Here is a 72,089-nt window from a genome sequence, read left to right on the forward strand (position 1 = left end):
TAAGAATCCCTGATATTACTGGTAGCTATTCACATTCAGGGAGTGTGCAATGTGATAACAGATGACCTGAGCAGGGGATTCCATCCTCTCTGGACATCTCCCTACAACCTGCGGTGTTCAATCTCCTGGTCATTCAATGGAGTCAGCCACTGGTGGATCTATTTGCCTGGAGGGAAATGCAAAACTTCTGATATTTTGTTTGAGGGAGCAGAAAAAACATGCCGTGGTAGATAGCCTACCCTGCCACTGGCTAGAAGGCCTACTATGTGCCTTTCCTCCTTTTCCATTAATAAAGTCTTTCCTGTTGAAGGTCGGAGGGAGTGGGCCAAGTATTCATAGTAGCTCAATGTTGGCCCAGAGCAAACTGTTTTTCTCTTCTGGTCTCCATGAAAATCTCCAATGAGTGGCCTCTCCTGCTGGTTCCTTCTCCTCTCAAGTTTCCATTTTGAGACAGGAATCACTAACAAAGCTAGTAATGACGACTTAGAGGTTGAAAAGAGAGCGTTGAGAGATTAGGGAATTCAGGAAGATCAAGCTGTAACTCTACAGACTTCCTCTACTCTGAAGTCATGTTGTAGACACAATCTTTTTCTTTTTGGTGTTTGGATAGAGATTTAGATTCTCACTACTGTCGGTTTGATTATAATTTTGGAATTATTTGTACCCTGGCTCTAATCTTGAGTTGATAGTAGCAAACATGAGGTTCTAATGTGCAATGAGCCTTTCGCAGTTCATGGAGGCATTTGAAAGACTTAGGGCCCGATTCCGATCACGTAAAGGAGTCCGAATTGTGTTCGGAATTGTCTAAACCATTACGGAGACTTTGCTCCCGACTGAATCGTCCCCCAACTCATACAACCAAGTACGATGCGAATATGGCGTCCCGTTGACCGAATCGTTTACGCACCCAATCCAGTCTGTACGACTCATGCGGACACAATTCGTACAGCTCTATGAGCTCTATTTACGAGCGAGCAAGTACGATGAACGATTCGGACAGCCTTCATGATACAGTATGTCGGATCGAAAAGGCTGCCGGAATCGTTCTTTGGGGGCCCATAGCAGGCCCCCATCACCTGGAACCCTCCAAATTCGGACCTGTGGATGTGCCCATGAGCCCCCCGATCCAAACATACCCAGTGTAGCGGGCACCATGGGGTTACCCGCCACAGGGTGTACGCTTTTCCCCAACCACCCATTTTTGCTATGGGAGCCTGTGTACACGTCCAGTATACAGGCTCCATTAGAGTGCAATGGGAGTCTGAGTGAACCGAGTCCGTAAGCATGCGGATGCATCGTACTCGCTCGGTCAGACTCCAGTTGCCTGAATCGTACGGAAAGCATTCCGGATCTGGATCGGTCGGGATGCTTTTCTTTTTTTTTTTTTTAAGTTTCGAAAACCTTTATTGATGCCAAGAGTTTCTATACACAGCATGATGCCTACATCCCAGGTGGGCCAGTAATGCAAATTGATATTTTGTTAGGCATTATAGGCGCAACCACATCAGGCCGGCCGTGGCAGGTGGGTAAGTATGGTTATCGGCATTAAAAGGCCTCGAACATTTATAATCTAGAACCAGGTAAAGAAGTAATGGTACCACCGTTCGCAAATTTAACAGGAGAGAGTACCCACATGTGTCCTGCCACACAGCTGCACTAATAAATGGTTTTGTCCTATACTCTGTTGCCACATTTAGTTATTACATCCTGACCTGCGTAATCTCCCACATGCATCAGTTCCCATCCCCGCCGTGTGCGACATCCCTGTCAGCGTGGGGTTCTGTGATTGTGTCTGTTGCGGTGGTATGCTGCAGGAGGTAAACCTGGAGAGGAGCCCAAATATCGCATGGGCAAAAGGTAGGTGGTAAGAGTCCAGCATAGTTATGCAATTGTTCTTGACAGTAGATAAGATCATGTAGCCAATCTTTAAATTTGGGAGCTCGTCCTCTGCCCCACCTACAGGCGATTCGTCTTTTGGCGAGGAAGAGTGCAGATGTAGGCGACGCAGGCGTGTAATACAAGCAGTGAATGTATTTGTAGTGAATGATGCACAGTCTACTGCTAGCGGACACATCACCGATTTGGCAACAGCAGAAGGACCATTGACCTTCAGTGAGGGGAGACCCCAGTTCCTCCTCCCACCGACTCTTAGCTGGGGGAAGATCACACTTGCCATCTGTTTGGGTGGTATTGTATAGGAGTGACACTACTTGTGTAGGAGTAGTTTGCTGCAGAAGGGTGTCAAGGGGGGCATAATGGGAGGTTCCTGTGGGAAGCATGGGGTGAGGGTTTGACTGTCCTGTCTAAGTCTGATATAGTAAAACCATTCAAGAGGTATGGCGGGGGAGGTTCTGAAGAATTCCTCGCTGGTGCAGAATTTGCCTTTTACGTAGAGTTTTCCCGAGATCGGGATGGACAGCTCACGGAGAAGGCGGCGACAACACCCTCCTTGTGTGACCCGGAGGTCATGTCTCCCCTGGAGGGGTAATAAGGGTGAGTAAAGTAGGGGCAGTGGAGCCGTCGAGCTAGGTCATGCCAGGCGCTGGTAGTGCATTGAACAGTGGTGGAGGCCAGGCGTCTCAGGACAGCAGGGGTGCTCAGATAGGCAGAGCATGGTGTGGGAGTCATGTATCCATCCTCTATTGCCAGGCGGGGCATGTAAGGGGGAGGGTTTATCCAGTAGGATGCAAAATGAGCCTGGATGCAGCTGAAATATAATTCCAGATCTGGTATATCAAATCCTCCGGCAGCAAAGGGTCGCATGAGGATGTCCCAGCTCAACCGAGCTCTTTTCCCACCCCAAACAAGGCAAATAATTGGGTTTTAATATCTTTAAAAAAAATGACGGCTAGGATCATAGGGGATATTCATGAAAAGGTAGAGCAATTTGGGTAACACCACCATTTTTATCAAGGAAGCTCTCCCAGCCATGGAGAGGGGTAACGCTATCCACCTAGTGAAATCGGATGTATGACGTTACAACGCATACTTTTACAACGCCTACCTTTACATCGCAAGTTTTACAACGCATAACATTACAACCCATAGTGCTTTTAGGCGCTGGATAGTGAATAGTTTAATTTACTATTCCAACTCCAGTCCCCGTGGATAGTAGGGAAGGTGTTGGATAGTACATTAAACCTATTCCCTATCCTAGAGCGCCCCCCAGCGCAATGCGTTGTAATGGTTTGCGATGTAAAAGTTGCGTCGTAAAGGCACTGCGTGGTAAAAGTTGCGTTGTAATGGATGTATACCGATTTTTTCAGTTAGGAGATCGAGCGCACATCCGTAGTTGGCCAACATCAAGTCATTCCGGTTCCAAGAAATAACTATTCCGAGATAGGTGAGCATATCTTCACACCATGTGAGTGGGAAATCAGCCTCGAAGCGCGTGATTGTGTCCGTAAGGGGGTATATCTGGGATTTCCCCCAGTTAATATTGACCCTAGAGAGGTGACCAAATTGGATGAGTAGCCTGAGAATGGGTTTGAGACTTTCTTCTGGATTGCGCAGGTATAAAGTAAGGTCGTCGGCGTGCAAGGAGATTAGTATTTGCCTCTCTGGATAGATGAGAGCGTGATCCTGGAAATGCTGTTGGACTTTGGCCGCCAGGAGCTCAATTGCTATGGCAAAAAGCAGGGGCAAAAGAGGGCACCCTTGCCGAGTGCCTCTGGCTATGGTGAAGGGGGAGGATTGAACGCCGTTGACCATGACTCTAGCCTGTAGGCCAGTGTATAGCAGATTTATCCAGGCTAGAAAGGGAGCAGGAAACCACCATGCGTTGCAGGACGAAGGCAAGGTAGTTCCATTCAAGTGAATCAAACGCCTTGGTGGCGTTGAGAAATACAGTTGCGGCGCTCATATTGGGATCAATATCATGGAGGACCGCGAACAGGGTGCGCAGGTTGTGAGACGTGCCTCTGTTTGGTACAAATCCCGATTGGTCAGGAAGAACTAGGGCGGTCATGAGGGGGCTGATGCAGTTGGCGAGCAATTTTGCTAATATCTTGGCGTCGACATTGATCAAGGAGAGGGGCCTGTATGAGTCACATTGCGATGTTGACTTGCTCGGTTTGGGCAGGGAGATTAAGTGCGCCTCTCACATTGTTGGGGGCAATATGCCTGTTTCACGTGCCTCTGAAAAGACATGTCGCAAAATGGGGATGAGTAAATGGCGGAATGTTTATAAAATTCGGCCGGGAGGCTGTCTGGTCCCGGGGCCTTGCCGGATTGTAATTGCATTATGGCGGATATGATCTCTTCATCTTCATGGTGTGTGTAGGAGAAATTCTCTCTGACCGTCTCCCAGGCAGGCTATGGCGGTATCCTCAAAGAAGGGGGTTGTTAGATCTGGGGTCTCTAGTTGGCAATGGTATTCACCTTTGTCCAAATAGGTACCCTTACGTCTAAGTCAGGATAAGGGGATTACAGTCCTTAATAACCCCTGCTCACCCCCTTGGTAGCTTGGCACGAGCAGACAGGCTTATCTCAGAGGCAGTGTGTTAAGCATTTGTGAATATACAAAGTAATACAGTGAAAACACTACAGATGGACACAACACAGGTTTTATAAAAATAAGTATTCTTTATATAGACTTAACACAAGACCACAAATGACAAACAACCAGAATACTATACTAAAAGTTGACTTAAAGATGATTAAAGTTGCTTAGTTCAAGTTGATGGTAAATGCGACAAAGTTCTCAACAAAGTACCTGGAGGCGTAGCGCAAAGTAAACAAAAGGCTTGCAAAAGGGGAGATGCGTCGGTTCCATGATCCGGGGGAACGGTTGCGTCCTGCCTCAGTGCTTGCGCAGAGTAGGGGACTTGTTGTGAGCCTTATCGGTGCAGAGGTGATGTGTAGATTCTCGGCCTGCGGGCCCGTTGCGGTGCGCAAGATGGCGCCTCGATGTCATGCGATGATGCGGTTGCGATGCGAGAAGATGGTGCCCTTGATGCTGTGATGCGATGACGATGCGATCATGCCCTGACAGCCTTGCAACGACTCTGTACTTTGGAGCCGCGACAGGCCCTGCGACACGCTTCTCCAGTGATGCGATGGCCACTCTCACGATGGCGTCACGCTTCTCCGGTGATGCGACAACAGGCAGCTTCGAAGAACACACGCTTCCCGGGAGAAGCGGCGAAGGCTCGCTTCTCCGGCATTGCGACGATTTCAGCTGCGGCAGCGACACGCTTTCTCGCAATGCGTCGCGCTTCCAGCTCCCAGCGGCACGCAAGTGTATGGAGTGAGAATTCCTAGCAAGGAAATTCAGTTGGGAGCTGGAGGTGAAGTCTTTTGTCCCTGAGACTTCAGCAGGAGGCAAGCACAGTTCAAGCCCTTGGAGAAGATTCTGTAGATGATGAAAGTCCTTAAAAAGTTCCTTCTCCTTTCCCTTGGCAATGAAGCAACCACTGCAGGCCAACCCAGCAAACAGCAAACTGGCAGAGGGGCAGTCCAAACTCCTGCAGCTTCCTTGGTTCTTCTCCTTGGCAGGGAGGTTTCTTGTTCCAGAAGTGATCTAATTTCTTGGGATCAGAGTCCCAATATTTATACCCCCAAATCCTTTGTTCTCTGAAGGCAGAGAGACCTCTGCCTAGTCCAAACCAGTTCCTGAGCACTTTGTTTACATGACTCTCTTCTTCCTTTCACTGTGCAGGGCAGAGACATCAGCCGCCCCACAGGAAGTGGAGCCAGCACAGGGGACGGAAAAGATACAGCTCTGGAGCACTCTGTTGACAAGATTCCTTCTCTCCTTTCACATTGCAGGGCAGAGACATCAGACAAGCCACAGGGGGTCGAGCCAGCATTGTAGATGGAAGGCCTAGCCCTATTCATGTCCCAGGTGCAACTCCTCCCTCCCACCTAGATGCAGATCTCTCTATTCACCACCGGGCTGCACCAGCCTGTCTCCTGGAATCCCCCAGCCCTGTCACTCACAAACCTAGACAAGGAATACACAACCCAGCAGAGGCAGGCCTGGACAGTTAGGCAAGCAAATACCCACTTTCTAAAAGTGGTATTTTAAAACACAGGATATTAAAACCAATTATAATAAAAGATGTATTTTATTATTCTGAGTTCAGGCATAGTAAATTCGAATTTCTACCATGTTCCCTGAGTCAGTAAGGATTATAAGAATGTAATAATCTAACTGCCCATTCTGGCCTATGGAGAACAGGTAGCCTTCAATAGTGAAAAACGAACATGGCTGTAATTCACTATTAGAACATGCTACACACATCAGAGCATGTCCTACCTTATACTTACAATAAACCCTGCCCTTGGGCCTACCATAGGGGTGTCTAATATGAAGCAAAGGGAAGATTTAGGGACTTGGCCAAGTCGACATGGCAGTGCTAGACTGCACATAGGCATTGCAATGGCAGGCCTGCAACACATTTTACAAGCTGCTTCTGTGGGTAGCACAACCAGTGGTGCAAGCCCACCAGCAGCATTTGATTTACAAGCCCTGGGCACACATCATGGTGCACTGTACTAGGGGCTGGCTGACAGATAAATTAAATAACCCATTCATGGAATCCAATTAGTATATCAATTTAACATAGGGAGCACTTGCACTGTGGCACTGATTAGCAGTGGTCTAGTGCCCAAAACATATAACCAGCAGAAACATATCAAAACAGAGGAGGCAATCTGTAAAAAATGGAAGGGAGACTCACACCAATGATGTCAGGTCTAACACGTGTCCCCTCCAGCTGAAATGTGGGGAGAACTATCATTCCCCTTGGGAGTTCTCTTCACTAAGGTGGAAAAATCTGGACAGACCATCAGCGTTGGCGTGTTCTGTACCAGGGCGGTATTCCACCGTAAAGTCCATACCCTGTAAGGAAATGGACCACCTCAACAACTTTGGGTTCTCACCCCTCATCTGCATCAGCCATCTGAGGGGCCTGTGGTCAGTCTGAACCAGGAAGTGAGTCCCAAACAAGTATGGTCTCAACTTCTTCAGTGCACAGACAACAGCAAATGCCTCACGCTCAATTGCACTCCACCTCTGTTCCCGTGGAAGTAACCTCCTACTGATGAAGGCTACAGGTTGGTCTAGGCCCTCTTCATTTATCTGTGATAGAATAGCCTCCTCACACCATGCTCTGAAGCGTCTGTTTGTACAATGAATTATTTTGAGAACTTGGGTGCCTGAAGCACGGGTGCTGTGCACATGGCAGTCTTGAGGGTGTCAAAAGCCTTCTGACAGGTGTCAGTCCAGTTCACTTTCTTGGGCTGCTTCCTAGAAGTCAGCTCAGTCAAGGGTGCAACAATGTTGCCATACCCCTTGACAAACCTCCTGTAGTACCCTGTGAGTCCTAAAAAGGCTCTCACCTGTGTATGAGCCTTTGGGGGTTCACATGCCAGGAAGGTATCAATCTTTGGTTATAGGGGCGCCACCTGGCTGCTTCCTACCTGGTGACCCAAGTACACCACGGAACCCTGCCCGATCTGGCACTTACTCGCCTTGATCATGAGGCCTGCCTTGTGCAGTGCCATCAACACTTCCCAGAGGTGCTGCAGATGTTCTTCTCAACTGGCGCTGAACACTGCAATGTCATCCAGGTAGGTGGCACTGAAATCCTCCAGCCCAGCCAACACCTAGTTGACCAACCTCTGAAAGGTTGCAGAGGCATTTTCATCCAAAGGGCATAACTCTGAGTTGGTAGTGCCCATCTGGTGTGGAGAATACTGACCTTTCCTTAGCCCCATCAGTCAAGGCAATCTGCTAGTACCCAGACATCAAATCAAACGTGCTGAGGTACCGTGCAGCCCCTAACCGATCAATGAGCTCATCAGCTCTGAGGATGGGGTGTGCATCAGACCTGTGACTGAATTGAGCCCTCTGTAGTCCACACAGAACCGGTGTTCAGATGTGGCACCCGGTGAGGCAGCCTTTGGGACCAAGACCACTGGGCTGGCCCAAGGACTGTTGGAGGACTCAATGACCCCTAAAGCAAACATCTTGGAGATTTCCTCCTTAATGTAAGCCACAACCTTGTCAGTCACTCTGTAAGCCTAGTGCTTTACAGGAGGACTATCTCCAGTGTCCACATCATGGACGCACCACTCTGTGACACCAGGAACCAAGGAAAATAGATCCAAGAATTGTCCCAACAGTTGGCGACAATCTTGCTGCTGATCAGGGGTCAGTTTGGCAGACAGGCTGACACCATCCACTGACCCATCTTGCTCTGTTGCAGACAGGAGGTCAGGAAGAGGCTCGGTCTCCTCCTCCATTCCATCATCTGTCACTTGGAGCATGCCCACTTCGGACCTTTCTAAGTGGGGCTTCAGGCGGTTAACATGTAGGACCCGCAAGGGGTTCCTGGGAGACCGCAAGTTCACCAGATAGGTGACATCACTCTTGCGCTCCACCACCTCGTATGGACCGGTCCACCTGTCTTGAAGTGCACAAGGCTCCACAGGGGCCATGACCCAAACTTTCTGTCCTGGTGGAAGCTCAATCACAGTGGCATTCTGATCGTACCAGCACTTCATCTCTTCCTGGCTGGCTTCCAGATTCACCTGAGCGAGATCTCTGAAACACCGAAACTGGTTCCTGAAGGCCAGCATGTAACTATATACATCCTGGGGAGGTTTCCTAGGAGATTGCTCCCAGCCTTCCTTGACTAAACTCAAAGGACCTCTTACCGGGTGACCATACAAAAGCTCAAAGGAAGAGGTGATGCAGAGTGTTCTGAATGGAGTGAAGAATAGTTCTCATCTCGAAGCGTAAACGTTTTGTTGGGGTTGCACAAGAGTCTATGTATAGAGAGTATTAGTTCTTGTCATGGTAATATATAGTTCGTTCTTCCTGTAGAGTTCAATGTCTGGGTTGTGTTACGGTCTGCGGTTCGCAGAGCATGGATGGCATTGCGTGGATTCATTCTATATCAGAAGCGCCACAATTGTCTTCCAGTCGGTTGGTTGGAGAGGACCGGCCTTCAAGTTGTTTGGGTTTGGTCTTGAGGGAGTCTTGGACATGTTGCGGGTTATTAAAAAAATGCATTTACCTTGATGTGTGACCATTAGACGGGCCGGGAACAGCATAGCATAGGGCATGTTGAGTTGTTGCAGTTTTTTCTTCACTTGGAGAAATGTCCTTCTTTGCTCCTGAACGGCCATGGTGAAGTAAGGGTAAATTGATATTTCCATCCCCTCGTATCGTAACTGACCAAGCTCTCTGGAGAGCCGAGGGCTGAATCACGGTCCCAGTCCCGATAATTAAGTATTCTGGCTATTATCGGGTGAGGATGTGTCCCAGGAGCGGTTCAGGTTGCCAGTGAGCGGTGCGCTTGTTCGACAACTAGGACTGGTGAGAAGGCTTCTCTGCCGAACAATGTTATAAGGAGGCGCTCGACATAGTCTTCCATCTTGCCAGTGGCTGCCGATTCCGGCACGCCAAGGATGCGCAAGTTGTTGCGTCTTGAGCAGGATTCTAAATCCTCATTTTTGGCTGCTATAACCTTTAGGGCCCTTTCCATCTTGAGTGTGCGATTTGCAGTGGTGGTGGAGGTGTCCTCCAGATCAAAGATGCGTCACTCCATCTCCGTTAGTCGGTCATCGTGTTTTTTGACCCTCTGGGTAAGGCCATCTAGTTTAGCGTTCATAGAGTCCATTTTTGATTCAATGGATGTTAGGCTGGACTGCATTGCTAGTAAGAGTTCATTCAGGTCTGCGGTAGAGGTGGTCGGGCATCGGCCTGGTCCTCATCTGGTTCCGACTGGGAGTGGGCGGACTTGCGAGTGTCAAAGTTGAGTTTCGGTTGGCGTCCATCCGAAGGAGCAGTTGTGGTCAGAAAGAGATGGTCTTGTGGTCGTGATAGTTGCGCCCGCTTTCTCGGTGGCCGTGGGATGCAGGGCGGCATGAGAGATGTCCTCCAGTCAGTGGGGGTGTTCGCCTACCCCTCTATGTCTCTCGTTCCAGCGGGGACTCACCCCGGAGCACGTGAAAAAGTTCACTTTGGAAGGTAAATAAGTGAGTTGTTGTGGAGTGGTTCAGAGCCGCGCTGTGGCTCAAGTCAACGAGGCGGCACGGAGAGTGCACCGCAGTCAGAGCAGGCACGGCTTTCTGGTGTATCAACAGGTCCCACGCTACGAAGGTTCTATGTGGTAGGGTGGAACGACATCAGTAATGCCAACCAGTAATACGTGATAGCGGGGTATGGATCTCTAAGGCAACGGATGTTGTGTAGAGCTGTTCTAATGGTGGGGATCTCAGGGTCCAGCGTGCAGTAGGCAGATGGTGGGGTGCAAGTTATCGCCGGCTGACCCTGTGTGCCGTGCGGTGCGGTTCTTGAAAATTACCAGGGTATGATTGTGGAGCTTTTAAGCAGTCGTGTGGGTCTGAGTCACAGGCAGCACTCCCCATGTGTTGGGGGGGACGGGGGAACTGCGTGAATCCATGGGGGGCGCGTGCAATAGCGCTTGGTCAGAGTGTCCAGCGATCGGCGCAGTGCGACCACTCGCCGGTGTGCGTCCCAAGCTTCAAACTGGTGGGCACATGCATCAGCAGGCAGCATCGTGGGCCGGTTGGGCATGAGCAGAAGCCAGAGACGCGGCAACCTCAGCCCACGGGTCTTCAGCGTGCGCCGCTGGGTCCGCGGATGATTCTCCCCCCACGCCACAGTCCCGGTGTATGAAAGTTACTGAATCACTCCCCACAGCAGTTTATGGCGGAAGGCAGGCGTGCGGCAAAGCGCTGTAGCGCTGCAGGAGCGGCAGAGCCCCGGAGTGCAGCCCGTCCCTGTTCGGTCCCCGGGGGCAGCAGCAAGTGCCAGGCCCAGCAAGGGGAGTGGTTGTGGGGTCACAGGCCACAACGGCGGCAGGCCAGAAGGCTCTGGTAGGCCCATGGGGCTGAGGTGCAGCACAAGCCACTCACCTCCTCAATCCAGCCTCCGCACCACAGGGGCACTGGCGGGTCAGCGTCCCCTCCCGCTCAGGGCGCTCGGGTGGGTCGCCTGGGCAGCAGCGTCTTGTTCGAAGAGCCCGGGCACAGCGCCAGGGCGAGGAATGGATTCTCCGCAGGCAGATGCAGGCCCAGCACCAGCATTGTTTCTTACAAAGCGAGGCACAGCAGCAGCGTAGTTGTGGGCGGTGGGTCTGGTAGCCCGAGTTTAAAGCATGCAGGTCAGCGCCGTAGTCAATAAATGCAGCAGCGGGAAGCTCTGCGAACGCGGTGATCGTTCAGCACCTTTTAAAGCAAGAATAGGCTGAAGATAAGGAGTATAATTGCCGGATGTGATCCCGAGCAGCAAGAGCCTCACGCAAGTGCGGCCCTCTTGCTTGGCGCCCTCTAACCCCCTTCACTTTTGATTAATTTTGGTCCAGCTAGAAGAGGAGAAAAAACGACCACCTCATCTTTGAGTATGTGTGAGATCTTTAATTTCAATGGCCTATAAGTTAGTGGGTAAAGTTCCACCTTTGGGAATTCAAGAACAATTTCCTGGTAGCATGGTCTCTACAATGGCAGAATTACAGGGAGCCACAAGCGCTGGAATATGTAGAGCAACTACTTGGTCATCCCTTCCTACCTTCATTAAGCGTTACAGGATTGCAGAGCTGAATCAACTTTATGTTGTTTTGGGTTACAAAGCTCTCTCATCTATGTTATAATAGAGAGGGAAGACGCCAATGCCAATAAAACCTGATTGTTTGAGCATGGAGCTTCAGTTGTTTGGTGTTCTTTTGCTTGCTAAACTAACTCTCACTTGTGATGAAGTCAAGCGAGGAAGCAATGCAGGGGTAATGCCATTATTGCTTACAAATAATTGCATTACTCCTTACTGCTAATTGAATTTCTCCAAGTCCTACACCCTCGCTTTAATTCGTAGTTCCTCCCACATGCCTGGCCTGAAGCAACTGAGTTGTGGAGTACTGAGCTTTTGCAGTAACAGAGTGAGTGGTAGGGATATTTATGCATTACATTATGTGTTAAGATGTCTAACAGGCAGGGAGCATCACTTGTGATGAATTAAAGCGAGGGTGGTGGGCTAGGAGTAATGCAATTAACAGTAAGTAATTATGGCATCCCAACAAAAATGGGAACAGATCAAAAAATATTAGCAGCACCCATGCCACCATGTAAGTAATCGTTTTTAGCTAAAGTGTTTTGTGTAAGCAATCAAGTGTTTTTCTTCGTGTTTGAAAGAAGGTCATGAATTTAGGTGAGACATTCTTTAAACGCCTCCTACACTTTCTGTGTGTGGTTAACATGTGTTGGTTGTATGACAATGAAAATTGCAGTCGAACAAGCTCAAGCCACATTTTGACAGATATTATCTTTGATTCTAAAGATAGAAGTGAGAGTGGTGTCTGTGGTTCTAGGCGAGTAACAAACGCTGTCACTTGGATCCTTTTTGAGTCAACTGCCACTTCCGTATTTGAAAGTAAGTTTGTGTCTGAAAGTAGAGAGAAGATGGTTAAGATGCAACATGGACGGAGTTTGTCCTGCACCAAGGAGCTAATAGGTGCTCTCCATATTTACTTGCAAGCTATTTTAATTTAGGTAACAGGGTATTTCTCTCATAAAGCTCTTGTAACTAAAATATTTGCACTTTCTCAATATGGTAGTGCATATAGTGCAAATGCCCCTTTAATGTAATGATTATGAGATAATAAAATAATTTAGTGTGGCAAACCTGGTAGAAGAGTCTGTGTATGTGCGTGCGTGTGTGTAAAAACTGACTTTAAGGATATGTCCGTGAGGGTGTGTGTGTCTGTGTAAAAATGACTTTAAGGATATGTGCGTGCGTGTGTGTTTGAAAATTACTTCCACGCGATTTTCAGTAATACACAGGATAAGGGATCCCCCTACTCAAAGCATTTTTCAAGTCGCAAAGGAGATTTTTATCAGTTAGAAGAACAAAGTGGGAATGCAGTTCCTTAATTAGGTCACTGAACCTTGAGACATTGTTTGCAGTGAGTGCTATTTCTTACAAAATGTTGGCAAAACATCACCATTCCCTGCAACCGTCTCATAACTTGGGGGGAGATTTTCAAACCTTTTGCGCTAAACAGGGAGATTTTCAAACCTTTTGCGCAGGTTTAGCATCACAAAAGTGACACTAACGAAGACAAACTTTTTTTGTTGATATTTTCTTTCCAAGTTTTGCGCCATGGGGTGTGTTACATGGGTGGCACGTGGGCGCTCCCATGAAACCACCCATGCCTTTTGAGGCAAAACCATATTTACAAAGATATGTCAACATGGTTTTGCGCCAAAAGTTAACGCCCCTACAAAGGAGGCGCTAACAGGAGAAATGCTTTCATTTCTCCGTGCTTTTACGACTTTGCATGTGTGCTGCACTGTGCAGCTGGTATGCAAAGTGGGAAAAGCTTTGCATTGTGCCTATAATGGTATTTTGTACTGGAAGAGTACCCTTCCTATACAAAATCTTTGCTACACTCATGCACACACACGTGTGCTACTGCCCTAAATTGTGTGCACGGCGTACAGCAGCTGAAATCTGCTCCGATGCAAGGGAAAGGGGAGGAGAGAGCCACATCTCTGAAGAAGCTCTCCTGCTCCCTCCCTGTCAGGCAACATGGCGCAGCCTTGCTGGAGTCTGCTCTGCGTTGCGTGACTTTTTGGAAAATCTCCCCCTGATGTCTTGCTCCTTTTTACGAAGAGAGCCTCTGGTTGCAAAAGGTAGACTGCAGTTTATAATTCGTTGCAAACATATGATAATCACTTTCATGTGTGACAATTTCAAAGCCTAATGCGAACTTGAACGTCTGGCAAATTGTAGATAGAATCCTAGATTTTTGTAATGAACTTCTGCAGTGCTATACATAATTATGCTTCTATAAATGTCTCCCTGTGTGCTAATGACTATGAATTCTCACGAAACATATTCAGAATAAGAACATCTGAAGCGCTGGTTACCGATTCAATTGTTTAAGTGGTTGCTGTAATTCTGCCCAATGATCTGCCTTCGCAGAGACTAGAGGCTCTGGCAGACGTAGTGGCGTATCATAATGGTAATAACTGGATACTGTAGACTAGTGATGCCGTTTTCTTATTACATATGATGCATGGGGTCAAAGTTGCACTATTAAAGACGGATTACCATACAATAACTGAAGGTCTCGTGCTTAGTTGACTGAATAAGGAATAATATGTGGTTCTCTGAGGTGACCTGGGACGCAAAAGAGATAGCAATTAATTTCCTCATGTTTGTGGAGTGATTTCAGCAGGAGAGGTCTCTTCTCCTCTTTTAATACTAACCTCAATCTTCTAATATCTGTTGTTTATGTTGGAACAGGTGAGTGTAGATGAGAAATCATTATATGACTTAAGGCTACAGAAACCCATGACCTACGATTTTGATAAATTAACTGACTTTAAAGTTAGTGGAATTAATTTGGGATAAACACAGACATCCAAAGATGCATTGATTTGACGGAGATTTAGGAGGGGAAAGAACCTTGAAATCTTTGCACTCTCTGGCAGGCTATCTTTCGGTCTGTATATCGGTGACACGCTTGTTTATGGCCTTTCAGGCAAACTAGACACCACAAGGATGGCTGATTTTCTATGCAACCTCAGAAATGTTTATATCACTCCGTACATTTCACTAGAGATACCTGACATAAGGCCATTTTAAGAGTTTGCAGACATGATACTCAGTCACAAACATGGTGGCTATCCCATGTGCCATATTACAATCTTTTCTAATATCCTGTAAATAAGAATATGTGTTTAATGCAATGTTGGTTGCTCTTGTAGTACAAAGAAAGATGAAAGCGTTTATAGCCCAAAAGCATGGTTATGATTGGAACCAGTTTGATGGTTTATAGAGATCGGTAACATGCGCTGATGGTGTCTTTGGTACGCTCTGACGGTCCGCTGTGTATATCTTATCTGATTTTGGTATGCACATAGATTAAGGAATCATAATGGGAATAAATAGTTGGAGTGTCTCGCTAAAAAATTCTGTTAACATTGGCAACATTACTACTGAATGGTGGCACACTCTGGCGGCACTCACAAAGGCATTAACAAGTACATATAAAGCAGTTTTCCTGTAGTACTAGTTCACTAAATGAGCTGTTACTTACCAGTAATCGTCATTACCCCGATTAAGGTCCTCCTTGTCCCAGACATTACTGTATGAAGCGGTCCCCCCTCCCAACAGCCACTCTAACACGCTATTTCTTTTACGATAAAAGCCCCTCCCACCCACCTGCATGCCTGCTAGTAACAAGACCAAACACAACAACAGATGGGGGGTGGGAGGGGATTTTTTATTTTATTTTTTTATTTCAAAAGTTTTATATAGCGCTGGCTAGACCCGGAGGTATCAGAGCGCTTTACTTTAGGATCCACATGTTACAAGTTACGAAAGTTACATCAGTTACAGTCGCAGTTACAAGTATAGGCTGAGGAGAAAAAAACAGGGGATTACACGATAAAGGAAGTTATTAGCGCGTAGTCTAAACCAAGACTTGGAAAGGAAGGAAGGGGGGAGGAAAAACAGGGAAGAGAAATGCAGATAGTGTCAGGAAGGCTGGAGAGGGGGAAGTACTTTAGGGGGAGTAAAACATTGAAATCAAACCAAGAGGCAGACAGATAAAAAAACGTGAAGAACAGTAAAAAACAATTTCTGAAGTCCGGCTGGGTAGGTGACGGCCGAGGGGATGATCCATAGAAAGACATCTCTATAGCTGCTTGGGACAGCTCCACCGGGCAATGGCCACGTGTACAATAAGGACAAACAGTTCAAGAAGAAGAAGAATACTTTATTGTTTGATTAATAATTACAATGGTGAACATGCAGAATGGGACGAGGAGGTCTGTAATTGGTATAATGAATGTTACCTCTCAAAAAAGACGCTTGAGACAGTATGACAACTCAACTTTAATAACTCAAGCTTATGACAGAGCTGCCTTTATAACACTGACAGCAAAGTTCTCCATTGTAACATGCAATACATCCAGACGCTAATGCTTAATAAAAGAGTGGTGCGATTGCCAGGTTGCAGCTCTACAGATTTCCTAGATAAAAACTCCTGCCACATCAACCCATGAAGTGGAAACAGATCTAGTAGAACGTTGCTGAACCTGGATCAGAAATCCAACCCCAACCCCACGGACTTATAAGATTGACAAACTGCCTGGTGCATCCACCTACTTAGTGTAGAAGTAGCCACCTTTCTCCCCTTAGAAACCCTGCCAAAAAGACACAATCAGAGCAGGGAAAAGATGAAATCCCTGAGTGCACAGCAAATAGATCTAAAGAGTTGAAAGAAATTTTAGGAACAAAGACTGGGTCAAACCTCAGAATCCCTCTATCCGGCAGAATCTGGAGATAGGGATATGACACCAGCAACGCCCCCAACTCCCCCAGTCATTGAGCCGAAGTAATGGGCAACAAAAAATCCATTTAACAGAAACCACATCAAATCAGCCTCAGGCAAAGGCGCAAAAGGGAACAATTGACGACCCATTTAGAACAGTAGGCACCTTCTTGGAAGAGACAATTCCTGGAGACACTGAGCGAATTAGCCAAAAACTCTGTGATAACCTTACCACCAGAGGAACAACATCGTCCAGATGCGAGGCCGACCCGCTGCATGGTCCAGGAGCTGCCCACTGTGCAACCAGAGTAAAGGGGTCCACATTTTTCGAACAACCATCCCTCAGAAACCCCAGAATGTTCACCAGATCCCCTGTAACTGGATCTACCCCATGCACCGCACAAAACGTCACAAAGATGCTCCAGTATTTATTATAAGACTTAAGCACATAATTACTGTACTTCTGAATTTCCGTTGCCAACAGAAAAGAGCACCCCATTGTCTCCAACGCTGAGCGCTCAAGAGCCAAGCTGTCAATTTCAGTTCGCATAGATGGGGTAAGGACAGAACTGGAAACTGAAGTGGGGATGGAATCACTGGTAACCTGACAAAATTTGCCTGGGACAACCTAAGCAACAAGGGTAACCAAATGCAACAAGGCCAAAAAGGGACTATTAAGATCACCGACACCCTCTTCACCCAAATCTCCTGAAGCACACTCCGGAGGAGGAGATTCAGAGGGAATGCATACAGAAGACCCGAGGGCCAAGGAATCGAAAGAGCATCCACTGCCCGAGTAAATATGATGAATTTTCCACACTAATTGAAATAAAAAGAAAAGACTGTAGTCATTAGAATAGTACAGAAATAACGGTAATCTGGTGTAGGGGGAGAGGAGTTATGCGAAATGCTAATTTGAATGTTTTCTACATTAAATGCGCTTCCTGTGTTATGAAATTCATTACGAAAGTGACTTAGTTGTGATTTTTTAAAAGCAAACATATATGGACAGCGGTGAATTAATGTTTAACACAAAGGTCAGCAGTGTCCCAGAGGGAAATATTATAATGTAGGAAAATATTATGTTCCTTTTATACACAGTCTTACTTGCAACCAGCACATGTTTCAAATCGAAACTTTGAAAGTAAATGTAACTCTTGTGCTGATGCTCCAAAAGTCTCCACCTCTCAAGCAGGGTCTGTTCTAATGTGAGAAAGGCTCTTTAGACAGTCTTTAGAGGCCCACAGTCAAATGTGGCTATACAGTGGACTTCCTTCCTGAGATTCCCTTAACATTACAACCTTTGGGAGAGTAGATCAATAACATTCACTTCTTCTGAATAAGTCCTGCATATATCCCTACGCCTCATTGGGGGGCATTCAAGGGAGAACTGAAGTCATTCTTCCACAGACCTCCAGGAGAAAGATGAATTCCTTCACACGGCATTGTCTTTCTTTCTCTATTGCAGATAGCATTATTATTTGGAGGTCATGGGCAGTTTTCTTTGTCGTAGACAACCAGCAATAATTCCTGGTGGCCCATCACTAAAGAGTTCTCACACTGCCCGCATCTCGCATTTGCAGGACATGCTGTATTTTCTAACAGGATGTGTCTAAGAAAGCAATATGTCAAGATGATGGAAAGGAAGCTGGGCCCTGCTCAGCTCTGTGTGCTGTATATGTCTCCTGTTTCCCGTTCAAATTGGTAAAAACTCCCCAACAGAGAGGAACACACTCAAACTGATCACATACCTATTGTTTCTTGGGGGCTTGAGATATCAGTGCGTCTAGTGCAAGGCCTGTTTCAATTATTTTTTTTATTTAGCAAGACATAAACATGTCATCAAGAAATGCTGTACAATAGGACCAATAGAAAGAGAACCATGATGCAAAAGATCATGTACAATTTCTGTGGTAACAGATACGTTTTTGTATATTAGATATATGTTTGTGATGATTGATAGACCAAACTCATGCTAGATAAACAGTCAGTGATGGGCATGGAGAGACAAAATACAGGTTAGATTGTTAATGATTGGCAAGCTTGGTGATGTAGCACAGCATACATACATATAAACTTTAGAGAGTAAAGGGAAGGTATGGGAAGTGTAAAAGTGATTTCATCTTTAAGGCACTGTTTAAAGCGGATAAGGTGAAGGTGGGGAGCAATTTTACTGGGAGTCAGTCCATGGCAAGGTTTGAGTAGTTTGAATGGGCAGAGTTATGAAGCAGCACAAGAAGGTTTGAGGGAGACAAGAAGGTACTCTCTTGCCTCGGTCCCTAGAAAGGGAAATATAGGAGGGGGAATAGCAATAATTTACAGAACAGAGTACAAAATGAAATTTGATTCAATACCACTCGGAGCTGAAGCTATTACGTTTAATACTAAAATAAACAGTAGGGTCAATTTTCCAGGTTTGCTTCTCTAAAGGCAACCAGGACCGAAACTCCCTTTCCTACAAAGCCTTCTTGATCTCATGGAGTCCTGAATGGATACCTGCTTTTTTACGGTACTAGGTGATTTTGACTTTCACCTTGAACTCCTCACCGACTCCATGACCATGACAATTTGGAAGCTCTTGGACTTTCTCAGTTAGTAGTAGGCCCCACCCACAATGCGCTTCATACACTGGATGGATTTAAAAAAAATTACTCTGCAATTCAGATTGACTGGATCCTGCCACTGACTTGGACAGACCACAGGGCAATCATTTTTAATCTCCCTGTTGAGTTCGTCCCAGGCCCCCCAGTACAGCGTCCACCCACAACCTTTGCATGGTCTTGGCGTAATTTCAAATCCGATGCCTTCACTGAGCGGCTGAACAATACTGTTCCAATGCTGTCATCCAATTCCAACACGGATGCAGATGAATATGACAATTGGATCAGAGCAGCACTAGACCAAGTAGCTCCTTTAAGATCAGTTTCCCTAAGGAGGTAAAAAAACAACTGCCCCTTGGCCTTCCGTAGAGTTGAAAATTTTGAAATCCAAGTGCAGGCGCGCTGAACCTGAATGGAGAGTGGATTACAGTATTGAAGGCAAGAATAGCTACAATAAGACTCTTTCAGAGTATAAGGAAACCACTCTCAGAGCCAAAAAGGAATTCTATACTGACAAGATAGAGGCGGCAAAGAACTCTACTTCAGAGCTCTTTAAGACTGTTTCCTCCCTGTCCAAGCTCCAGCAAGGAGACTCGTTTTATCCTGATCAATATCTATGTGATCAAATGGCTTTGTCTTCTAGTCAAAAGTGCAAACTATCTACAGGGAACTGGCTGCGTTCAATACTGTGAATCATCTAATTCTTACGCAACGGCTGAAGGCAAGTGGGATCCAGGACAATGCGCTGGCTCTTCTTTCATCATTCTCGACAAACAGAGAACATAAGGTTTGCTGGGACAACCTCAAGTCGGACATATTTCATCTCCCTTGTTGAGTCCCATAAGGGTCGGCGCTTTCACCTACACTCTTCAATATATATGTGACCCCATTGGCCAAACTAGTTAGAGACTTTGGTTTCTCACTTGTGTCATACACCGACGACACTCAAATTATAGTTTCCATATCTTCCCATAATCCATCTTTTCAGGATAGTGAGGAGGGGTTAGAAACTGCTAATCACCTATCTAGCTTCTCCCCAATGACATGGGACTCAGTGAATGATCTCTTATTGACCATCAAGTCTGGCTCACCAGATGATCCATGTCCACCGAACATAATCCATGGGACCTCGAGTTTAACTAGTTCGCTACTGACCCTCCTTCTAAATATTATCATAAGGTCTGGCGATTTCCCTATAGCATGGAAGAAAGCGTGCATTAGACCTATTTTGAAGAAGCCCTCTTTGGACCCAAGTGACACTATGAGTTATGAATCATTTCCTTCCTTCCTCTGAGCGACCGCTGAGCCTGTTGCAGGCGAGGTCGCCCCCACATCGCTGCTCCTGCCCGCTGTCTGCCAGCACTCTGCCCGCTGCGCACTTCCTGCTGCTGCCTTTTTTCCCTGCATTCCGCCGTCTGTCTGTTCCCGTGTCTCCCCTGTTGCCTTCGCCCTGTTCACTTTACTCTTGTCTCCCCCTCTGCACTCCGCCGTTCGTATTGTGGTAAGCCTCTGTCTCCCCTGTTGCCTTTTTTGCCCTGTGTATTTTACTTTGTGTTCCCCCTCCCCTCTCCCCTTTTGCCTTCTGTATCCCCTCCCGTGTGCTCCCTGCCCAGCCGACGGACGACCCAGCCACCGCTGAGCCGCCCTCGGACCTCCTTTGCCGCCACTGCCCTCCGGCGTCTCCGCCCCCCTCCCGACCATTGGCCACCCCGCTCCCGCCACCCAGCTGACCCGCCCTCCCGGCTCCTCACTTATGACGCCCCCAGAGCGACCGCGCAGCGGACGCGCGCACCGGGAGCGCCGACTGAGCGCCGAAGGTGCGCCAAAGGTAAGCCCGTCTGCGCCCGTCCACGCCTGGACCGCACCCAGTGCCAGGACCCCTGGCCCCCGCAGTCACCAGCCCACCCGCTGGACCTACGACGCCACCCAGCTCAACGCACTCAACGCCAGCCGGATCCCGGGGTGCTACCAAGCCACACCGAGACGCACCCACGGACCCTTCTGCTGCCACTCATGCAAGTTCACCTGCACCCGGACCTGCACTACACCAGCACCGACCAAGACGAGCACCAGCAGCAGCCACCTGAAGTGCATCCTGCTCAACACCCGCTCCGTCCACAGACACACCGCCGAGCTCTGGAACCTGCTCGATTCCACAGCCCCTGACGTCGCCTTCCTCACGGAAACCTGGATGAACGCCTCCTCAGCGCCCGACATCGCCATTGCCATCCCGGACGGCTACAAGATCATCCGGAGGGACCGCGTCAACCAGACAGGAGGAGGCATTGCCATCGTCCACAGGAACACCATCCGCATCACGACCAACACCGACGACACCCTCACACCCGCCAAACACCTGCACTTCCAGATCCACATCAACTCCAAGACCACCCTCAGAGGCACCCTCATCTACAGACCCCAGGGACCACGCACACAATTCAGCGAAGACATCGCCAACTTCATCAGCCCGCACGCCATCCCCTCCGCTGACTACATCCTCCTCGGGGACCTCAACTTCTGTAGTGTAGTTCCTATCATCCCAATAGGCTCTGCGCATTGGAATAATACCTACAGCAGTAAAGGCCTAGGCCAGACGTTAACTAGGTCTACTACTGTCGATACTAGACTTAAAGTTTTGGGTTTGCCAGCTTAGCTCAGAGTTCACTAGAAACTTTCTCGAATGTTCAAGGAGGACTTAACTTCCCTGATTAGACAAGAAGGGATTTAGTTTCTGACAACCATAGAACATGACAACTTTGCTCTCCCCTAATCAAGAGTAAATCTCGAGAGTCGTGTGAACAAAAGGCAATTTATTTTACTCAGTCAGTACGTGCATTCTTAGTCTCATCAGAATGTAGAGAAAAGGAAGAGACGGGCGTGTTCAATAAAAAGGTGTTATTTATTGATCAGTCTCTTTTCTCATACAAGAGAAATGGATCGATATTATTGCAATACTTATAGCTAAGTAAAGTGCATACATTAAAAGCAATAGTATAAAATAATACTGTAAAAACATTGATATGGTTTCTAAGCCATAAGATGTTTTAAAATGAATAAAATATATTACATACACATATACATTTGACTAAACGTACTCAACTGGTGTTTCTAGATACGCCTACCCCGTGTACCTGACCTAAGCCTAATACGTGGGCGGGAATAGAAAGTTACAGTTTAAGTTAAGTTTGTTTTTGCCAAGTGAATAACTAAATAATTCTCTGTGAGGGGTTATTCAGTTCTGTACCTGGAAGTTAGGATGAATGAGGAATGGTATCTCTCTCTCTGGTCTCGATATTCCAGGCTGCCTGCGAGGGCTACCCAGAAACGCCGGTGCTGGATTCTCGGCAGGAGAAAGCAGCGTGTCTCTCAGCGCGTCAGGAAGGCGGGGCTGCTGCCAGCGGGGTCTGCTCTGCTCTTGGCTTCGGCAAGTATGGCTGCTCCGTCTCGTCACGACGCGTGTGTTTGCATAGGGCAAGATCGGTAATATTTATACCTTTAAGGTGCCGAGATTGACGTAAGGATGGACATAGATACGTCAATAAGGATGTCATACGACTTGCTCGTTAGCACATTCTTTTACTGAAGTTCTCTGTGAAATCAAAACAATGGCCGCAGGGTTTTGCCCAGGTTGTCATAGGTTTGATTTGTTATGAGAACTCCGTATGCCTTATCAGGGGCTGGAGGAATATCGCTTGTCTAATTAGATCGCAAGCGTTATGACCCAATCAGATAACACGTTCCTGTGCCGTAGTGTGACTGCGTCAGATAACGGTATCTGCATCATGGGGGTTTTCTGCCTCATGGGCTGACTGCTAGTTAACTTGTTGGTTTGTTTAACTAGAATAGGGTCAGGAATAGGGGGATCGATTCAGAACCTATAGGAATACATGACACCCACTCCACGCTAACTATGGACATATTTACTAATCTAGGCATAGTATAACATAGTACAACATACTATAGAGTGGTGTGTATACCTTACCACACCAAAATACATAAATGCATTTTGAAATTCTTCAAATATACGGAAAATTTGCAGACATATATATATTGTATGCACTCAAGCTATGGAATAATGCTAAAGTAATCACGCATTTGTATACATTATTGCTTATTTGGTATATGAGAATTACACATGAAATGGTTTCTTAAAGACAGAAAAAAGTTTCGAGACCATTCCATCACAGAATAAAATATTTGTGAACATACCAGCGGGCAGCTAAAGTCTATAAAGTATCTAAAAATAGAAATCTTAGTTCTTTAGGAATAGTTTCTTACTTTAAGCAGAAGATAAGTGTCCAGAAAAACCGAAAAAATGAATTGGGGCTTCTGAAAGAGTTGCTGTCCGTGAACTGGAGTGAAAAATAGTTCATGTGACTTTATTATTTAAAGTTGAAGGCCGAATTCAGGGAACGCCGTGTGCGAGCTTGCTCAAAAGTCTCTATTTCTGTTCGGGTGAGAACATCATATCATTTAGGCTTTCGAAAAAACTGTCAACAGCTTCCTGGGAAAGTTCCACTAACTCGGAAATAGGTGTAATCATGCATTCTTGTGCATGATTGTCTCCTTTGACATTCTGATTCGCATTGCTGACAGAAGGTCGTACCTGTTCGATGCTGCTTTCATCTTGAACTTCACTACCCATCAATCGCAGTGGTGAAGCTTCCACGAATGCCGTCATCAGGATTGGTAGCCTTTGAGGGCAGCACAAAGCATGAACCTTGATCGGGCTCAACAATGTTTCTGCATCCATCGGCGCATCCGATTGTAGCGTCAGACATGTGTCTAACACGCATTCTTCTCCGCATAGCAGACACCTTAATACAGGTAAAACACATCTTTGCCACATTGGTCGAAATGATAGAAACCAAGTCATGTTCAGGTCTCTAAGCCGGGAGAGTCCCAGGATTTTTGATATCCGGTCCCGGTATCCAATGGCTAGGATTGTTTCTTCTCTTGTCGCCAGAGTTTTGTCTGTGACATGGGTTGCCATAACGAAAAATAAGGACTAAGAATAGGATTCCTGCAATTAGTCCCAAGATCAGGGGAAGTCCGCCAAAAATCGAATGGACGAAATCTGGAAAAATACCCAGTATGGCTTTGAATGGTGTTAATGCCATCGAAAATACGGTCTTAAATACCTTTGAGACCCCATTGGTATCAGAAATATTTAAGATTTCATTCAGGATTTCCGCGAAATGTACGGGGGAATTAGTTGATAATAATGTATGTGTCTCTGCAGTCGTCCTTGCGACTTGTAGATCATACGTTTCTTTTGATGACGAGAGCCTGGTAGGCATCTGAAGAAGCACTGTTTTCATTCTGCTTAGAGTATCTATTCGAATAGAAGTAATTTTCAAATCGGGCCATGCCCTTGCCTCCCTGTCTGGGAAGGAGCTGGGGAACAATGAGCGTCCACAGCACTTGACCTTCGCAGTGGTAGTTACTAGATAAGAAGTCCCGGGCATAAGACTACAACATCTGCGGTCTACAATTAGAATGTAACTCCCATTATAGAGTCTTTGAAAGAATGGTTCTATTTCTGTTGCAGGTGCGCCTTGCTGGTGACATGAAAGGTTGTATGAATTCCCTTCACAGGCTCCATGCAAACTAATTCCGTTACACAGAAGTGTGCCACTTAGTGACATCGCACTATTGTTGCCACTAAGAAACACTTTCTGTCCTTTATTACTGACACATGCATGTGAATAGGGCAGGTTCCATGTTGTTTTAAGGTACCCCTTTCCCAATTTCTCGTACATGCCAGCCTGTATATATTTTTGGCAGTATTGAAACCTGAAGGTTGAGATTGGAATATTTATTATCCCATGTATTATCCATTCACTGACAGGTCGTTCTGACATTGTCACTGGTAATCTTTCGAGTTTTTCAATGCTCAAGATTGTTTAATCAGCACCCTTTTGTGCCATACTGATTTGTCTATCAGTAAGGTTAAAGATTTGGAATAATGACGTTGTGTTGATTAGACGCCAAGGCACATAGCCTGAACGCAGATTTTGTAACGTCCAGCCAAGCTGTACAATAGAACGCAATTGTGACTGACCGTGTTGTAATAACAGTAAGTCTTGCGATAATATATCGATTGCTGAAGACACAATGCTGTTCAAAGAAAAAATTCTGGGGGACAGAGTCATTAACCCATTGTCCACTACAGAAAGTGATTTTTCCAAATTAATACGGTCAATTTCCCGTATTCTCTCTGCTGTTTCAATTTGAGTAACCTTCCAGGCCTCATTGTATGCTGCATATACAGAGGCTGCTATGAAACGCTTTTGACGCTGTTTGCGTGGTCCCATAGTGAAATCACGCAAGTCAGCACCATCAGTAAGTAAAGTTAGGTGTTGCTTAATTTCTGCCAGTGTGGAAGTTTGTAGCCATTGAAGGCATAATTTGCCCACACTGTAGGTGGTTATTATCTCTGGGTGATGTCTTTGAGGATATCTAGGGTCTGGCCTGGTCATTTTGAACCCCTGCGTTTTGTTCAGGAATCTGTCTTGACAGTTAATAGTATCTGTGGGCCAGATCAACCACTGTTTCCAATCAGGATGTGTTCTGTTTTGGTTTAATATATGGTTTACGTCTATCTCTTCATCTGTATCAGAGTTATTGCTAAACATTGTTGGCTTTGGAATAGACGGTTTATTAAAATCTATGATTTTGGCTAAGCCAAGACAGGTGGTCTGTTGAACAGTGTCATTTAAAAATATCATTTGTTCTGGGATCATGCAGGCTCTAAACAAAGCTTCTATACCCTGTACTTGCCAATCTTTTGTGCCCCAAACACTTTTCAATTCAACATTTTTGTCCCAATAATCAAATCCAAAGGTATTCATTTTTTCAAAGAATGAGTCTGAATATAACAATTTTGTGTTGGTTATCATGGTCTTGGTCCCTGTCTTATTTGATAATTTAAAATAAAATGCTTCAGCATTACTTGTGTTAAAACCTGAAAAATATGAATATTTGTCGTAAACGGTTCTTGAGCTCCCTTTTGGAGGTGTTGCACAATGTTCCCATTGATTATAGATTAAAACATTTCTAGGTTGTGCAGATCTATGTAAAAAATGGTTACCATAGTGGTTATAACAGTACATACTATCATAATTGGTAGAACCCTGCAAATAATCATGTTTGGTAAATTTAGCAGACATTACTAAATCAGACATCATATTATTAATGCTTTCGAAGTCCCAATCATCAGCAAATGAGTTTGGTTTTACAAAGTCACTCAAGGAGATCTTAATTTGGTGGGGATATTTCAGGATCTCGACCGGACCATAAATTTCATAGTCAGTGTTGTCCCAGGCTACCCCACCAGGTATCGGATTGGCTGTGAAGTTGGCTGAAGAAAGTTCTCTTTTCTCGACGTGTGAAGATGTGTGTGGTTTGAGGATCAAGTTGATTTTCTGACTTGCTGTGTCCATTTTTGCATATTTTCCCTCAATAAAGCGTCCCAATGTTAGTATCATGATGAGCCAAAGTATGAGGATAAATGCACCAAAACCCACCCAAAATTCAATCCATGGAGAAATCAGATATGTTTCTTTCAGTTGTTTCAAAAGTTCTTTAGCTTTATCTTTAAAGGTTTTTGATGATGGCTGTGTCTTTGATTCACTGAAGCCTTCAGAGGAATCATCGAAGTTTATGAAGTAGCCAGATGCTGTTCTGTCAATTGTTCCAATTGCTTCAGGATTACTGTTTCTTGCATTTTCACTTGGTACTTCATTATAGATTGGTGTGTCTCTGCTAAATGTTTTTATTTGGGTTTTCAGAGGTCTGAGTTCTATTGCATTGTTGCATAGTCCTTGTTGTTCTTCTGTAGGCGTTTCGAATGTGATGAGCCTCTTCGTTAGGACCTCTGTACTGGTAGCAAACCTTGGTGTTCTGCTACTTATTGGGAGTCCACTTGGCCTACTGTTTGTTATCGGCCACATGTTGTGGTTTTACCAGGTCGATGGATACAACTCGGTTCTCCTTTTTACCAGCAAGTGGCGGTAGTACAACTGATCTTGTCCCGTTGACAGACAAGACAGGAACTGCTTTTCTGTAAGAAGGCCCAAATTCCTTCTTTACCGCGATCTTCTCCCTGACTAGATCCCCGACTTTAGGAATCCAGACAGGTCTTGCTGGGACAGGTGGTGGTTCTTCAGTGGTTGTTGGCTGTTGTTTCAACTTTATGTTGCTCAGGTCTTTTCTTGTTTTGTTTAAGTCCTGCAAAATAGCCAAACGGTCTTTGATATCAAAGCTTTTTTCTTTCACCACTGAAGTCTGACTGTCAAGGTCAGAGATAATCATCCTAGTTCCGAATAATAATTCGTACGGACTGAATCCCTTCAGAGAATTTCTTGGCAAGTTATTGAGACTACGTTGGACACTTATTAGATGTTTGACCCACCCAGCTCCCGTACCTAATATCCTTTCCGTTATAGATTGCTTTATGCCTTGGTTTTTTCTTTACACCATCCCGTACCCTCAGGAAGGAAGTGAGAAGATTCCCGCTGGGCTATGCTCATTTGGCCATGTTTCCCCCCATGCTTGAGGGCTAGAGTGGAGACAATGGTCAAACATAGCATGCTCTTAGCGTATATGCCATTTAGACTCGCAAATCTTTGTATAACAGTCCGGACGTCAGCCGAGTGCTGGTGATCTACATTATAAGTGGAACTAGCCTGTATAAGTTAATCGCAACCCTTCCTTTTTACTCCTGATTTTTCCTGGAGTAAACCGACGAGGTATTAAACTGTTTCTCTCCCCACTGCGATCTCTGTTGCAGTTTGGGCAGTTTTTTACAAACATGGTGTGACGCAGGCTCATGCCTGGCCACCAGTACCGTGATTGTAATTCTTCCAGAGAATCTTTTAGTTTGAGGTGTCTGAGACCCTCGCCCATATGTGCGTCTGCGATTAACAAGTTTCTCCTGTCCATGTTTGGAATCACTCTATCCCCCACTCCAGGGATTCGAGCAAAAGGGACGGAGTTTGCATCGATTATGTATGTATAATTGAGTGGATAGTTGATCGGTAACGCTGAGCAGTCGCCTTTTGATGACGTTTTCACTGCCAGCACTGTTTCACCGTCAATGTATTTTAATGTACGCTTTTTTCGATCTACGGGAGCCGTTTTAGTTGCTGCCGCTGTGGCTGTTTCAGCCAATGAATTCCCTGCAACGTGAACGCCATCACGCTGATGACTCAGTGAGTGTGTCACGTGAGTCTTTGGTAGTTCTTTTTGTAAAAGAGCTATTTGTTCCCAGAGCAGTTTCTGCTTTATTGGTGCATCTGTGTCATCTTTGTAACCATTTTGAATCCATGTCTGCAAATCCTTGTTATATGATTTGACGCAGTAATATGAATCTGACACTATAAGTGTCGGGAATTCGCGATCCGCATTATCTAGCGCCATTTTCAATGCTATTATTTCAGTTTGTTTTTCTGAATTAGTTTCTACTGAGTGTGATTTTGTTAATAGAGGTTTTAGTTTACCTCCGCGCCACACTTCTTTTGTAATCTCACATGTGGGGTTGTATGCCTGTTCTCCCCAAACGGGGGGTTGAGCATGTCCGTCTGTATAGATTACACAGGCGTAATGTCGTAAAGGCAGAATGTCGATTGGCAGAGGATATGTTTCTTCATATTCTAGATTTTTTAATTCTTCTAGTTCTGGATCAAAGTAGTAGTATACTTTGTCCGTTGTGATGAATTCACCCATTGTATCCATTCTGGATTTAATGTTGTTGTTGGTAAATTACACGGTGTTGTTAGTGCCTCGAAGGCTGATTCTGCTGTTCTGACTGTGATATGTCTACCGTCAGCTTGATCTTTTTCTCTAGCTATTGCGGTTTGAACTGCATGAACAATTTTTTCTTTGTTGCTGAATTTCTGTTCAGCTTCTGTGTACAAGTGTGATTTGAATGCAATTGGTACCTTTTCTCCCTCATTAGAGGTCAGGTATGTGAATCCGCATCTTCCTGGGATGACTCGAATCACAAGATTGCGTGTGTTATCACGTGTTTCTAATTTTGTTTTAATTAGCATGTCTGTTTGTAGGGATCTCAAAATTTCTGTGTGTATTTGAGTCCAATTGGATCTTTTAAAATCTGGTTTTATCAGATCATAAAGGGGTTTGACCCTTTCTGCGTAATTTGCAATGTATGTTCTTCCGAAATTTAGGAAGCCTAGAATCGACTGTAGGTTTTTTAGTGTTCTAGGTGCTTGGATTACGGCACATTTCTCTAGGAAATTGTCAGCCAGGCTTTTGCCTTCACTTGATAACTCATATCCTAAGAATAGGACTGTCAGATGGGCAATTCTGGATTTTTTCAAGTTGAATTTGTAACCCTCTGCTGCGAACCCAAGTATTATGGTGTTCACTCTCTTCAAGTGAGTCTCCAAGTCATCATCTGTTAAGTAAATGTCATCGACATAAGATAATGCTTCATCATCATATAGTTGTAGTAATTCTGTTACTCTCGCTGAGAATACCCCCGGGCTGTTCTTGTACCCCTGGGCTAACCGACAGAATTGTTTTTGAGTGCCATTTATTGAGAATGCAGTTAAATATCTGCTCTCTGGTGCTATGTTTTGACAAAAGAATCCATTAGAGATGTCCAAGGTTGTTTTGTATTTTTTGCGCACTATGTTATTCATTAGTGCAGCACTGTGGGAGTTTTGCACTGCAAAAGTTTTGCAACATGTGTTAAGGTGTCGGTAATCCAAAACTAGACGATATGAATTGTCTGGTTTGGAGACCGGAAACAAAGGGTTGTTCATTTGTGAGGTGCAAGTTTCAATCACCCCCTGGTATTCTAGCTGATCTAGTATTTCATTTACCTGTTTTTTAGCTTCTTGCTTAATTGGGTACTGCCTTTGTGCAGTTGGTTGTGATTTTAACTGGATTTTGTGAGGAGGAGAGTCCTCATCCCATCCTACATGATTTTTATATAAGGCAGGAGCTAGAGCCACTGCCCATTTTCTGGCAAGTGTGTATTTTTTATGAATCGGGATATGATTCGAGAAGGCAGGCATAATTACTTCTTCGCCATGAGGGCACTCCCTTACAAACTCTGGTGGCCAGTCTTTTTCAGCTAGAAGGATATCATAGCCCTTGGAGAGATTATCCCAAAATAGTCCCCTTATTTTCCTAGTCTTATCTCCCTCTATACGCAATGTTATTTCGTATATTTTGTGAGGTTTGCTAACTCTGGTGTCCGCAGTTTCCACTTGAAGATATTCATTCGTGTCCACTGTCTCCAGATGATTCATAAGGACTTTGCGAGCTATGCTCACTTCTGCTGCGCTGTCTAGCATTGTCTGAGCCCACTCTCCGTTTTTCAGTTGTGTCCTCAGTATTCTCGGCATTGTTAACTACCTTGATACTGGCTACCTTCTTTTTTGGAAATTGTAATTTCTTTTTTAGCTGAGCAGGTTCCTTGTCTTTGGACTTGGTGTGCTCTTCTCTTTGTTCTGATCGTCCTCTTCTTTCCGATTTCTGCGAGGAAGTCTGAAAAGATTGAGAGGGACGTGTATCAATGTCTTGATATCTATCAGGCTTTTTTATATTATCCCTATTTCTAAGGTTATATCTTTTCCCAGAGGGGTCACTCTGGGGTGACCTGTGTCTTTGGTTCGGAGATTTCTCTCTTCGCCTAGGAGACCTTCCTCTGGACTGGAATTTCTTTTCTTTAGGATTGGATTGTTTGTTTCCATCCCAGTTCTTTTTTGGTGAATTATTATTAAAAAATATTTTTTCTGGACTTTCAGTCAGTTGTGGTTTTACTGGTATTCCACCTAAACTATCTCTACCTAGTTCCTCATAGGATTTTTCTATGATTCTGGCAATTTCAGCTGGTTGGTCTGCTATATCTGTCTCTTTTAACCTCTGGCGGATCGCCACGTTTGCTGCTTCTCCCTTTATGTTGGCTAATAATATAGCCGAGACCTGCTTGAAGTCTTTTAGTAATTTCATACCAAGAGTTAAAGCGGGTTCAGGTCCATATTCATCTTGAATTTGTTTTAGCACATCTGGTATTACCGAAATGGATGGAACACCGTGCGTTTTTGTGTAGATGGAAGCAAAGACTGTACCCCAAGTGTCACAGTCCTCAATGTGTGGTGCGATTCCCATTGGAAGGCAGATAGTCAGAATCCTGTGCTTTTCTAGCGGGGTGGTGTCAGGAAACACCACCTCTATTTGGGTGATTTTTTGCGCTAGCCAGAATGGTATTTGTTCCCGTTTAGCCGGTACTTTACCTAGGCAGGATTGGATGTTCTGTGGTGTAATTTTATTTGTGTTCCCCCGGTGAGGGGTCAGCTGTGGAAGTTTAATCGCTGGCTGAATTGTTGATGTCCGCATCACATACTGAACTAATTGTCTATGAATGTTTATTAATTGTTTTAGCTGTGTTAACAGCTCTGCTGCAGACATCCCATTGATGTCTGGATGTGGTGTGTATCCGGCTAGGACCGGCCACGTTGCTCCTGGTCTACCTAAAGGACCGAGCCTGGTGATGTGATTGTTATGTTTTAGGGCGCCATCAAATAAGAGCAAATGCTCTTGAAATTTGAGTGGTACTTCCACCTCCTCGAAAGGAGTGTACTCATTAGGAGGTTCCTCTATTTTGTAATAGTGGAAGTACTTTGTTACAGAATTTGCTGCTTCAAAATATATCCATGAATAGTATACCTCTGTCTGCCGACATTCGTGTGCCTCAATTACGAATATGACTGTGCCACCTCTAGGTGTCAGTCCATTTTCTATAAGTTTCAGGGTTATAGATCTCCTTTTGATGACCGGGATGAGTATTATATCCCCGTCCGCATCTAGTGCTGCAGCATCAGCCGCTGCGAGTTCAGCTGCTAATCTAACTGCCTCTCTTTCTTCTTCATTGTCTGACATTTTACTGTCCTGAAGGTTATTTCTTTTGTTTGCAGATCAGGTTTCTTATGGAAACAAAGATTAGATGCACAATATTTTGGAACAGTGTATCCTTCAACGTTGACTATACCAAGACCCATACATAGGAGTTCCCTCCTGCGAGGTCTGGCGGATATAACCTTTCACCCACTCCAGACGTCTTTGGAGTATTTGGGAAAAGGGGTCTGAGTGAGAAAGCACGACTGAGTTACTCTAAATGTCTTACGTTAGTTTTATCGCCCTTTCCAAACGCGTTGGGCGCCATGTAGTGTAGTTCCTATCATCCCAATAGGCTCTGCGCATTGGAATAATACCTACAGCAGTAAAGGCCTAGGCCAGACGTTAACTAGGTCTACTACTGTCGATACTAGACTTAAAGTTTTGGGTTTGCCAGCTTAGCTCAGAGTTCACTAGAAACTTTCTCGAATGTTCAAGGAGGACTTAACTTCCCTGATTAGACAAGAAGGGATTTAGTTTCTGACAACCATAGAACATGACAACTTTGCTCTCCCCTAATCAAGAGTAAATCTCGAGAGTCGTGTGAACAAAAGGCAATTTATTTTACTCAGTCAGTACGTGCATTCTTAGTCTCATCAGAATGTAGAGAAAAGGAAGAGACGGGCGTGTTCAATAAAAAGGTGTTATTTATTGATCAGTCTCTTTTCTCATACAAGAGAAATGGATCGATATTATTGCAATACTTATAGCTAAGTAAAGTGCATACATTAAAAGCAATAGTATAAAATAATACTGTAAAAACATTGATATGGTTTCTAAGCCATAAGATGTTTTAAAATGAATAAAATATATTACATACACATATACATTTGACTAAACGTACTCAACTGGTGTTTCTAGATACGCCTACCCCGTGTACCTGACCTAAGCCTAATACGTGGGCGGGAATAGAAAGTTACAGTTTAAGTTAAGTTTGTTTTTGCCAAGTGAATAACTAAAGAATTCTCTGTGAGGGGTTATTCAGTTCTGTACCTGGAAGTTAGGATGAATGAGGAATGGTATCTCTCTCTCTGGTCTCGATATTCCAGGCTGCCTGGAAGGGCTACCCAGAAACGCCGGTGCTGGATTCTCGGCAGGAGAAAGCAGCGCGTCTCTCAGCGCGTCAGGAAGGCGGGGCTGCTGCCAGCGGGGTCTGCTCTGTTCTTGGCTTCGGCAAGTATGGCTGCTCCGTCTCGTCACCACGCGTGTGTTTGCATAGGGCAAGATCGGTAATATTTATACCTTTAAGGTGCCGAGATTGACGTAAGGATGGACATAGATACGTCAATAAGGATGTCATACGACTTGCTCGTTAGCACATTCTTTTACTGAAGTTCTCTGTGAAATCAAAACAATGGCCGCAGGGTTTTGCCCAGGTTGTCATAGGTTTGATTTGTTATGAGAACTCCGTATGCCTTATCAGGGGCTGGAGGAATATCGTTTGTCTAATTAGATCGCAAGCGTTATGACCCAATCAGATAACACGCTCCTGTGCCGTAGTGTGACTGCGTCAGATAACGGTATCTGCATCATGGGGGTTTTCTGCCTCATGGGCTGACTGCTAGTTAACTTGTTGGTTTGTTTAACTAGAATAGGGTCAGGAATAGGGGGATCGATTCAGAACCTATAGGAATACATGACACTTCCACCTGGAGAACAACAACGACCGCAACACCACCACCCTGCTGGACAACCTCGCAAACCTCAGACTCAAGCAGCTGGTGACCACCCCCACCCACTACGCCGGACACACACTCGACCCCGTGTTCTCATCCAGCAAGGACATCACCTTCAGCCACGCCACCGGACTCCACTGGACGGACCACAGCTGCGTTCACTTCAGCTTCAGAAGGACCACGATCCACCACCACCAGCAACAGGTTGCACGCAGAAGCTGGAACAAGATCACAGCCGACCAGCTCGCGACTTCCCTGAGCAAGAACCCTCCCACCGGCGCAACGAACCCCAGCCAGGCGGCCACCAACCTCACAAAGTGGATCAGCAACTGCGCAGACGACCTCGCCCCTCTGAGGACCCCGCCTAGCAGACCCGGCAGCAAGAAAGCCCCATGGTTCACCGACGAACTCAAGAGATCCAAGAGGAACTGCCGAGCCCTCGAGAAAGCCTGGCGCAGAGACCCAACACCGGACAACATGACTGCCCTCAAGCTCGCTACCCGAAAACATCACCAACTGATTCACGCCACCAAGAAAACTGCATTCAAGGAACGACTGGACAACAACGCACACAACAGCAAGGAACTCTTCAACATCGTTAAAGAGCTCTCCAACCCCAACGCCGGAATCAAAGACATCACCCCTTCACAAGACCTCTGCAACTCCCTAGCCTCCTACTTCTACAACAAGATCGCGGACATACACAACAGCTTCAGCACTCAACCGACGCACGCCACGACCGAACCAACGCCCCCCACCACCACCCTCCGCGCCTGGACCCCGATCAGCACCAAAGACACCGTCCGCACGATGAACTCCATCCACTCCGGATCTCCGACCGACCCCTGCCCCCACCACGTCTTCAACAAGGCCGACGCTGTCATCGCACCCCACCTGCGGGACATCATCAACACCTCCTTCGACACCGCTACCTTCCCGGAGAGCTGGAAGCACGCCGAACTCAGCGCCCTACTTAAGAAGCCATCAGCCGACCCCACCGACCTCAAGAACTACCGCCCCATCTCGCTGCTCCCGTTTCCTGCAAAAGTCATCGAGAAGACCGTCAACAAGCAGCTGGCCGCCTTCCTCGAGACGAACGGATCCCTCGACCTCTCGCAGTCTGGCTTCCGGGCCAACCACAGCACCGAGACCGCCCTGATCGCAGCCACCGACGACATCCGAGCCCTGCTCGACAACGGAGAAACAGCGGCCCTCATCCTCCTAGACCTCTCTGCGGCTTTCGACACCGTCTGCCACCGTACCCTAGTGCAGCGCCTCAGCAACGTCGGAATCCAGGAGAAGGCACTGGAGTGGATCATCTCCTTCCTCGCCGGAAGGACACAGAGAGTCCGCCTCCCCCCGTTCAGATCAGAAGCCACCAAAGTCATCTGCGGCGTTCCTCAAGGCTCCTCACTCAGCCCAACCCTCTTCAACGTCTACATGAGCCCCCTCGCAGTCATCGCACGCCAACACAACCTCAACATGATCTCCTACGCCGACGACACCCAGCTGATCCTCTCCCTCACCAACGACCCCGACACTGCCAGAGCCAACCTACACGAAGGGATGACAGACGTAGCCAAGTGGATGATGAACAGCCGCCTGAAACTGAACTCGGACAAGACGGAAGTCCTCATCCTGGGATCTTCACCCTCCACCTGGGACGATTCCTGGTGGCCCCCCGCCCTGGGCAGTGCACCCAAACCAACAGACCACGCACGCAACCTGGGCTTCATCCTGGACTCCTCCCTCTCCATGACCAGACAAATCAACGCCGTCTCCTCGTCGTGCTTCAACATCCTGCGCATGCTATGCAAGATCTTCCGTTGGATCCCCACCGAGACCAGGAAGACGGTCACCCAGGCCCTCGTCACCAGCCGTCTGGACTACGGCAATTCCCTCTACGCCGGTACCACCGCCAAACTCCAGAAGAGACTCCAGCGGATCCAGAACGCCTCAGCACGTCTCATCCTGGACATCCCCCGGCGCAGCCACATCTCCAGACACCTGAGAGACCTGCACTGGCTCCCGGTCAACAAGAGAATCACCTTCCGTCTCCTCACCCACGCACACAAAGCCCTGCACAACCAAGGCCCAAGATACCTCAACAGCCGCCTCAACTTCTACACTCCCACACGCCAGCTTCGATCGACCAGCCACGCCCTCGCCGCCGTCCCCCGCATCCGAAGAGCCACCAGAGGGGGAAGGTCCTTCTCCTACCTGGCTGCCAAGACTTGGAACTCCCTCCCGACCCACCTCCACCTGACCCAGGACCACCTCGCCTTCAGGAAGCAGCTCAAGACCTGGCTGTTCGAGCAGTAGCGGACCCCCCCCCTCCCCTAGCGCCTTGAGACCCTCCGGGTGAGTAGTGCGCTTTATAAATGCTTTGATTTATTGATTGATTGATTCCTCTGGCGGCCAAGGTCTTGGAGAAAGCCATAAACCATGAATTAAATCATTTTCTTATCTTCAACATTATTTTGGATATTTCCCAACATGGCTTTTGTGCATTCCATTCTACAGAGTCGGCACTAGTTATGGCGACGGAAGCACTTCGCATGCAAATTGACTGTGGTGGTAGGGCCGTCCTGATCCTACTTGACCTATCGGCTGCGTTTGATACTGTGAATCATCTCATTCTTATGCAACAGCTGAAGGCAAGTGGGATCCAGGACAATGTGCTGGCTCTTCTTTCATCATTCTTGACAAACAGAGAACATAAGGTTTGCTGGGACAACCTCAAGTCGGACATATTTCATCTCCCTTGTGGAGTCCCATATGGGTCGGCGCTCTCACCTACACTCTTTAATATATATGTGACCCCATTGGCCAAACTAGTTAAAGACTTTGGTTTCCCACTTGTGTCATACGCCGACGACACTCAAATGATAGTTTCCATATCTTCGGTGAATGATGTGCCTTAAGTTAGGTTTCATAGTTGCCTTGATCGCATCATACAGTGGATGTACACCAACTATCTGAAACTAAATACACAGAAGACCAAAATCATGAACTTTGGTAATGGCCCTCCAATTTGGAATTCAGCTTGGTGGCCAACGGGGGAAGGAGGCTGTCCGTCACCAGTGGCTAAGATGAGAAATTTGGGGGTGGTGTGGGATACACAGCTTAATTTCTCAGCACAGATTAATCAGGTCACTTCAGCCTGTTACTTCATGCTAAAGATTCTACGGAAGATCTTACCATTTCTTCCAATGGAATTGAGAAAAACTGTGGTAGTAGCTCTTGTGATACCTCGGATTGATTACTGCAATGCCCTCTATCCAAGGGTTGATAAATGGCAGTTAACTAAGCTACAATATCTTCAGAACACCGCAGCCAGGACATTACTCAATATTCCTAAATTCAATCACAGTTCAGGAGCCATTGAGAGTCTCCTCTGGCTCCCTGTTAAGCAGCGCATTGAATTCAAGGCGTGCCAGGTCCATAATACCTTGTATGGAGGAAGTCTAATGGCGTACCACAATCTATTCCAATGGTCTGGCAATCAGGCTTTGGTTAAAGTCCCGAAATGGAGGAAGGCTAGATGGGGTGGTAGTCCTCTCCTACCTGGCTCTCGAACTCTGGAATAAGCTGCCTTTGGATATTAGATCACAAGCAGTGCATTCTAAATTCCGGGGCTTACTAAAAACTTGGCTCTTTCCAGTTCAGCATTTGACTTTACTTTTTTGGGCTCATCCTTTCTTCTGTGTTTTCTCCAGCTCCAGCGGTTTTATATAGCGCAATCAAGCGCTATATAAAATCCCTACTTACTTACTTACTTACTTAGTTGAGTGAAGTTCAGAACCAGCACATATCTTGTTAGCAATCTTGATAGATAGCTGGGGGAGAACATTTTCAGTTGGTGATTTGCAAGTTGCACTGTTTTCTTTACTGATCATAGCCAAAATCACCTGCAGTCTCACCCACGGTTCAATTCTGTCTCCCATAATCATCAACCACTACATGGATGGAGCCCCTTGAACTTTACTTTCTGGTTGTTGCATCACAAAGCAAACACAAGGAGATGATGGACGGAGCACTGAAACTTTTCAGACACTCACACCCAGTCACAGATTTGGGTTGAATCCATCACCATTCTTTAGCTCACTTCGCCACCTCAGTTCAGACCCAGCTATATGCAGATCAGTCTTTTTAAAAAAAAATTAACAGTTCATTTTATTAAACGTAGATGGTCACAGCCGCACATAGCTACATACATCAGGATGCAGACTTTTGGAGAGATAGCAGTTACAGTTACATTTTACAAAACACCTTTCAGTGAGACATGATAAGTTATTCTAATTATGGTGATGTTGGATCGTCTAGGGAAGGGAGAACAGAAGGCTCACATATATGCCCTCGATAGGTATTCCATTTTCCCCAGATAGTCGTTCACTTTTTTGGGCAGCCGCGTGCAACGTAGACAGTTTTTTCCCTGACCATGCACCAGTCCATATCCGATTTCCAGGTGTTAAGCTTCGGTGATGTTGCTGCCCCCCCATAGTCGTGCGATATTTCTCTTAGCTACCATTTGACCCAGGGTTGCCCATAATTTATCTTTACTGTTAAGATCTGCGGGTTTCCACACATTTAAGAGACACCTCTTTACTTCAGGCCTGATCACGATGTCCAATACTTCGCTCATACAGTCGTGCACTCTCTTCCAATATTTCTGGATTCACCCACACTCCCATATAATGTGCATAAATGAGCCCTCTTGACCACACAGTCTCTTACACTGTCCATCTGTCGCCCTACCTATTTGTGCTAATCTGGGTCCAGAGACATGGACTCTGTGCAAGATTGACAAGGCGCAGTCCAGACGTTATCGCCACTTCCCGTGGTGAGGCTGTTGCCTCCTGCCACTCCTTGTCAACCCGATCTAACCCGTCACTCTCCCCTCACACCCGTTGTGGCCCTAGGGGGTCTGTAGTGTTATTGATACATTTTTATATGTAAGGGAAATTATTTTATCTGGCAGGTAACCGTCCAGCAATCTATCCTCCAGTGGAGAGGATTCTGGGGAGAGGTTCGCTCTCTAAGGTTCGATTGGAAAGAGTGTAAGATTTGCAAGAATCTAAAGTATTCAGTGTCTGCCAACTGATGTGTGCGCTGGAGTGAGGCAAAAACCACCACCGTGCCAGCCTCCCATAGGTCGCCGATCTGTGATGACCCAATGAGGTCCCACTTATCAAACCCCTTTGACCTTCCCAGGGCAAATCAGTCTTGACCCTGTGCCTCAGGGGAATAGTCCAGCCCGAACTGCCAAGCTTGGTCTTCACTGAACTGGTAACAAGCATCCTGGGACCGGTTTCTGAGTAATATTCTTCATCAGCCAGGCTAGCTTTACTCCAGTAGCAAAGTGAGCATGGGACGCACATCTGGGCATACCCTGCCAACTTAGGGCAAACAAAGCAAACACAAGGAGATGATGGACAGAGCACTGAAATGTTTCAGACACTCACCCCCAGTCACAGATCTGGGTTGAATCCATCATCAATCTTTAGCTCACTGCGCCACCTCAGTTCAGACCCAGCTATTTGCAAATCAGTCTTGACCCTGTGCCTAATGGAAACAGTCCAGCCCAAACTGCCAAGCCAGGTCTTCCCTGAACTGGAAACACCCCAGTAAGCCAACAACAATTCTTCATGGAACTCTCCTTCACTTCAGACGCCCAACCCCTCAAATACAGTACTGCACCTCATCCAGATCTGGATGGCGAGCACTGCCTGAAACTCAACCCAACCGAGACAGAATTCCTAATATTTGCTAAGAGAAAGTAGCAACTATCTCAAACCATGCTGAAAAACATGAACCCAGACAGATTTGAGCCTCAACTTTTACCCAAAGCCAAATCTCTCAGATTCTCCCTGGACACCGAACTCAAGGAATAGAATGCAAAAAATCCCACACGAAGACAATTTGGCACCAGCTCTCTCTTTTGAAGAAAGTGAAATCATTCTTCCCAGAAATTAAGTTCTGAACTACCATTCAAGCACTTGTGCTCTTACATCTGGATTGTGGCAATGGCCTGCTCCAGGGCCTCTCAGACTCTGCACTGGCCCCCCCTTAATGCTATCCTACATGCCATTGAATGCCTCATCAAGGGGCACAGCACACCCAACCTAAAGAAACTCCACTGGTTCACCTTGCCAGCCTGCACTATCTTCAGAAGCAGCGTCATCATCTACAAGCCATCAGAACCAGTCTTCTGCCTACCTAGCAAACAGATTCACCCCACCAATGGCTCCAGGCACTCCCACTGCAAGGACAGCATCCAAATGGAGACAAAGAAGTATGAACAAGGAATAACAAGGCAACAGCCCTTCTCCATTGATGTTTGCAGGATCTGAAACAAAATTATTGTATCTGTCCAGACTGGTTCAACTCTGCTGTAAATTATGAAAGAGCTTAAGACATACTTTTTTTAAAGAACACTACCTCATGATGAAAAACAATTCACCTCTCCTCCTAGAACCCACCTGCTCCGGTCACTGTCTAACTGATTAACTGTACCTTTGCCTTTGACCCTGTACAGTGCCTCACTGCTTCTTCTCTAGAACTGTATGATACAAATTCCAAACACATACATAGATAGATACATACATAAATACATACATACATAAATATAAGGGAAGTCAAAAAATAAGATGATATTTTCTAGAGTTGTAGACAGAAAACAGAAGACGCGTGACTGATCCTTGGGGAACACCAACAGAGAAGAGTGAAGAATCCCATATTTCAGAGTGGAATTAGCAGAAGAAATAGGGCAATAAACAATTGAGTGCGTTGTTAGGAATGCCTACATAGATGGGTGTAGACAAGAGATGAGCATGGCTGACAGTATCCAATGTAGCCGAAAGGTCACATAGTACTAGTATGGATGACAGATTTTTATGGTGCGCAGATGTGATAAAGATGGACATAAAGTAAAGTGCATTTTCAGTGGATTATAGAATTCTAAAGCCTGACTGCAAGGAGCTAATTAGGTTACAGGAAGCTTTTTCTTCAGTGGTATGCTTCCTCATCCAGTTCGTGCCACAGATATTTCCATCTCATCCGGGTGTTCTCAACCTTGTTAGTACAAGGGAGCTCTTTGAGTGAAAAATATTTTGGAAGGGGGATGGGAGCCAAAAACTCTAAAATTGTCTCAGGATTCCCTCAGCCACTTGTAATGTGTTTTTATTATTCTGGCCCGTAGTCAAGGTTACATACAAAGTTGTGATGCTTCTAGAGTTCTCATTAGGTACTCCGCATCAAAATGTAGTCTACGTGTTTTAGTCTTAGTGTGCCCAAATTGGGTCACTTGACTTTCTGCAGGATCGAACTCCTCAGATCCATAATTATAGTCTACTCTAAACAGAGATATTACTTCTAATTACCTCACTTAAGCTGATGTGTCAATGACATTCACACAGTCATCCATTTCTGCACATCACACACTTACACAGCCATCTGAACTACTTCACCAGTCTGGTTCCTGCGGATAAGAAAGGGAGATATTGTCATCTAAAGTTGCCATTGCAACTCTTCCTGTCTACTGCAATATTTACTGTAAGTGAATTTCACCTATATGATATTTTCAACGTGAGAGAAAATGAACTGTGTGGACACTCTTGCATACACCCAAACCCACAGTGGAAAATTACTAAAAGGTGAGTCTATAGTCTTTGGGCCCGATCCACAGAATTAAGTTAAGACAAAATCCTAAACTTACTACCATTTTGGTATTCACAGAAGGCACTTACTCATTTTGGTATTCACAGAAGGCACTTACTCATTTGGGTATTCACAGAAGTTAGGAGTCCTAACTTTAGGACTCCTAAATGCCTTCTGTGAATACAGCAAGTCTTAAAAGTTAGGATTTTTCTCAGTTTAGAAGTAGTAAAAATAGGACTCCTAACTTTAGGACTCCTAAATGCCTTCTGTGAATACTGAAAGTCTTAAAGTTAGAATGTTTCTCAGTTTAGGAGTAGTACAGTTATGAGTCCTAACTTCCTTATGATGTTCTCTGAGCAACCTCTTGCCTGTAACTGCTCTGCAAGGTCTACCTTGGTACAATTTCTCCATAAACATCAGAATTGATCATGAGGTAGGTTTTCCTTCAGAGGCCTTTAGCAAGTTACTCTTGTCTGTGGGTTTATGGTGTTTGTTGATATATTGGCCTCCCGCCTCTGTCAGGATACTCACATCCAGGATTGTTAGCTCAGTATTCCTAACTGTGTTGGTGAATTTCAAGAATTGGTCGCATAACAAGGTAGAGGACTATAAACAAGAATTGGTCCAGTATCAATGGACAATTTTGTAAATTGATTCTTCAGTTAAGAATTAGGTCAATGATGACTGGTTTAATATCCATGACAGCGAAGAAGTCTAGCCAGTGTTGGTTGAGTAACTGTGTAAACCTGCATGAGAAATGAAGTATTCTGCTTTATAAGATAAAATATGTTTTTAGTTTTTTCAATCAAGATTTTTAAAAAATCTACTTGTTGTGGATATCTGTTATTTACTCCAGTCACAAACGTATTTACAAGTGGATCCTCAAGGTGCTATTCATACATTCCTACAGGTTCCAAAGTCACACTTTACCACAGCAGGCTATACTAGATAACTTTCAGCAAGGTCCCAACTCATAAACAACCCTCTCCGTTCTGGAATCTTGCCCACTCCACCGTAACAGCAATAGTTGGGGACCTTCCAACCTCCCTGCATCAGTTGAAAACTAGCTCAACATTGTTGCACTGAGTTCTGTCCTGGATTTTTCTGCTTTTCTGATTACCCGTTGTTGGACTTTTTGCTGTGGGTAAGCATCACTACCACTGTCTCACCCATGGTGAACACTTGCTAAACGGCTGGTGCATTTTTAACACCAGTGTCCGCCTTTTAAGGTAAGGCTGCTGTGATGCAGCAAGGGTAAAAGGCACTTGGCTGGTTGCATGGGAACATGTGTGTGCACCCGTGTGTGGGCTGCGCATGTGAGACTACTGTCGTGCACAGGTAGCATGCAGCAATGGGGGCTCTGCAGGGTTAGGTATTCACCTGAGATAGGCCTCATGAGGGTAGTATACACTATTATGGAAAGCAAGTGTGCTTTACTATTCAACTATAGTGACACTCCATTATTCACATAGGGAAGGAACTGCCTTAGAATGTAGTTTCACTTTTCCATGGCCTACAGAGACCGGTGATGTCTTGAATTAGATTGTAAACTGTGCAGGAAAGTCACATTTCTCACAAAATGATAATTGTACTTTCTGTTTGTCATTCAGGGTTTCCATATTTTCCTGGCTCTGCTCAGGATCAGAGCCCGGCCCTTGTGTCACCCTGCTGTGCTCATTAGTTGTATTTTCCCCAGCATCAGGACCAAGGCTGCACCCACACAAAAGAAGCAATTAGCAGTACTTCTCCCAGCTCCTGGGAAGGAAAGGGGTGGGGCGGAATCAAATATTGACTTAGCTCAAAATATTAATGTTGTCACTGACATATTCACCTAACTACAATGTTTAATTTAACACTTTGGTTTTCTCAGCAAATTTTGAGTTTTTTAAAAAACAAAAAACGATTTTTTTATCACAACAAACTATAATAAAACCATGGGGCCATATTATCAAGAAAGGGCGATACATTATCGCCGCTTTTATCGGGCAGGAAAACTGCTGCTAAAGCGGCGATAATGGGCTTGATAATATGCCCTTGTGAATTCCCATAGAAGCCCAGGTTAACACCAGAACCTGGGCTTCTATGGGAATTCACAAGGGCATATTATCAAGCCCATTATCGCCGCTTTAGTGGCAGTATCCTGCCGATAAAAGCGGCGAAAATGTATCGCCCTTTCTTGATAATATGGCCCTTAGTTTTTTCAGTGAATTGCTAGTTGTTTTTTTATACATAAAGTAATATTTTATTACCCTAAGTAAAGCCATCCCATGTCATGTATGGCCTTTGGCCGTGTGCGGGGGAGGGGTGTTCACCAGACCTGGACTGCAGTCAGGCCCTCCACCAAATCCCCCACAAGCAGCCAACCCCACTTTGCTCACAGCCTTTGGCCATGCACAACAGGGGGTTGGCAACAGGGTCTGTGGCAGGGGCCCTGACGCCAACCCACCCGGAGGTAGCCAACCCCCCCATGCAGGCAGCCAACCTCACGCTGCACGTGGTTTTTTGTTGCGTGAGACTGCAGGTTGGCCACAGAGCCAGGCTTGCAGCCAGGCCCTGTGTCATACTCCCTGTAGGAAGCCAACTGGAGGAAGCAACCGCAAATCTGTGCATGGCCTTTGCTTGTGCGTGGCGTGGGATTAGCTGAAGGGCCTGTGTTGCAGCTAGGCCCTGCTTCAAACTCCCCACAGGAAGTCTTTGGCCGTGTGCAGCGGGGTTGGTCAGAGGGCTTGGTCTGCCTCTAGGGGCCCTGTGGCCAAATCCCTATCAGACTAGCAAACCCCACATTGCGCGGCCCCCTGCCCAAGCCTCATTAGACCCTGGGCAACCCATCCTCAAGGGCCATATGTATATTAATAGGGTAAGGGGTTGCATGCCTCCGAGCCTATTATGACCTTGGGGACCCCATCCCTGGGGCTTGTCTTTATAATGGTGGGTGCCCCAGTGCCCACCTGGGGAACTTACCAAGCACACAGGGGCTGTGGTGGTAGCCCTGGGCTGGGTCAGCATTGCTCCTGCCAGGAGGTGGGCAGCTATTTATGCTGCACCCTTCTGGTGGGAGCAGCATGCATTCCATTTCCTTGTCGGCATCAGTGCAGGCAGGGAAAAAAATCTTGAGTCTGCTCTTAGCTGGTCGGATCTTTGGGCTGCTCCCAGCTGGCAGGAGCATTTTTTAAAGCTCCTGCCCACTGGTAGCAGGCTTTTGGTGTGCTCCCCTTCGGTGGAAGAGTTGAAAGTGACATTGCCAGACAGGAGTAAACATGTTTCACTGCCCATGCCGGTGCGGGCAAGAAATCCACTGTGTCCTGAGGGTAGGCTCCCCAGGACACAGCAAGTAAGTTAGCCCCAGGGGTGGAGTCCCCCGGGGCAATTAAAACCTCAGGGAGCAGGGGCTGCACAGCCCATCTCCCTTTACCTAAAGCCACAACCCTGGGGAATGTGGTGCCCAGGTCCTTTTAAAGGCTCAGAGAGGAGGGGCCGCGTAGGCCTTCCTCCCCTTAAAAAATACTTTGGGCCCAGGGGCTGAAAACATCTCAGAAGGGTGGCCAGTCACCCCTCTCGTCTTAATTAAAAAATGCAGACCTGGGCTGCCATTTTGTTGTTTTGTTTTGCTGTGATCTTGCAGGAGTCCTGCTTTTTTTTAAATTTGGCACGGGGGGGATGTGGGGGGTCCCTCTGGGTCCTCTTATGGAGCCTAGGTGGGCAGGGAATCCATATCCTGCCCCATTATATTGATATTGATTGGGGGTACGGTAGCAGGGCGGTTGTGTGCCGCCCCGCTCCCACACCGCCAAACTCGTAATCAGCCCAAAAGGTTTTACACTTACCATATAGTGCTGTGCTAGCTATATGTCATTAAATTAACACAGCAACAGCAATTATTTAGTGATCTGTATTTATATAACATAATTGATAGTATAGACCATATTCTCTAGAATGAATAACACAAATTTGATATTGATAGACTCTACACATTCTGGTCAACATTCCGTTTCTTAGCGTCTCACTGGTTTATGTTTGTCCATTAAAGGAAAACAACAATATTGTTAATCAAATATGATTAATAAAATTAAGAAATCTCCACGTTTTTCATTATGGGGCGATGACAAAACATTCTTGACTTGAGTTCATTCATGTCCTTGATAGCTGAATAAGGCAGTGCTTGTTACAAGTACTTTTTGCCACTGCGTTATAAAAGTGGGATTCTGAAGGTAATAATGTGTGACAAGAATGTCTTGTGGAGGTGATGTATTCTATTGTTTTTTGTACTGCTATGTTTTTGTGCTGTGTTATGTTCTGAAGTATGCTTCTACTTTTCCAGCCAAAAGTAGCACATGCTTCAAAAGTACATGGTATAAGCTAACATTTTACACTTTCCAAGGTGACAAAATAGCACTGCTCCATCTCTTCAACCTCTTAAGACATCAATCAACCAACCGTGTGACAGAGATGGTCTTTACATAATGCTCCCAATGCTCACTTTATATGATACAGCTGTATATCTTCAGGCTTCAGTTAGATATTCATGCATCATTTCTATGAACAAAGAGACCAAAGCAAAGATACATGCATTTGAACAACCTAATTCTGAATTTGAAAAAAAGGTCTGACATAAAGGTATGCAAACAACCAGGCAGTGACAATCAATGTGGTTAAAAAATAAATTTATAGGCAGGAGCCTGTTTTGCAATCAGTTTCAGAGACTTCTGAAAAGCTTTAATGGAAAATAAATATACCATTATTGACCAGAGAAGGCTAGAAAACAGGAGACATTGTATAGGTCTTCATCTTCTACAAGCACTCCAGATTACACACTCATGTCACTGGTTTACGCCCACGGTACCCTGAGCTTCTCCCTCCTCCCAGAACCTGTTTATTGGTGGGTGCAGCATAGGTACACAGTGACACACTGCTAGCATGTCAAAGGCAACCAAAGGCAAGCCAGTCTGCACTTGTCCGTGCCTGGAACACTCCCAATGCCAGGAACCTAGTTCTCCACCTACCCACTGCTACTTTATTATGCTCCTTCATGCACTTTACCCTGGTAGTCGCTTGCCACACTGCTGTCACACTGCACCACACAACACTGACGGACTGTCCACATGCACCCCTGCAAGTTCTCATACACTCTCCGACACCCTACACCCACCACTCCCGCTCCAAAGCACCCAGCACTCCACTCGCTCACACTCACACCGCAGGTAGATCGTGAGAAAGAGCATAGCGTAGGTGCTGATGAATGATGGACACGTAGTGGTCCTATGACTAGAGTCGACTGCACCCGGCGTGCAGGTTGCAGCACGAGTCATTAGCCAGACGCAGCCCCTCCGTCCCAGTCATCCCAGACGTGTACGAGAGACAGAGGCTCTTTGGTTGTTTCGTTTTCCTCTGTGGCTGATATGTGTGAGTTCACACAAGCTTATGAATGCTGTTTATACCTGTTTCGTTCCTTTTATAGACATGAGATGTTTCCTGGCTAAATAGAGGATACATCTACTTAAGGTAACTGCTCCCTATAAGGGTGATGCATTGCCCCTTGGGATATTAAGGCGTTTTCCGGTGAGATGCTTAGTATGCGCTGAATTTCACTACACCGGGCATTGTCCGCTGTCACACCCATCGACTCTGTTCGCAGGACCACTACGTGTCCATCATTCATCAGCACCTACGCTATGCTCATTCTCACAATCTACCTGCGGTATCTGTGCATGATGCTTCACTGGGCGGTGAATTGAGCCTTCGACATCTGATTACGTTCCTTGTTCCGCCGTTTCCAACACATCACTGCATGGCTTTACTCGGGCATTTAGAAGTCCTCAAGGTTAACTAGTAGAGCACACCCTGTTGGAGTGTTCTCATTTTTCACTGTGAATTCTTTCCTGTCCTTTAGCTTATGTATGATTAGCATAGGCACCATTTTTAGTTAGATGTTCATTCTCACATCCACTATAGGAGCTTCAATGAGCCCACCTTTGGATATTGTTCAGCCTGATTTGCCACGCTGATCTCTGATCGGATAATTAATTTTTGTTGCCCGTTGCGTTCACTGACCTTCAGATTGATGACTAATATGGAGCATTCAATTATTTTTAGGTGCACTTCCCTACTCTGTCCCGATGAAGACCCCACCCTAAGGACATATTTACCTAGAACACTTGAAGGGGTCAAAACATTGACAGTTGTGTTTTTTCTCTACAACAAGCTGAGACCACTGAGATTTGTTATCAGGGTTCCCAACAATGCTATGTATTTGCTTGTAATATTTTGCCTGTGAAAGGCTGGACAGGTTACATTATGTAAATATGTATATATGGCACAATACCTCTCCTTTCTTTTACTACCCTCACCAATGCACTTTTTCCCCTACGCACTATACTCTCTCCCTATCGTGAGCACCTTTATCTTAAGTACTAGCAGCCCGTCCCGACGTTGTCCGGGTATGAAATAGAATGTGTGTAATGTGTGTATTTGGCAAGGGCAATTCATTTTAAAATCTCGCGGTAGACAACATTTTTTGTTTCATTAGAATAGGGACGGAGAAGGCTCAGCTGCAGCCCTGGTTGATGTTAGCACGCGTGTGTAATTGGTGTAGTGATCCGCCGCCTGAGCTCGGCTACAGCCCTGGTTGATGTTAGCAGGCGTGTGTAATGTCGTTGAATGAGAGAGTTATCAGCCGTGGGTAAATCCGTTTAATGAGAGAGTTGAGTGACAGCGAGTAGGAGAGGCTGCAGTAATTGTCCCCGCAGACACGCTCATTTGCGTGTTCCCCCGCTTGAGGCCCAGATGCAGGCCTGTTTGATGTTAGCAGGCGCGTGTTCCCCCGCTTGAGGCCCAGCTGCAGCCCTGGTTGATGTTATCAGGCGCGTGTAATTAGTGTACTGATCTGCCGCCTGAGCCCAGCTAGAGCCCTGGTTGACTGTAGCAGGCGCGTGTAATTTAGTTGAATGAGAGAGTTCAGTTACTTACCAGGTCTCCAGGTGAACGCGTTTGTCACGCCCCCAGCACACGATCTTTTGATTAATGTACGACCCACGTGGCATGAAGGGCGGAACGTAGCACACACCCCCTGCGTTTCTCATGCTCCCAGAGTGCCCCTTGATGCGGTGCAATTGCGTTCACATGGCATGAAGGCCGGACACCGCTCCCAGCGTTTCTCACGCCTCCAGCGTGTCACGCCCCCAGCGTGCCCCTTGATGCTGCGCAGCAACGTAATTGGCGCTTGTATGTACAACTCACATGGCATGAAGGGCGGACACATGCCCCCAGCATTTGTCACGCCCCCAGCGTGTGTCACACCCCCAGCACACGCCCACAGCCCACGATGTGATGGCCGTACCACACGCCCCCAGCGTTAGTCATGCCACCAGCTCACGCCCACAGCACAACGCAGACACGCCCACAAGGGACTACTTTTCTGGCATGGTTCTTTTACCTTTTAAATGTATAGACGAGTTGGCCTAACGGCTAAGGCGCTCGACCTCGGACCTGGGGATCTGGGTTCGAGTCTTGGTAACGACGCCAAACATCCTGTGATTCTGGGCAAATCACTTAATCTCCCTGTGCCTAACAAAAATGAATGTGTGTCCTCATGTAGCGTAACTGGTGCCATGTACAGCGCTCTGATACCTGATTCAGTTCGGGTCAAGTTCGCGCTATGTAAAACTCTGCAAAAAATATATATATATATATGGTGGCCATCTGCATAGCCTATGTCCTTCTGCTGCAACTGCACTTTCCAACGCTGTATTGGGTGTTGTGATTGGTGCTGTGGTTACTGAGATTACCCGCCTCAAAGGTTTTGGCTCTCTCTTTATAATATTAGTATGGATATAAAGGATTATGATGTATGCAATAATTGTTTGATACGTTGCTAAAAAGAATTATGATGTCTGCTTTAATCATTTGATATGCTGCCTAATAAACTGCATTAGCTGCAGTAACGTTTATCAGCTATAGTGAATGCCTTGAGTTTTTTTTCTTAGAATTGTCTCTACTGTGACCATTTTGTGTACTGTACTGCAATGTACCCCGGTCCGGTAGATTTTCGGGTTACCCCATTGATAGTTAACTCACCAGGCAAAACCGGCAGAACAAGGCCAAAGGTGGAGGCACTATCATATTTAAAGATACAATCAGCACCACTACCTACACAGAATCCTCCACCAGCTACATGGAATACCTCCATTCAAGATACACATCACAGCCAATGTCTTCCTGGGTGGAACTCTCTCATACAGACCACCAGGACCCTGCCTCAATTTCGCCAGCTACAACACAGACTTTATTGCACCCCTCATCCTCAATACCAGCACCTTCATGCTCCTTGGAGACCTTAACTTTTACCTAGAAGACTGTACCAGCCCAAACTGTACTGCCCTCGCTAAACCCTTGAAGAACGCTGCCTCACCCAGCACACTGCCGAACCCACCCACACCACCGGACATCTATTGGGCCCAATTTTCTCCTCAATCAGCAAGATCACAGTGGGTAAGCTAGCCACTACGACCTGGCCAGACCATGTCCTCGTCAGTTTCATCATACCCATCTCCCACCACCGCAAAACCCCCACCACCAGAACTGCCTGCTGCAAGTGGAAAAGCATTTCAGAAGAAGAGTGGGCTTCCACCCTCTCCCAGCACCGACATGAGCACACCAGGAGCTTCCCAAGCCACGAAGAACCTCAACAACTGGATCACCCCATTTGCCGACACCATGACTCCCCTCAAGCACAACCCATTGGCAAGAGCCCAACCACAGGATAGCTTGTACACAGAGGGACAAAAGCTGACAAAATGTCACTGCAAGCAACTTGAGCACACATGAAGAACATGTCAAGCACGTAAAGATATCTTCAAATCAACCCTGAGATGCTACTACCAGCAGATATGGAACATGAATCGCACAGCTCTTGCATATCACATTGACAACAGCACTCACAACAGTAAGGAAATGTTCTCCATCATCAAGAGTTCACTGTGCTTCCTGACACCTCCAGCAACATCAACCCCTCACTAGACCTTTGCAGAAAGCTCTCAGAATTCTTCTGTAGCAAAATCCTCTCCATATACAGAAACTTTGACCCTCAACCTGTTATAATGGCCCAATAGAGGCCTTGGTAGTTTCACAACCTTTTATCTACATCTGTCCTACCACAGGTTTGGTGCCGACCTTTTACCTAATTAGGTGCCTCACGACTGTCCTGTGGTTTTCTCCAAAAACTAGCCTCATATATTATGCATGAGGATTCTCATTATCACAGCAGGATTACCATCTTCTGCATAATAACTCTGTTAACGGTCACCTCTGTCGTCATCTTTGTATGACATGCCCACAGTACACTTCTAGGTAAAACCCGAGGGTACCTTTTGGGGTATATAAGCACTACATATTCACTGGGAAACTAGTGGAGAAACACTTCCTTGCTGATGCTGATGCGAGACGCTAAGGTCCCGACAGGCAAACAATCCAGCACGCAGAGGTCTGACATCCCTTGGGGGTGTCCATCTCGAGACCAAGATGGGGTCCTTCGCTCTCTCACATCAAGTAATGGGGCTGGCTCTCTTCTAAGGGGATTCTTGGCTACACACCTACATACATGCTAAGCACATTTAGGTACACCTAGTTAGGGATTGCTTCGTAGGAGTAGGCATTATTACTATTATGTATATATATGCCTGCATGTATTCATTGTTTTAGCATTATGGTAGAATTCTACCTTTTCTTTACTCTATTGGTGCTCATAACCGTATATATCTGTTTGTGTCTAATGGTTGTTGCATCACACGTATTTTATACTAGACCGCCGGTTCAATAAATACTTATTAAAAATTTCCCCACCATTTATTCTGTGTATCTCAAAGTAAGCATGAGTGACTGAGTGAAAAGTACTGTCCTGTTTCGACAATCCCTGACGAGTCAGGGTTGGCATGTTCGATAGTTGCCTGAAACTATTTTCTCCTTGGTTAGAGGGGCTCATAGTGGCACTGTGAGCTGGCTGTTCTACAGACTAACATATCCTTTGGGGATGTCTGGAATCAGTCTGGATACCAATCCCTTAGTTTACATTGTCTAAACGGGTAGAGTCTGTGTAGATTTGTAGGAACTACACAACATGGCACCCAACGTTGATTTGGTTCTTATTTAACAGTCAAATCTGAGTAGTTCAGTCATGCTTTCTCAGAGACCCCTACTCACATTTACCCAGAGACGTCTGGTGTAGGAAAGGAAAAATCTGCTGAAGCTGAGTAGGCATATCCTATGTATTGACTGTAGGTTTATTCAAGCTGAAGGGTATTAGCTATTGTGCATAAAACCATTTTTGGGGGGGTTTTGCCCTGTTTTTTTTAAACAGTTTTTATTAGCCTTTTTCAAAAGAGACACAAAAGGAGAAACATTTCTTAAAAGGAGCCGTGCATTCAATTGTGTTACCATGACATTATTGATACCTTTCCACCAAGGATAACTTGTCCTCAATGTAAAGCTTGTATTACAGAACATTGTCTCAAGTCTCTTTACAAGCATTCTGCTAATCATTAGATATAAAACTTAAACAATGAATGCAATCCACCTCTCCCCCCCAGGTCATGGTAATCTTGCAATGTCAATCCCAGTGTCTGAGAGCTCAGTCTCTATTTATGCAATCTACATGTTCTGGTCCTTCTCAGGTGCAGGGGATGCCTCTTGTACCCAGTCTGCCGCTGGTCATCCATGCCTGCCAACAACTCATCTGTTTCTACTAAAGGTGGATTTTCCACCTGTGGTAGGTCAGTGATCATGCTGTACCAGGCCCTCACATCCTCCTCCAGCTTATCATCCCTTCTAACTCTCTTCATTCTCATTAACTCTGCCGTGGCCCATTTGTGCATGTCTTTAGTCCAGTCCTTTACTGCTGGGGGGTTGGACTCATCCATCTAATGGCTATCTGTCGTTTGGCTAACACTAGTCCCAATTGAAGGAACTTCCTAGTAAGTTTCTTAGCTTTGGGTGCAGGGAGAAGCCCACGCAGCACCCCTTTAACATCATGCAACACTGTCCGACCGGTGACCCTCTGTTAGCACTGTATCACCTGCCCCCAGAATGGTGCCAATTCAGGACAATCCCAGATCATATGCAGTAAATTAGTGTCTACAGGCCTACATCTAGGGCAACAGGAGGAGCGGTCTGGAAATATTTTATGAAGCACTCGTGGGGTCAGGTACGTTTGGTGTACTATATTGTATTGTGTCAATTTAAATCTAGCATTGGAGCTAATCTGTTTGACCCTCCATGTACTCTCCTCCACTCCGCCTCCGTCAAAGGTTCCTCTAGTGTAGCATCCCCATTTAGCCTGGACAGGAAGAGGGCCGGTGGGCAGGTCCTCCCTGAGCGCCCCATAGAAATGGGAGACCAGCCTGTGTCCCCCCTCCAAGGTGGTCAGTACTTGTAAGGTTTCCGTAACCTGTGGTTCCTGAGGAAATGTCAGCCACAGCTCACAAGACACTGCAGAAATCTTTGCATACTGCAAGTATTGCCCCCTACCCACCTCACAAATATCTTCCATCTCTTCCCTCATCAGGAACCGTTGGGCTGTATATAAGTCCCCCATCATTTGACATTCCCCCTCCGTCCATTTAGCAATGGACATATTCTGGCCTATTTTTTGAAGGGTTGTACTGCCCACAGCGGGGCCTCTGGGGCCTACTTGGCCTTCTGTACTACCGTTTTTATTGCTGTTTCCCATACCGCGGCCACATGCCGAATAATGTACGGGAAATTCTCCGGTAACCCGGTCCCCATCATAAGAAGCTCAGGAAGTATCACTCCAGAGTGCGTGCCCGCCAGCAACCTCTTCTACCAATTATCCCGGTTGTTCAACCAGTGCACTGCATGCTGAAGTTGCAATGCCATATAGTAGAACCCCAATCTAGGGACCTCCAGTCCCCCTGTTCCCATTGCCATTGTAATCTATCCAGTTTGACTTGCTTCCTCTTAGATCCTCACAGCAGCTCCACCATTAGACGTTTGAACCATTGAAAATATGTGCGCAGGATTCTATAAAGGGAATTCTGCATGACGTACAGGCAATGTGGCAGAATTACCATCTTGGAAAGCGCCACCCTACCCATCAGTGATAGGGGGAGTTCTTTCCAGAAAGCCACAGACCTCTGGATGCCTGCCACACACCTCCCCATATAACTCTTCAGAAAGGTCCAGTGCGTGTGTGCTGACTTGATCCCACAATATCTTACCTTGTCGCACACCCATTGTAACCCCACTTATGGCAACTCTCGCTCCCCTTTTCCAGCCAGAAGTCCCATAGGGAAGAGTAGTAAGCACCGGTACAGATTCTGCAGGGCGCCAGAGATATACTAATGTATTTTCTGCATACATAGACACCACACGGTTGGTGTCCCCCAGCTGGATGCCCCACTGCCCCATTTGTGATCTGAGGGTAATCGCTAAAGCTTTCATCGCAATGGCGAATAGTAACGGGGACAGGGGGCATCCTTGCAGTGAGCCTCTGTAGCCTAAAGCTATCCGACACCTGACCACGAAGATGTATGCTAGCACTGGGTTCAGTGTACAGAATTTTAATCCATGCAATATATGGGTCGCCTAGTTCCATTCTTTGAAGCACTTCCCACATAGAACTCCATTCCACGGAGTCACCGGCCTGCTGTATATTCAGCAGGCTCAGTGCCCAGCTTTCTGCTTCCAGATGGGGCGCGTGCCAGTCCTGCGCCAGTCTAGGTAGGTTGTAAGTAGTGTTTTGCCTGGAATGAACCCATCCTGGTCCGGGTGCATCAGCCGTGTCATGTATGGTAGGAGACGAGCTGCCGGTATACCGCTTAAGATTTTAGCATCAATATTCAAGAGAGAAATGGGCCTTTAGGTTCCAAGGGAGATTGGGTCCCTATCCGACTTAGGGATCATAGACACCGTTGCTTCCAGCATAGTCTTGGAAAGTTCCCCCCGATCCAGGGCTTCATTATATACCTCAAGGAGGTGTGTAGCTATTTGTGGAGCAAATTGTTTATAAAATTCCATCGGTAGGCCTTTGCTCCTCGGACACTGCTCCGACCTCAGCTTTTTAATAGATGCAAGCACTTCCTCCCTCAAGATTGGCGCCCCCAGAACCTCCGCATCTTCCTCCCCCTGGATGGGGAGCGTCAAGCCCCCAAGAAACTTCCTTTAGGAGTGTGAACTAACCCGAGAGTCAGCAGTGCATGTATTTTTAATGAGCTGTGACTTCCCTCAGGATCGCACACTGGGTATGTACATTATTTCTGTCACTGCCCCTCAACTGTAGAATGGGTGAGTGCTCTGTTTCTGTTCGTACTTTTTGCATAAAGCCTTATCTCGTTTTCTCTGAAACTCTTTCAACAATGTCTGTCGAAGACCACGCTGCACCAGAATTACATGCAAATGCAGCGGGGGAAGGGGAACAGGAAGGTCCTATAAACATTTCAGAAAATGTCAGAAATGTACTTTGATTCAAACAAGCAGAGTTTGGAGTCTCAGCATTAGGCGGGATTGTAACATTCGTGATTGAGGCACACAAATCATTCAGGACAAATGTATTCTATTCATTGGTTAAATACCCACCTGCAGATGCACACTCTAATACATTTCATTCATACACTCCGGATGAAACACCAGACTAATACAGCCCATACAAGTGCAATGAAGTTCAGCGCAGTTACCAGGAGCATATAAAATGGTTTAAAGACGCCCTCTCACACACCATTTCATTCATACACTCTGGATGAAACACCAGACAAATACAATCCATACAAGGACATTGAAGTTCAGCTCAGTTACCAGCAGCATATAAACTGATTTAAAGACGCCCTCTCACACACCACAGAAAAAGTGAGACTCGGTCCGCTAAGCAGAGATGGAGCAACTTGGCCGGTCCTTTTTGGCTTATACACCGCATTCAGACATTAACACATTGCCAATAGCAGACCTACGTCCACTTGACAAAGAAATAATGAAACTTTACAGAAACCAGACACAGTTCGTCATGAGAATGCTCGCACTTCAACCAACTATAATTACCCCAGCAGGTCAACTACAAGGAACTGCAAATAAAATGAACATGAGCAATTGCCTTTCTGGATTGCACAGAAAATAGCACAGTTAGAGGCAGTGTTTCCACACACATGTGCGCAGGATGCGCACAATCCTGTGACCTTATAACAGGGGTGACCTTATGTTTTTAATCAGGATAGTGGCCACAATCATTAAAATAGTTCTGGGTGGACCACTACTTCTTGTTTTAACCTCACTTCTTCACTCTCCACATCTACACTCATTAGGGAAATCTGCTTGCCAATGGCGTTAGCGCCCCCAATAGAGGATTGTACCACTTGGGGTACAGTTTTTGCTGCCATCTATACCAGAACTCATGGTATCCCTTCAATAGCAGTGATTCCAGAAGTATTAAGACAGATACAGAATTAATATGGAGCAGAACCTGCTCTGAACTTGGGGATAAAATTATTAGGCAGGTATCCACAATTATGTTAGCGAATGTAAAAGGGGAGGCAGCAGCGGTAGCTATATGCCAGCATTTGAGGGAATGCATCCTGCACAACAGGAGCAAGAATTACCAAAAATTTTCGAAGATACATACACCGAATTAGGTAGAGTTAATTTGGGAGCCAGAGCTATGAAACCACAAGCAATGGGTAGTCCTGAAAAGGATAACACCAAGCAAGCACCTGATTCTTCAAAGAAGAAATCGGATAATAAAAAACAAAAAATTAAAGAGAATAGATCACAATCAAGGGGTGGGTCGCCTCTGTAGGAGCCCTCTGAAAGGAGGTATAACGTTAGAAATCGTGACAACATTAAAAAACTGGACAGGTATCATGATACTGATACAAATTCCTCTCATTCCTTTCAGGTTAATCAAAAACCTCCGATAGGAAAGGACGGTCAGAACACAGATCAGAAGAGCGAACAAAGTGAAGAGACACGCATCACAGTTCAGACGTTAATATAAAAAAAGAAGATAAACCAAAATCAAAACCTCAATTTAGGAAGAAGAAGGTAGCAGGCCTTAAAATAGGAAACGCCCAAGCTACTGGGGACTCAGTTTCTGAACGGGGAATGGGCTCTGACGATACTAGACAGTGCAGTAGAAGTAACAATAGCTCACCAGAACCTGATGGATATTGGTGTTGAATTAATCTATCACTGTGGAAACACCTGCTACTAGGGAAAGTGTCCAACACCAGTTATATGATATAACAATCCATATAGAGGGGGATATATCTAGGAAGGTTAAAGGTCTCTTTTGGGAGAACCTGTTCTTTGGATACGACATTCTTTTAGCAGAAAAAGATTGGCTGCCTGAGTTTGTTATGGATTGCCCAAAAGGAGAGATGGTGATTTTACCAACCTTCTCTGACCTTGTTCCATAATCACTGAAACATTCATAGGCACAGGAGTGGGTGGTAGCACTAGCTTCTGTATTACACTGCAATCGTGTAGGGTGGAACTGAGTCACCTCACCATGAAACCCCAGTCAAAAATACTCCAACTCCACAGAGACAGTACCTAATAAAACATGATGCAAAAAAACAAGTCAGGGAGATCTTAGATCACCTTTAATATCAAGGAGTAATAGAAAATTGCACCTCCTCCATGAATAATCCTTTGTTTCCCGTAATGAAACCTGATCAATCATATCGTCTAGTTTTAGATGACATGCATTTGAACAAATGCACAAAGACATTTGCAGTACAAAATTCACACAGTGCTGCATTAATGAATAACATTGTGCGGAAAAAATATAAAACAACACTAGATATTTCAAATGGATTCTTTTGCCAAAATATAACACCATAAAGCAGATATTTGACAGCATTTTCAGCCATAGGCTCTCAGCATCAATTCTGTCAACTCCCTTAATGGTATAAGAATAGCCCTGGGCTGTTCTCCGCAAGAGTAACAGAGTTGCTTAACATTTTTGATGAGGAGGCATTGTCCTATGTAGATGAAACCTATCTGATGGGTGATGAATTATTGGATCATTTGCATGAAGTGAACAACATAATTATGCATCAGAGGGCCACAGATTGAACTTAAAAAAATAAAAAATTGCCCACATCAGTGTCTTATTTCTGGCATATTAGTTGTGAAGTGAAGGGAAAAGCCTGGCAGCGAACTTTTTAGAAAAGTGTGTGTGAATTCCTAATTTTGGCAGGAACATACATTTTGGGTTACGCAGAAAGAGTAAAACCTTTCTACGACATAATCAGACCGAATTTCTTAGTTCAACACAGGACACAGGAACATACAGAAATACTATGTTCCCTACAAGCTGACACGCTAGCTTCTAAAACCCTTTCACACACATGTAAACACGATGATTTTGGTGATCTGTGTAATAGCGGGTCAATCTGGGTACACTTACCTCACCTTCAATGAAAGTGAAACTATACCAATTGAATATAAATCTCATTTATGCACAAAGCCTGAGATGCATTTGGCATCAACTAAAACAATTTCAACAGCTGTATAGACTGCTGTAGTGAGAGAAAGAGCACTGGCACAAGAGAAATGTATAATTGTCGTAACTCCAGTACCAACCATAGAGGCTATTACAAAAGCTAATCTACGATGGATGCAATGGGCTAGTTCTCTCACTGCAACAGATGTAGACTACAAATTTGACTCTACATTGAAAACACAGGCATTTTTGCAGTACAAACAAGAATATCCTCTCCCAAATAAAATAATGCCTCTAGATCAGTATGAATACATTATTTACACTGATGGTTCTGCCTAGCCTGCCGTAGGAAGTAAAGAATAATACAGAGCAGCTGGTGTGATTGTAAAGGGATGTATGCAAGATGGTAAGTTCAGTCCTAGCAATACGCAGACACAGTCTCTAGGAGATTGCACGGCTCAGTTGGCAGAACTAAAAGCCCTCGTACTGGCACTGAGCAATACGGATTGAGAATTTCCCACAATCATTGTGTGCTATTTGTTTCACTGTGTTCAGTCATACAAAGAATATGTTCACTATTGGGCCAGAATGGGTTTAAAGATTGAAAAGGTTGCACAATAAATCATAATCTGCTTTGGGAACAAGTGGCAGAGCTGAAAAAAGGCTCGCCTCTGGATCATGTAATCCATACACTAAGTCATCAACATATTGCCGTGCACGTTGAAGAGAATTTATTGGCTGATGAAGCTGCCAAGGCGACAGTGTCAACTGCTGCCGTTCCTGCAATCACTTGTACTCGCACGAGAATAGACGGACAGGTAATTGTAGCAGATGTTGCTTCGCAGAAAAACAGCACAGCCTTGCCAAAAGGTTTTCTACTCCAGTATGCCTACAAGTTAGATGCACAAAATATACTGTATGCTCAAATTCCAGGAGTAGGGGATAGAGTGATACCAAACATGGATCGTAGGTTAGGTTTAATACTAGCTGCAAGCAAGGGTCTGGGCTCAGTGTACGCAGGTATCACTGTACCAGTTTCATTACTGAAACAACGTTATTGGTGGCCAGGTCTTACTAAACAGACTAAGACTTTTGTCCCTAAGGGTGGCATCTGCCAGCAAATGAAGGGTTCCACATTAGCACGGCCACCACAGATACCGTTACTGATATCAGACAGACCACTCGCATGCATCTGTTTGGACCACTGCGGCCCCCTACAATCATACAAGGCTTACAAGTACATCTTGGTAGCCCTACAATCATACAGGGCTTACAAGTGCATCTTGGTAGCAGTGGATTCATGCTCTAGATTCCTGTGGGTTTGGCCTCAGCGTTCAGCTGACACCCAAACTGTTATAAAGGATATGTGAGTCTTCATAGGGACATACGCAACTGGCACATTACATTCTGACCATGGCCCTGTGTTAGACCTCTCATCCTTAGGGTGGTCTCCCCTACATTTTTGCCCTTTCTGCCTCCCCTTTTTATCCTATATTTTGTTGGACTTAGGACTCTGGGCACCTCACCACTGCTAAACAGTGCTGAGGTGCAGGTGCTCTTCCCTAAAACCTCGTGAGGCTGGCATATCTGCCACAAGCCACTGCTACTGCAGTAAGGCTAATCCTCCATAGGCTAATATTGGGAACCTGTCCTTATGGAATAACTTCTGACAGGGACCTAATAAGTCTATCATGTTTGGTCTTTTGGACTCGGGGCGGGGAACCCTTTCCAATGATATATAGGGTTTGGGCATTACTACGGTAGGGATCCCACTTTTATAAAGGGGACCTTTTCCTGCCTACACTTAGATTAGGCTGCAGACTCCCCCCTCCCCTCTGCATACTGATAGCCTGCCTGGGTTGGGAGGTGGGAGTGGTGATTCACACCTTCTTCCCTGGGATGAGCTGTGATGAGCTGCCCACTGTAGCCTTAACGGCCTGTCTCTCGTCACTGTGACAGCTAGGTCAGGGAAGGCAGGGAACATACCAGAACTCCCTGGACTCTTCCAGAAGCCCCTGCCCCCAGACCCTTCCAGAGACTTCCACCACTTTCTAGCCCTTAGACTGAAAGATATATAAGGGAGGGTCCTGGCCTCACTTCTTTGTTACACTGCTGGACCTGGAAGAATCCCTGCTGGAGTGAGGACTGCTGCGCAAGAGGATTGCCACTGGGAAGGAGGCTGACTGCTCCAAGGAACTGCTGCCCCACAACCTGCTGAGCTGCCCTACTGTCTGCTGATCCTGCCCTGCATGGGAGACTGCAACATCACCACCAGAGTGTCTCCACAACATCCCAAAGGAACTACTTTTCTTTGAACAGCATTTTAAAGAGTCTTCAACCTTTTAAAGATTGCCTTTTTGGGACTGCACCCTTTTTAAGCTAAAGGAAACTACCTGTCCTTGGACCACAGCGTTTTAAAGACTGCCCTTTGGAACAGCAACAACACTCTCAAGATTTGCCCTGCAACGCTGTGCCTGCCCTCAGCACTGCTTGCCCCGTGATCCTCCCAGGGCTCTGTGATTGCCTCTGCTTCTGGCGCAAGCCCACTGAAACTGGCCCTGAGGTCACCGCCACTGGGATCGGAGCGCGCTGTGTAGCGCAGAGAAGCGAAGCGCTGTGTGGCAGGAGGCTCCGTCGTTGCCCAGGACTTGGAGGCACTGTTAAGCGCTGTGCTAAAGGAGCGCTGTGTGGCTGTGACCCCCACCCGTGCAGCGCCTGCTGAGCCCAAGGCCCCAGGGGGACAGGAGCCTCGCACCTGCGTCCGCAACCACCACCCCAGGTAACGCCTCAGTGCAACCAGGCTGCTGCAAAGGGGCGGGGTGCGGGTTGGCCGGGTACCTGGAGTGTGAGCTTTGTGCTTGGCTGGGAACCGTCCTTCACTGACTGGTCTACGGGGGCCTAATTACTTGGTAATTGACACTGGGGCATTATTTAGCATTACCAGCAGCGCCTGGGCAGCCGCACTTCCTACGCTGGGAGCATCATTTCTATGAGAGGCACACTTATTACGCTACAAGGGAACTTTGGCCTAAGAACCTTCCCTCAGTGAATTTTGACCATAAGAAGCTACCTCAAGTGTACTTTTACCATCCAAGGACACTGTGAGAAAGACATTACCAGCAAGAGCCCTTGGCACACATGAGCTTTTGGTGATTTGATCAGGCCTGGGAACTGGATTCATTCTTATTGATTATTGATCTTGCTTGGAAACTGGAATCCTTTTCATTATTGATCTTGCCTGGAGCTGGATTTACCTGCTTTTGGTTCTTGCATAATTTTTAGATAAAGAAATTCTTATTCTTATACAAAACCGGTGTGGTGTTCCTTCTGTGAGTGTTTTTACTGTGTCATTGCCGTTGTGTGTTGCACAAATACTTTACACATTGCCTCTGAAGTTACGCCTTTGCTGCTCTGCGCCAAGCTACCAGGTCGGAAGCGGTGGTCCCTACTTGGACTAGAGTGCATACCTATGCCAACTAGAGATCCCGGTTCTAACATTGGTGGCAGCGGTGGGATAGGACTTGTGCTTGTGTAACACCACGTAGCGACGCAGTGTACACCGCAACCCTACACCTGACGCTACGGAATTTTTGTCTACCCTCTCCAATTGGCATTTTTGAATTTTTTTTTAATTCTCCCTGACTGGCTGCTCTTTTTAAAAGTCCTTTTGCCTAAGTCCCATTTGGTTTTCTCTACAAACATCTGAGGCCCTACCTAGCAACATGGAATTCGAGCTGGCCAATCTGGAAGTGTACACAGTGGCGCAACTCAAAGAGTTCTGCGAGGAGAAAGGGGTGCCCTTCAAGCGAAGCGCCAAGAAGGCAGAGCTTCAGAAAGCTTTGAGAGCATGGGTAACAGCCCACTCAGAAGGAGATGGGGACGAGCAAGGACCAGAGCATGACGCCACAGGAAACCTTGACGTACTGCACTTGGCGGGAAATGGTAATTTGTTACCAGGTACAAGGGTACCTTCCAGGGCAGGCAGCAGTGTGTCAGTGAAGAGCCTGTCCGTAGAGGACCTGGAGGACAGGAGGGAGGAGAGACAGCTCAAGTTGGAGCTTGCCAAGCTGGAGAAAGAGCGGGAAAGAGAAAGGTGGGCCATGGAGCAGGATCGCGAGAACAAGCGACTGGCTATGCGGGAAAAAGAACTTGCCCATGAGCTCAGCCTGAAGGAACTGGAAATCCGGGCCCTAGAAGTAGGGGCCAACAGCAACAAGAATGGTGGCAGCGTACCTATGGATGCTTCACGTGAGTCCAGGGTCTTTATGCCTAAAGATGTGATGGCCAGTTTTAAGGTGGGGGATAATATTGATAAGTGGTTAGCTGCCTATGAGGTGTCTTTAAGAGCCCACGGGGTCCCAGAGAGTTATTGGGGGGGTGGTTTGTATAAGTACCTACCTCCAGATGTTAGGGACACCCTCCTTTACCTAGAGAAGGAAGACCAGACTAACTATTCTGTCATGAAAGCCGCATTGCTTAAGAGGTTCGGTCTTACCCCTGAGAGGTATAGGCAGAGGTTTAGGAATAGCCACAAACTTCCCACACAGAACTGGGTAGACTTCCTGGACTACGCTAGTAAAGCTTTAGAGGGCTGGGTGCGGGGCAGCAATGTGCATGACTATGAAGGGTTGTATAACTTGTTTTTAAGAGAGCACCTTCTAGAGAAATATTTTCCAGAGCTGCGCCAACACCTGGTTGACCGCAAGTTGACCAATCCTAGGAAGCTTGCGGAGGAGGCGGACACCTGGGTCAGTACCAGGGTGTCCAACAAGGGTTCTGGGGGGGACTCCCAAAGGGGTGGTCAGGGTTCCTACCAGAAGAAAGAGGGGGGAGATAAAAAGAAAGAGTTTCCCAAAGGCCCCCAAAATAATTCACAAGGGAAAGGGTCTGGGTCCCAGCCCCAATCTGGCCACCAGAAGCCCACTTATCCTGACAAAGGTCAGCAGCCCAGAATTGTCCGGTGCTATGAGTGTGGTGAACTTGGACACTACAAGGGGGATCCCAAGTGTCGCAAGAGAGCACCACAGCCCACTGGAGGTAAAAACCCCGGGGTGGCTAGTGTAGCGCTTGGGGAGGAGCTGTCCCTAGATGATGGGAGTGAGGGGGCAGGGCTTGTCCTAGTGTCTCTGGGAGACAGTGAGATGGTTCCCAAGGTCCATGTGCCCTCAAATACTACCAAGTATAGGCAGTGGGTCACCCTCAATGGTCGGGGGTGGAGGCCCTGAGGGACACAGGTGCCAGCATGACTATGGTAAGGAGTCAGCTGGTGTCCCCAGAGCAAATAATTCCCGATGCAGTCCATCCAGTTGTGATGGCTGACAACCGGGGGGGGGTCACTATCCCATAGCACAGGTTCCATTTGAGTGGGGAGGGGTTTCAGGCCTTTTAAGAGTTGCTGTGAGCCCTGCCATGCCAGTGGACTGTCTGTTAGGGAATGACCTAGAGCATACTGCCTGGAAGGAGGTAGAGTTCAAAGCGCATGTGGAGATGCTGGGGTTGCCGGAGTGGATGTGTGCTACCACACGGTCTATGGCTGCCCGGAAAGGGAGTCAGCCAGGGCTGGAGCCTGGAAAAATGGCCCAGCCAGCTGCTAAGAAGGGAGGAGCCCGAGGGCGTGGGAAGCCCGCCCCGGGGCAGTCACCCCGTGAGATGGATGGGGCACCTGAGGAGGTTGCACCGGAGTCCACGGAGGGGGACGTTGCTCCCTTGGGGGACCTACCTACCCCTGCAGGGTGGCAGGTGGAAGGAGGGCCCACCAGGGAGGAGTTTTGCCGGGCACAGAAGGAGCGTCCTACCCTTGAGGGCATGAGGCGACAGGCCGAAGCCCAAGCAGCAGGCAATGCCTCCGCGAAGTATCATATTTACTGGAGGATGGGCTCCTTTACAGTGAGCCCAAGGCTCCTGTGCATGGGTCATCAAGGGCCTTAGTGGTCCCCCAGTGCTACAGGGCCTTTCTTTTGGAACTGGCCAATGAGATCCCTTTGGCAGGACACTTGGGCCAAGACAAGACCTTTGCTAGGCTTGTCCCACATTTTTATTGGCCGCAGATGAGGATCTCCTCAGATAAATTCTGCAGGACCTGTCTGACCTGCCAAGCTAGTGGGAAAACAGGGACTAAGCTGAAGGCTCCCCTGGAACCGCTGCCTGTCGTTAGCACCCCCTTTGAGAGGGTGGGCATCGACATTGTTGGGCCTATGGATCCACCGACTTCTTCTGGTCACAGGTTTATCTTGGTTCTGGTGGACCACGCCACCCGGTACCCAGAGGCTATTCCTCTGAGAACCATCACTGCACCTGCAGTGGCACGGGCCCTGATGGGGATTTTTCCCAAAGAGGTGGTGTCCGACAGGGGTACCAATTTTATGTCTGCCTACATGCAAGCCATGTGGAAGGAGTGTGGGGTTACTTATAAGTTCTCCACCCCTTACCACCCACAGACCAATGGTCTCGTGGAGAGATTTAACAAGACCCTAAAGGGCATGATCAGGAGTCTGCCAGAGGGCCTGAGGAAAAAGTGGGACATCCTCTTGCCCTGTTTGCTGTTTTCCTACAGGGAGGTACCGCAGAAGGGGGTGGGTTTCAGCCCCTTCGAGCTTTTGTACGGTCACCCTGTTAGGGGGCCTCTCAGTTTAGTGAAGGATGGGTGGGAGAAGACTCCAAGGAGGCTTCCCCAGGATGTAGTGAGCTACATGCTGGCCTTCCGTAGCCAAATGGCTAAGTTGTGGAAACAAGCTTCTGACAACTTAGAGGCCAGCCAGGCGGTAATGAAGGAATGGTACGACCAGAATTCTCACCCTGTGGAGCTAAAACCTGGACAGAAGGTGTGGGTCATGGAGCCTGGAGAGCTTAGTGCCCTCCAGGATCGCTGGACAGGCCCTTATGAGATATTGGAGAAGAAGGGCAAGGCCACTTACCTAGTGGACCTTAAAACCCCCAGGCAGCCCCACAGGGTGCTACACGCCAACCGCCTCAAACCCCACCATGAGAGGTCTGAGCTTACCTTACTGATGGTAACTGATGGGGCCGAGGAAGAGGAAAGTGAACCTCTCCCGGACCTCTTTGAGTCCAAAGAGAAGGATGGATCGGTGGAGGGAGTGGTCCTCTCCCCATCCTTGACTCCTGAGCAACAGAGGGACTGCCGCCAGGTCCTGGGGCAGTTCTCCTCAGTGTTCTCCCTTATCCCTGGGATTACCCACCTGTGTACCCATGATGTGGACACAGGAGACAGCCCCCCTGTCAAGTCCAAGTCTTACAGGTTGTCAGATAAGGTGAAGGCCAGCATCCAGAGTGAGGTCACTAAGATGCTGGAGTTGGGGGTGATAGAGCCCTCCAACAGCCCTTGGTCCAGTCCGGTGGTTCTGGTACCAAAAGCTGCCCCACCGGGCACCACACCAGAACTTAGGTTCTGTGTGGATTACAGGGGACTGAACTCTGTGACCAAGACTGACGCTCATCCTATCCCGAGGGCGGATGAGCTCATTGACAGGCTGGGGGCTGCCCGATACCTGAGTACCTTTGACCTCACGTCAGGGTACTGGCAGATCGCCCTAACAGATGGAGCTAAAGAGAGGTCCGCCTTTTCCACCCCAGAGGGCCACTACCAGTTTAGGGTGATGACCTTTGGACTGAAAAATGCTCCTGCCACCTTCCAGCGGCTGGTGAACCGGGTCCTCTCCGGTTTAGAGGCCTTCTCTGCTGCCTACCTGGACGACATAGCTGTCTTCAGTAGCAGCTGGGAGGACCATTTGGGTCACCTCCAGGAAGTGCTTCAGGCTCTGCAGCAGGCAGGCCTGACTATCAAAGCTAGCAAATGCCAGATAGGGCAGGGGTCGGTAGTCTACCTAGGACACTTGGTAGGAGGGGGCAAGGTGCAGCCCCTACAGGCCAAGATAGAAACCATCCTGGCTTGGGAGCCTCCCAAAACACAGACTGAGGTCAGGGCGTTCCTGGGCCTCACAGGATACTACCGCAGATTTGTCAAGGGTTATGGCACTATTGTGGCCCCCTTGACTGAGCTAACCTCTAAGAATCAACCTAGAAAAGTGATCTGGACAGAGGCTTGCCAAAAAGCCTTTGACTCTCTAAAACAGGCCATGTGCACCGCTCCTGTGCTCAGGGCCCCTGACTTCTCCAAAGAGTTCATTGTCCAAACGGACGCCTCAGAGCATGGCATAGGGGCGGTACTTTCGCAACTCAATGAGGAGGGAAGGGACCAACCAGTAGCCTTCATCTCCAGGAGGCTGCTCCCCCGAGAACAGCGATGGAGCGCGATAGAGAGGGAAGCCTTTGCGGTGGTCTGGGCTGTAAAGAAGCCGAGGCCATATTTGTTTGGCTCCCATTTCCTGATTCAGACTGACCACCGGCCCCTCAGATGGCTCATGCAAATGAGGGGCGAGAATCCCAAATTGTTGAGGTGGTCCATTTCCCTACAGGGGATGGACTTCAGAGTGGAACACAGACCCGGAGTAGACCACGCCAATGCTGACGGTCTCTCTAGGTTTTTCCGCCTTAGTGATGAGAACTCCCTAGAGGTTGGGTAGTTCTCCCCACTTTCAGCTGGGGGGACACGTGTTAGACCTGTCAGCCTTAGGGTGGTCTCCCCTACATTTTTGCCCTTTTTGCCTCCCATTTTTATTCTATATTTTGTTGGACTTAGGACTCTGGGCACCTCACCACTGCTAAACAGTGCTGAGGTGCAGGTGCTCTTCCCTAAAACCTTGTGAGGCTGGCATATCTGCCACAAGCCACTGCTACTGCAGTAAGGCTAATCCTCCATAGGCTAATATTGGGAACCTCTCCTTATGGAATAACTTCTGACAGGGACCTAATAAGTCTATCATGTTTGGTCTTGTTGGACTCGGGGCGGGGAACCCTTTCCAATGATATATAGGGTTTGGGTATTACTATGGTAGGGATCCCACTTTTATAAAGGGGACCTTTTCCTGCCTACACTTAGATTAGGCTGCAGACTCCCCCCTCCCCTCTGCATACTGATAGCCTGCCTGGGTTGGGAGGTGGGAGTGGTGATTCACACCTTCTTCCCTGGGATGAGCTGTGATGGGCTGCCCACTGTAGCCTTAACGGCCTGTCTCTCGTCACTGTGACAGCTAGGTCAGGGAAGGCAGGGAACATACCAGAACTCCCTGGACTCTTCCAGAAGCCCCTGCCCCCAGACCCTTCCAGAGACTTCCACCACTTTCTAGCCCTTAGACTGAAAGATATATAAGGGAGGGTCCTGGCCTCACTTCTTTGTTACACTGCTGGACCTGGAAGAATCCCTGCTGGAGTGAGGACTGCTGCGCAAGAGGATTGCCACTGGGAAGGAGGCTGACTGCTCCAAGGAACTGCTGCCCCACAACCTGCTGAGCTGCCCTACTGTCTGCTGATCCTGCCCTGCATGGGAGACTGCAACATCACCACCAGAGTGTCTCCACAACATCCCAAAGGAACTACTTTTCTTTGAACAGCATTTTAAAGAGTCATCAACCTTTTAAAGATTGCCTTTTTGGGACTGCACCCTTTTTAAGCTAAAGGAAACTACCTGTCCTTGGACCACAGCGTTTTAAAGACTGCCCTTTGGAACAGCAACAACACTCTCAAGATTTGCCCTGCAACGCTGTGCCTGCCCTCAGCACTGCTTGCCCCGTGATCCTCCCAGGGCTCTGTGATTGCCTCTGCTTCTGGCGCAAGCCCACTGAAACTGGCCCTGAGGTCACCGCCACTGGGACCAGAGCGCGCTGTGTAGCGCCGAGAAGCGAAGCGCTGTGTGGCAGGAGGCTCCGTCGTTGCCCAGGACTTGGAGGCACTGTTAAGCGCTGTGCTAAAGGAGCGCTGTGTGGCTGTGACCCCCACCCGTGCAGCGCCTGCTGAGCCCAAGGCCCCAGGGGGAGAGGAGCCTCGCACCTGCGTCCGCAACCACCACCCCAGGTAACGCCTCAGTGCAACCAGGCTGCTGCGAAGGGGCGGGGTGCGGGTTGGCCGGGTACCTGGAGTGTGAGCTTTGTGCTTGGCTGGGAACCGTCCTTCACTCACTGGCCTACGGGGGCCTAATTACTTGGTAATTGACACTGGGGCATTATTTAGCATTACCAGCAGCGCCTGGGCAGCCGCACTTCCTACTCTGGGAGCATCATTTCTATGAGAGGCACACTTATTACGCTACAAGGGAACTTTGGCCTAAGAACCTTCCCCCAGTGAATTTTGACCATAAGAAGCTACCTCAAGTGTACTTTTACCATCCAAGGACACTGTGAGAAAGACATTACCAGCAAGAGCCCTTAGCACACATGAGCTTTTGGTGATTTGATCAGGCCTGGGAACTGGATTCATTCTTATTGATTATTGATCTTGCTTGGAAACTGGAATCCTTTTCATTATTGATCTTGCCTGGAGCTGGATTTACCTGCTTTTGGTTCTCGCATAATTTTTAGATAAAGAAATTCTTATTCTTATACAAAACTGGTGTGGTGTTCCTTCTGTGAGTGTTTTTACTGTGTCATTGCCGTTGTGTGTTGCACAAATACTTTACACATTGCCTCTGAAGTTACGCCTTTGCTGCTCTGCACCAAGCTACCAGGTCGGAAGCGGTGGTCCCTACTTGGACTAGGGTGCATACCCCTGCCAACTAGAGACCCCGGTTCTAACACCCTGCATTTAGCTCTTGGGCTTAAAGGGAAGCCATGCGAAGTTTGGGTGTAGCATTGCGGTACTCCTCTCTGTATCATCCGGAGGAAAATCAATTGTGTAAAGGAATAGCCGAGACTTAAATCAATCCTTCACAGAAAGACTATTAGGCTCGGGTGGCCGTTGGGTCAATCACTTATATGGGTCCAGAGGGCACTTAATAACAGGCCAAGAAGCTCCCTGGTAGGCCGTACTCCTTTTGAGGTCCTCTTTGGGAGGAGAATGTGGGTACCCGGCCTCGATTGTGGCAGCGCAGTGGAAGATGAAAAAGGATTTGTCATCAATGATTGCTTGGCTATTTTACTTGAACTCAATGAATTCCAGGCATTACAAAGCAACGTCCAAGTAAAACACACCACCACTAGGGAAGTCAAATCTGTTCCGGCAAGACCTGCCTGGGTCCCAAAGATCGTGGACCTGGTCAGAGAAAAGATTGTGGACAAAAAAAATGTGGCCATTCTTACAGAATTATTTACAACAAGGGGTGGTGATGGACAGAGTCTCTGAATTAAGCAGAGTACTCTCACCCAGTCAAGAGATCAGGGCTGGATCCAACACCGTTTTTTAGCTCATTGCACCATCCCAGTTTCAGAACCTGGCTGTATGCAAATTAGTCTGTCCCTGGCCCAGTGCATCATGGGAACAGGGCAGACCAGACTACAAAAGCCAATTCTTACACTGGGAAGGAAACAAGCTTCCGGGGACCGGTTTCTGGCATTTCAGCCGTCTTCGGCCCGGCTTGCTTGAATCCTGATGGTGCAATGAGCAAGGGACTCACATCTGAGTATACCCTTCCACGCTTAGGGTGGACAAAATTATTTACAACAAGGGGTGGTGATGGACAGAGTCTCTGAATTAAGCAGAGTACTCTCACCCAGTCAAGAGATCAGGGCTGGATCCAACACCGTTTTTTAGCTCATTGCACCATCCCAGTTTCAGAACCTGGCTGTATGCAAATTAGTCTGTCCCTGGCCCAGTGCATCATGGGAACAGGGCAGACCAGACTACAAAAGCCAATTCTTACACTGGGAAGGAAACAAGCTTCCGGGGACCGGTTTCTGGCATTTCAGCCGTCTTCGGCCCGGCTTGCTTGAATCCTGATGGTGCAATGAGCAAGGGACTCACATCTGAGTATACCCTTCCACGCTTAGGGTGGACAAAATTATTTACAACAAGGGGTGGTGATGGACAGAGTCTCTGAATTAAGCAGAGTACTCTCACCCAGTCAAGAGATCAGGGCTGGATCCAACACCGTTTTTTAGCTCATTGCACCATCCCAGTTTCAGAACCTGGCTGTATGCAAATTAGTCTGTCCCTGGCCCAGTGCATCATGGGAACAGGGCAGACCAGACTACAAAAGCCAATTCTTACACTGGGAAGGAAACAAGCTTCCGGGGACCGGTTTCTGGCATTTCAGCCGTCTTCGGCCCGGCTTGCTTGAATCCTGATGGTGCAATCCTGTTCCCATCATGCACTGGGACAGGAACAGACTAATTTGCATACAGCCAGGTTCTGAAACTGGGATGGTGCAGTGAGCTAAAAAACGGTGTTGGATCTAGCCCTGATCTCTTGACTGGGTGAGAGTATTCTGCTTAATTCAGAGACTCTGTCCCTCACCACCCCTTGTTGTAAATATATTTGTCCACCCTAAGCGTGGAAGGGTATACTCAGACATGAGTCCCTTGCTCATTGCACCATCAGGATTCAAGCAAGCCGGGCCGAAGACGGCTGTAATGCCAGAAACCGGTCCCCGGAAGCTTGTTTCCTTCCCAGTGTAAGAATTGGCTTTTGTAGTTTGGTTTGCCCTGTTCCCATCATGCACTGGGACAGGAACAGACTAATTTGCATACAGCCAGGTTCTGAAACTGGGATGGTGCAGTGAGCTAAAAAACGGTGTTGGATCTAGCCCTGATCTCTTGACTGGGTGAGAGTATTCTGCTTAATTCAGAGACTCTGTCCCTCACCACCCCTTGTTGTAAATATTTTTGTCCACCCTAAGCGTGGAAGGGTATACTCAGACATGAGTCCCTTGCTCATTGCACCATCAGGATTCAAGCAAGCCGGGCCGAAGACTGCTGTAATGCCAGAAACCGGTCCCCGGAAGCTTGTTTCCTTCCCAGTGTAAGAATTGGCTTTTGTAGTTTGGTTTGCCCTGTTCCCATCATGCACTGGGACAGGAACAGACTAATTTGCATACAGCCAGGTTCTGAAACTGGGATGGTGCAGTGAGCTAAAAAACGGTGTTGGATCTAGCCCTGATCTCTTGACTGGGTGAGAGTATTCTGCTTAATTCAGAGACTCTGTCCCTCACCACCCCTTGTTGTAAATATTTTTGTCCACCCTAAGCGTGGAAGGGTATACACAGACATGAGTCCCTTGCTCATTGCACCATCAGGATTCAAGCAAGCCGGGCCGAAGACGGCTGTAATGCCAGAAACCGGTCCCCGGAAGCTTGTTTCCTTCCCAGTGTAAGAATTGGCTTTTGTAGTTTGGTTTGCCCTGTTCCCATCATGCACTGGGACAGGAACATACTAATTTGCATACAGCCAGGTTCTGAAACTGGGATGGTGCAGTGAGCTAAAAAACGGTGTTGGATCTAGCCCTGATCTCTTGACTGGGTGAGAGTATTCTGCTTAATTCAGAGACTCTGTCCCTCACCACCCCTTGTTGTAAATATTTTTGTCCACCCTAAGCGTGGAAGGGTATACTCAGACATGAGTCCCTTGCTCATTGCACCATCAGGATTCAAGCAAGCCGGGCCGAAGACGGCTGTAATGCCAGAAACCGGTCCCCGGAAGCTTGTTTCCTTCCCAGTGTAAGAATTGGCTTTTGTAGTTTGGTTTGCCCTGTTCCCATCATGCACTGGGACAGGAACAGACTAATTTGCATACAGCCAGGTTCTGAAACTGGGATGGTGCAGTGAGCTAAAAAACGGTGTTGGATCTAGCCCTGATCTCTTGACTGGGTGAGAGTATTCTGCTTAATTCAGAGACTCTGTCCCTCACCACCCCTTGTTGTAAATATTTTTGTCCACCCTAAGCGTGGAAGGGTATACTCAGACATGAGTCCCTTGCTCATTGCACCATCAGGATTCAAGCAAGCCGGGCCGAAGACGGCTGTAATGCCAGAAACCGGTCCCCGGAAGCTTGTTTCCTTCCCAGTGTAAGAATTGGCTTTTGTAGTTTGGTTTGCCCTGTTCCCATCATGCACTGGGACAGGAACAGACTAATTTGCATACAGCCAGGTTCTGAAACTGGGATGGTGCAGTGAGCTAAAAAACGGTGTTGGATCTAGCCCTGATCTCTTGACTGGGTGAGAGTATTCTGCTTAATTCAGAGACTCTGTCCCTCACCACCCCTTGTTGTAAATATTTTTGTCCACCCTAAGCGTGGAAGGGTATACTCAGACATGAGTCCCTTGCTCATTGCACCATCAGGATTCAAGCAAGCCGGGCCGAAGATGGCTGTAATGCCAGAAACCGGTCCCCGGAAGCTTGTTTCCTTCCCAGTGTAAGAATTGGCTTTTGTAGTTTGGTTTGCCCTGTTCCCATCATGCACTGGGACAGGAACAGACTAATTTGCATACAGCCAGGTTCTGAAACTGGGATGGTGCAGTGAGCTAAAAAACGGTGTTGGATCTAGCCCTGATCTCTGGACTGGGTGAGAGTATTCTGCTTAATTCAGAGACTCTGTCCCTCACCACCCCTTGTTGTAAATATTTTTGTCCACCCTAAGCGTGGAAGGGTATACTCAGACATGAGTCCCTTGCTCATTGCACCATCAGGATTCAA

This window comes from Lissotriton helveticus, chromosome 2_1 (genome assembly GCF_964261635.1).
Source record: "Lissotriton helveticus chromosome 2_1, aLisHel1.1, whole genome shotgun sequence".
NCBI lineage: Eukaryota > Metazoa > Chordata > Amphibia > Caudata > Salamandridae > Lissotriton > Lissotriton helveticus.